The sequence below is a fragment of the Urocitellus parryii genome, chromosome 11 (assembly GCF_045843805.1).
Source record: "Urocitellus parryii isolate mUroPar1 chromosome 11, mUroPar1.hap1, whole genome shotgun sequence".
Taxonomy (NCBI): Eukaryota; Metazoa; Chordata; class Mammalia; order Rodentia; family Sciuridae; genus Urocitellus; species Urocitellus parryii.
In genome coordinates, this window is record NC_135541.1 from 116,927,856 (window position 1) to 116,999,706 (window position 71,851).

The 71,851-nt window shown below is 39.5% G+C and overlaps 3 protein-coding genes across 4 annotated transcripts; 1 reads left to right on the top strand and 2 right to left on the bottom strand.

The window, feature by feature from the left end:
• Window positions 1-3,556: 3,556 nt before the first annotated feature.
• On the bottom strand, window positions 3,557-17,471 carry LOC144257390 (uncharacterized). The gene is made up of 9 exons (XM_077803638.1): window positions 17,226-17,471; window positions 13,654-13,938; window positions 12,593-12,747; window positions 11,750-11,968; window positions 10,950-11,024; window positions 7,366-8,985; window positions 6,466-6,885; window positions 4,793-4,981; window positions 3,557-3,755 (listed from the first exon to the last, which is right to left on the bottom strand). Exons 2-9 carry the CDS (start codon window positions 13,916-13,918, stop codon window positions 3,678-3,680), a joined length of 3,021 nt encoding a protein of 1,006 aa, XP_077659764.1. The 5' UTR covers window positions 13,919-13,938; window positions 17,226-17,471; the 3' UTR covers window positions 3,557-3,677.
• A 14,464-nt stretch (window positions 17,472-31,935) lies between these two features.
• Mnda (myeloid cell nuclear differentiation antigen) lies at window positions 31,936-47,036 on the bottom strand. Of its 2 annotated transcripts, XM_026407991.2 has the most exons (7): window positions 46,830-47,036; window positions 42,768-43,052; window positions 41,759-41,853; window positions 41,104-41,295; window positions 38,142-38,561; window positions 36,619-36,807; window positions 31,936-33,213 (listed from the first exon to the last, which is right to left on the bottom strand). In XM_026407991.2, exons 2-7 carry the CDS (start codon window positions 43,030-43,032, stop codon window positions 33,079-33,081), a joined length of 1,296 nt encoding a protein of 431 aa, XP_026263776.2. In that variant the 5' UTR covers window positions 43,033-43,052; window positions 46,830-47,036; the 3' UTR covers window positions 31,936-33,078. The 2 variants fall into 2 exon arrangements, with proteins under 2 accessions (XP_026263776.2, XP_077659766.1); XM_077803640.1 differs by lacking the exon at window positions 41,104-41,295.
• A 15,712-nt stretch (window positions 47,037-62,748) lies between these two features.
• Window positions 62,749-67,109, top strand: LOC113196221 (olfactory receptor 6N1-like). The gene is made up of 3 exons (XM_026407990.2): window positions 62,749-62,816; window positions 63,162-63,233; window positions 66,160-67,109. Exons 2-3 carry the CDS (start codon window positions 63,209-63,211, stop codon window positions 67,107-67,109), a joined length of 975 nt encoding a protein of 324 aa, XP_026263775.2. The 5' UTR covers window positions 62,749-62,816; window positions 63,162-63,208.
• Window positions 67,110-71,851: the final 4,742 nt, after the last annotated feature.

Genomic DNA, 71,851 nt, shown 5'->3' on the forward strand with positions numbered 1-71,851 from the left:
CATGTTTTTAGATGAAATGATTTACTTTTCCTCCTTTCAGAATGATGTTGGGCTTGGGTTTGTTGTACACGGCCTTTACAATGTTGAGGTATGTTCCAACTATCCCTAGTTTTTCTCGTCTTTTGAACATGCATTGGTGCTGTATTTTTTCAAATGCCTTTTCTGCGTTTATTGAGAAAAATCATGAGATTCTTGTCTTTAAGACTCTTTATGTTCTTTATTGATTTTCATGTGTTGAATGGACCTTGCATTCCTGGGATGAACACTCTTTGATCACGAAGCATTACCTTTTTAATGTGTTATTTTATGTGGTTTGCCAGTTATTTTATTAAGAATTATTGCCTGTATGTTCATCAAGGGTATTTCTGAAGATTTTTTTCCTTGATGTGTCTTTGTCTGGTTTTGGTATCAGGACAACCCTCGCTTCATAGAATGATTTTGGAATAGTTCCCTTCTTTTCTAGTTCAAGGAATAATTTCAGGAGGATTTGTATTAGTTCTTTCTAAGTGTCTGTTCGAATTTGGCTAAAAAAAAGTAATCTTTTCTTGGGCTTTTTTTTTTTTTTTTTTTTTTTAGTAGACTTGATGGCTTCTTCAATTTCATTCCTTGAAATAGAAATGCGTTGAAGGTACAATGTTGGCTATTGCATTACGAATTATCATTCAAGTGAAGCAGTTATTTATATGATCAGATTTGACATTAGAGCTGTTCATAGTATACCATGTCTAGATGGAGAAAATCTTGTTGAATCTTATGGGAGGCCATCCTTGCATGTGATTGAGTTACCTCCCCGGCTGGGTGGGAGGCGCTCAGACACTAGGTGTTAGAGCTTTCCCCACCCTTCTTGGGTCGGAGGGCTTGTCCGTGTGGAGGCATGCCTCACCACTGCCCTCGAAGATCCAGTCATCTCACCTGACCTTGGAACACTGCCCCCCACTTGATCTTCACTGGATGGGATTTTCCCCAGAATTTTTTGTTCCCCAATAAAAGTCCTCTCCCTGGCCTGCTCTCTTGCTCTTGCTAGCCTCTTGAGTAAACCTTGCTACTTCCCTGGGTAGCTTGAGGCTGGGGGTTCAAGGAGCCATCCTGGAGCTGGTTTAAAGGTAATTGGAGTCTGTGTCTTTAATTTAAACTCCCTTAGGATTTTCCCACGTGGCCTAGCCATTCATACCGTCTGCACTGGCCTCGGACTAAAGAATCTTGCCTGTGGATCTTTCCTGAGTTGCAGGGGCACAGGGGCCAAACTACCAGGAATTTCTGAATTGTCAGCTCAGGAGCCTGCATCTGACTGATAGAGGGTTCAATGTGGTGAGTTGGGTGCTTCTATTGATTGCAGTAGTTCCTTATGCAGGCTTTGGAGTGTCCCTAAATTACTTGTGGGTCACTATGTACTTGTTCCCTTCAGTTGGATCATATTCAGACCAGTGAAGCTCCCGATGGCGGTCTGTGAGTGCTAGAGTTCTGGTTTTGGTTTTTCCACAGGTGACCTGTGGTGCAGTAGTCCTCCCCCAGCTAATGCTAGTTTCTGAGTTGTAGTAGTGAAGGGTCTACAGTGGCTCTCCAGGACTCTTTTCATCACTCTCATATTTGGATACCCCAGAAACCTTCACAATGACACTTCTCTGTCTTGGACAGCTTAAAACCAATTGGTACCACCCAATCTGTCAGATGTCTATGCTTGCAGATTAGCATTTCTGTGAGCTGAGCTGACCTCTTTGGCCCACATGCTTCAAATCTAGAAGCAGCTCTGGATTTTGACTTTTTCTTAGTTGATTTTAATTCCAAGGAGGAGCTCTGCTATGCGGTATGACACAAGGATGTAAGCTAGAGTGGGATTGTGGAATTAGATGAAGCTTTTTAAGTGAAAACAAAACAAAGAAGCAAACTCTTGTGTAGAATGTGATTTTTTTTTTTGATTATCTCTGTTGGAGACCCAGTTCTTACAAGTTCAAAGGGGAATCAACATGACGGAAAACAGGGCAAGGACACTGGGCAAGTCCCCTGTAAGTCATGCTTTACTCTTAATTGCCACCATCTACAGACTCAAGAATAGCAAATTGTAGGAAGTTTACATAGAGTATCAGAGTATCAGGACAACTCAGAATACAAACATCAGTTGGGTATGAAGCAATCTTTTTCCTTAGTGTCCATAAGTCAAGTTTGAATTTAGAGGAAGTTTTAGCAGGCTGACAGCCCAGGATGATCTCTGTTCCTAATTAGCAGAGTAAGTGATTTTGACACTTCATTAAATATCTTTGAACTTTAGTTTTCTAACAGTAGATGAGAAATACATACCCATACCATGTAATACATTACCATGTAAGCACATCTGCACTGATAGAACTGTTATACATTTATATATAAATATATAACAATATGTGTGTATGTGATATATATATATATTAATTAATATATATATATATTATTGGTGAGGTCATAGGCAAGAAAATGTTTAATTAGCATCTGAGTCAACTATAAGAAAATAAACAAAAAGAAAGGAGGCATTTTATGGCAAAACAATACAATACAATAATACTCCTTGGGCATTGAGCCACAAATAGGGCATCCGTAGTCTCGGACGCGTATTGTGGTAAATGTCCCCATGCTCTCCAAATTTCCAACTCAGCTCCAGATTCTTCCCCATCACACCTCCCCCACACTGGAACTGCTCCCTGGAGTCTTCATCTAGCTCTCTACTTTCCTACCCAAGTGTCCTTAGGAGAGTGAGTGTGCCTGTCTGTTGCTTGTCTGCCACACACTACACAGAGTAAAATGGAGAAAACTATCCATGCACCTTTTAGGGCTTATAGAAAGATTAAAGGACACAAAACAATTTACAAAATACCCCAAAATACCCGGTACCAATATGTGATCGATAAAAATCCAAGAGTAAAATTTCTTTGCAGACATCTGCTTCCTGCTATTCTACTCTAAAGAAAATCAGTTCTCTTCAGTGATTGCCTGCAGCAGAAGTGCCTGGGCAGCTTCCTGATGGTTTCACACACAGGGAATGTAAGGAGGAGGAATTGTGGGGGGGTAGCCACGGAGGCCTGTTGGTACATATTTCAGATACAGGGAGTACATCAGGGAGGGGCAGAAATTCTTTTAACATTCTAGTGTGTTCATGCTAATCACCAGACAACAAACACCTCCACATGGACAACGTACCTGATTGTAGCCCTTTTAGGGGACAGATTCTCAGATATCCACCCTTCCAGGACAAAGGGATTTGCAATTATACCACAGGCTGCATTTCATCACCAAACTTTTTTTTTTTTTATTTTGAGCAGGTCATAGCCTATTCAACTGTGACTAGAGCCTAGCATTGCTCTAGAAAAATTATTGATTTTTTTAAAAAAATTATAGAAATTATCGATGTAAAATATGGAATTTAGAAATCAGACAAGTAGAAAGTAGAAGGCTCTTCTAAATCCCATTTTCTAGAATCAGTGAATATCATATTTGTTTTTAAATTTATTTATTATTCATTTATTTTTGTGTTGCTGGGTAGTGAGCCCAGAGCTTTATGCTTGCTAGGGGAGCACAGCATCACCGAGTGACAGCCACAGACTAAAGCTGGTTTTTGTTTGTAATATATTTTAAATATATATACATATATTTTTTTCTGTACTTTAATCTCATCTCCATGAGCACTGTTACCAATGGTATCCTGGCTTTTAGGAGGATTCTTGTGAAGTGTCCATATTTGAATCACGATTGAGTAGACATGTCTTGGATTTGTTGCCCTTGATTACCTTGAAGAAGAAAGTAAGAAGTTGAGATGCAGCTGGCCACACATTTCTCTCTTCACCCACAGGGTCTCCTCCCCATGAACCTCATCTCTTTTCTCACTCCTACTTATCTCCTATAACCATTCCTGTGGTTGGAGTCACCTTTTCCCACTTGCTTAGGACTAGAAAATCAGCTAGTCACTTTATCCAGCATGAACACAGGTGGTATCAGGAAACAGCACAAGAGACAAGAGCTGGTGGACCCCATGGCAAAGCTGAGGGGAGGTTTTCATTGGGCAGAAGGGAGGGAGGAAGTTACAAAAGGCTTTCCTAGTGCAACTGGTGGGAGGAATATTTGACTGATGGTCCTGAGGATCAGAGAGATCTCAGCAGGTGTGCTTCAACAGGTCATTTGCACATATCAGTGGCTTGAACAGGTCAGCCTTTTTATTTTATTTCTTTGCTGTCCAGAATCAGCCTTTTGCAGTGTTCCATGACTTGCACATGAATGTGTGCATTAGTGTGACAAAGAGCACAGACACTGTCATCTACCATTTCTCTAAAGGGGCAGCATTGGTAACCTAGATCTCTTAGGGGTTTTGTTGGTGACCTGTTATGTTAGAAAATATTTCCCCACTTTATAGGTGGTGACAGAGAAGTGCCTCGTGTTTTAAATCTTTAGTCAATTAGAAAATCACAGAGCCAGAAGTTGAAACAAATCTTCCTTAATCTAATCCAAATCTTTCATTAAATTATTTCCTTCCTTTGGTTAATTCAACATATCTTCATTATTCAGTTTAAGGAAGAATGAATTTTTAAAGTCTCTGAATTTACTTTATTTATTACGTTTAAAAATATAATTAGCTTTTAAAAATGATGTTCATATGTCCTAATCGGCAGAGCTTAGTTTTTCTTCCCACATGTTGAACATTCTAACAGCATAGAGAGTTTATTTTCCCAAAAGTACAACATAAATATATATATATATATATATATATATATATATATATATATATATATATACTTGTTTTGGAAGAATGATATTCCCATAGCACACCCACCTTGATGTAACTGTGGAATACAGATCTCAGCTGCCACTTATCTGCATTCAAGGTCAGTTCAAAACAGAAGAGATTAAGTTTATCTCCTTCTTCACAGTTGATATAGGTCAGCCTTCCATACACCACCACTTCCATCTTCCCTGTATCATCTTGTATTTCATAATAAGTGCAATCTTCCCTCACATTTTTCTGCAAAAGATTATGAACACTCATCTTCTGAGAAATGTATCAGGAATTCTTACGTATTTGACAAATATAGGCTATAAATGAAAATGTTTATCTCTGGCAAGGTAAATAGATCTGAAGTTTCTGAATTGCAGGTAACAAAAACTTAAGGTATTTTCCACCGAACATCTCTCAGGCTTTCCTGATTTAATGTCTACATCTGTAAGGTTGTTCTAGAAAACCTTATCTTCCTAATCTTTACTGTTTCCCCATAGGCATAGTGGATTACCTGTATAGGTTTCTTTGATAACCTCCACAAGAAAAGAGAAGAAAGTTCATTTAAGGCTCCCTGGGTGAGGCTGAGGGAAACTATTACATTTCCTCATTAAGTAGATTGTTATCTCAATATAGAATTTATTGTTTGTCTTCTTCATTGACTTGCTCTTCTCCAAATATTAAATCCAGGTCATCTAGCCCCAATGTTTTTGGTCATACCTCACTATATTTATTAGTTCTACAGCCACATATATTTGCACTATTGTTTAAATTGAGTCTACAGAAAACATCCCAGGTAAAAGAAAAAGGTTGAGCTCAGAGGGTTACAAGCTCAAGGCCAGCCCTAGTCAACTTGGTGAGGCCCTGTCTAAGAAGATAGATGATTGTCAGATAGACAGACAGGCAGGCAGACAGGTCTAGGAACGTAGCTCCGTGACTGATTACCTCTGGTTTAAATCTTCACTACCAAAGAGAACAACAACAAAAACAGACCATCCTCAAAGACATACATAGCAGATTGACACACTTCCAACAAGCAGTTATCTCAGCTAAGGGTACTAAGTTGCACGGTGTATCGGGACTGAAAGACCCTAAGTCTAAGAATTCACCAAGCTTCTTTGCCAATTGAGGGGTCTCTGATTGAGACTATAGGTCTCTGATCTTTCAGCTTCTATGCTTCTCTTATAATTTAATGCAGAGGTCAGTTGCTCAATCATCTCTGGATGAAAAGTAATGAATGGGAAAAGGTGAGAGCGTTTTAAAGGGACAAGAGTCCAGCTGATCAGAATCTGAGGTCACTGTTAAATGTCACCACATCCTGGGGCAGAGTCATCTGTTTGGTTTCTTATTATGTTTAGCACAACCAGATCCAGATTTGGGAGGTCAACTCTTTATTTACAATTAAGTTGCCATTGATACCGATGGGGAAACCTCAAGCAAAATCCTAAGGATACATGGGTTGAGATGAACTAAACGGTGTTATAGACCAGAATAGCTGTTAAAATGCCAAAGATTCTTGGTGACTCTCTTTCTGAAGAACTCTCCTGGTGAGATCCTGTAAAGACAACTGTTCTGAAACTTACTATGCCATACTCTGATGATGAAGTCTCCACTTCCCAATCCCTGATCAGTCAGGCCTTGATTTCCTCTGTTCAGTAAATTGACTTAACAAGTTAAGACTCTTAAAATCTGGGCTTGCAGAAGAAATTTTATGAAACAGTGCTGTGGCTTACCTTATACACCGTGTACACCCCATTCACGTATTTTGTTGTGCTTCTTGAGCAAAGATACTCAATTTTAGGAGTTGCATTAGCATTTTTAATCAGTGTCTTTGAGATCTCCATCTTTCTGTCTGCGCTCACGTGAGACACAGTTGAAGCACTGTATACCTCCAGGAACCCGTTGCGGCCAATGTAATCGGATATGGCAATAACTGTCTTTGGGATGAATTTGTCCTTCAAGTTGATGTCGAAAACTTTCACTCGGAAGAATTCGCTCTCGGTGGCCACTGTAGCATGAAACATCTTCTTCCCGCCTTCTTTGAACTCATAAGTAAATGGTTCTGTTACTTTCAACACCACTACTTCTTTGGGGCCCTTCTGGTGACCACATTCTTCAGAGGCTTCTTTAGGTACAGTTTTCAATCTTGGATTCTACTTAGGAAATACACAGCACAAACAGGCACTGTTAAGATAGGGTGTCTTGGGTCACTATCTAGTGAGAGCTGACTCAGTGTTGATTCTCAAGGCACATCAAGAAGATTCTGAAGGTTGATCCTCAAGAAAACAGTACTCGGGCAGAACTGGGGGGAAATCTAGACAACACTAGCATAAATAGTATAATTTAGGTGGTGGAATAAATAAGATGATTTAGGTAGTCATTTCACTATCCTCACAGATTCATAAACTAGTGTCCAATTTAACTCATTATGGAAGACGGAAGGGTAAGTGTTCACTAACAATCATATATATCACTTCAATGAAGTGGAGTATTGTGTGAATGAGAATTCAAATGTAGGATGGGATCTCAAAATGGACTCCATAAAATGAGCAGCTGAACTGAACAAATGTGGGAGAAGCTCTTGCAAGTTTGTAAATCTCTGTCATTCTAGTGTGGGAACAGAAAACTCTTACCGTGGGTAAGCCACTGCTGAAAGATGTCACAGTCTTCTGAGGAGTCTGCAGACTGGCAGATGGTGTTGCTGGCCACACTTGTGGATTCTGGGTTATGGTGGATGGTTCTGTGGGATGGATCTGAGGAGTTTGGATTCTACTGGAGGATGCTGGAGATGGGTGAGGACCCTGGATCCCTCTGGAGGACGTTGGAGGAAAATGAGGAGTCTGGATTCCGCCTGATGGATCTTCGGGACACATGTGAGGGGTCTGGAACTCACCGGGTGATGTCCAAGGTAAGTGTGGGGTGGGGATTCTGCCATCTGGTGCTGCCGGAGGCATCTGAGGAGTCTGGATTCCGCCTGATGGATTGGGGGGAGACAGAGGAGAGGTCTGGACTCCGCTGGGTAATGTTAGAAGTAAGTGAAAGGTGTTAGTTCTGCCAGATGGGGCTGTCAGAGGCTTCTGAGGAGCGTGGACACTTCTGGGTGGTGCTGTTGGAGGCTTCTGAGGAGTGTGGACACTGCTGGGTGGCACTGTTGGAGGCTTCTGAGAAGTGTGGACACTGCTGGGTGACAATGTTGGAGGCTTCTGAAAAGTGTGGACACTGCTGGGTGGTGCTGTTGGAGGCTTCTGAGGAGTGTGGACATTGCTGGGTGGTGCTGTTGGAGGCTTCTGAGGAGTGTGGACACTGCTGGGTGGTGCTGTTGGAGGCTTCTGAGGAGTGTGGACACTGCTGGGTGGTGCTGTTGGAGGCTTCTGAGGAATGTGGACACTGCTGGATGGTGCTGTTGGAGGCTTCTGAAGAGTGTGGACACTGCTGGGTGGTGCTGTTGGGGGATTCTGAGGAGCGTGGACACTGCTGGGTGGTGCTGTTGGAGGCTTCTGAGGAATGTGGACACTGCTGGGTGGTGCTGTTGGAGGCTTCTGAGGAATGTGGACACTGCTGCATGGTGCTGTTGGAGGCTTCTGAAGAGTGTGGACACTGCTGGGTGGTGCTGTTGGGGGCTTCTGAGGAATGTGGACACTGATGGTTGGTGCTGTTGGAGGCTTCTGAGGAGTGTGGACACTGCTGGGTGGTGCTGTTGGGGGCTTCTGAGGAATGTGGACACTGATGGTTGGTGCTGTTGGAGGCTTCTGAGGAGTGTGGACACTGCTGGGTGACACTGTTGGAGGCATCTGAGAAGTGTGGACACCGCTGAGTGGTGCTGTTGGGGGCTTCTGAGTAGCGTGGACACCGCTGGGTGGTGCTGTTGGAGGCTTCTGAGGAGTGTGGACACTGCTGGGTGGTGCTGTTGGGGGCTTCTGAGGAGTGTGGACACTGCTGGGTGGTGCTGTTGGAGGCTTCTGAGGAGCGTGGACACTGCTGGGTGGTGCTGTTGGGGGCTTCTGAGGAGTGTGGACACTGCTGGGTGGTGCTGTTGGAGGCTTCTGAGGAGCGTGGACACTGCTGGGTGGTGCTGTTGGGGGATTCTGAGGAGTGTGGACACTGCTGGATGACACTGTTGGAGGCATCTGATGAGTGTGGATAATATACTCAGGTGGTTTTACGACAGTTTCTGACAGTTGTGGAAGTTGACGCTGTCCCTGAGATTCCTGGACCTTCACGTTATTTGTTTTGCTATTTGTGGCTTCCATTTCCTGAAGGAAAACAGGTTTCTTTACTTTGTTGTAGTTGTTGTTGTTTAATGGTTTTAAAATCAAATGAAATTCATCTTTTATTCTCATTTGTTTTCCTCTTTAAATAGGACTTTGACCCTGCAAATTTTATTCTGGGTCACAGTAGGAATCATAGCATACATTCAGATACTTCCAACACATTGCCTCCTCCTTCCACAAACCTCCTTCTAAATGTTAAAATCAGAAAGGACTGCAATTCCATTGCTCTGGGAGGTGATAACTGGTTCTACAGATCCTATAAAACTGATCTAAATCCTTTGATTAGATAAAACTCTTAGGATTATTTCTTGGGGAGAGCAAAACAGCAGATTCACATTTATGGGCATTTCTTAAGTAAGCCTTTCCAATCAAGCAAATACATGCACCAGTCCCTGTCCTGTGCTCTTTGACAAATAAGATAGACAGGTCTCCATCCTTTCAGGTGTCCGATCATAACTCCAACAGGACAGGTCCCTCAAATTCACAGTTCCTCAGGAAGGATCCTGCCACCTCCATAGTGTGAATCAGGAAGCCAGAATCTTTCTGGGTTCCTAGTTGCATTCACAGCAATTCAACATATTACCCAAAGCATTATCTTTAGCTACATGGTTAGACAATTTCAAGTAGTAACGGGAAATCTCTCTAAAATCATATGCCATGACAATCTTCAACTACACTAATGGAAGTTCATTACACATCATCATAATTGGGTCAGCACAACACACTACTGACCAGTTTTTTTTTTTAACTGTTTTGTAGTTGTAGATGGACAGCATGCCTTTATTTTGTTTATTTTTTGTGGTATCAAGTGCCTCACACGTGCAAGGCTACAGCCCCAGTCCCCTGACCAGTTTTGACAGGACTGACAGCATTCAGTAATCTGACTTTTAAAGTGCCAGTTGTGTATATGTGTGAAAGAACTGCTGAGAGGGCCCTCACCTGGAGTAGAGCCCCTTAGAACAGCTTCTAAGCACCACGGGCACTTGTGCCACAGTAACAAACCCCAAGCCTAGCACTTAACATAAAAGGGTTTAAAAATAAACTTGAGACATTTTAACATCTTCACACCTACCCTGCAGTCCATCTATGTTCATTAAACATTCGAGTTTTACAGCTGAAAGATGGCTGGATTTAAATCCTGTGTGACCTGTCTGATTTCACCCATCTCTATTTTCTCATGTGTGCAATAAGACTAACAAGACCGTTTTCATATGGTATTATAAAGAAGAAATGAGATGATGTACATGAACCTGGGTTCTGCATTTGCTGCCAGCTGACTTGATCAAGCACAGTTTTTAGGGTTATGTTTGGGTTAAAAAAAAAACCTCTTTTTTTTTGTTGTTTTTGTTTTTGTTTTCTCTAAGGGAGGAAATTTCAGAACAAAGTCAGTAGCCTTTGAATTGAATTTTGTTTATTAACTAAAACTTTCCATTAAGGAAATGCACATTTTTTTTTCCTGACACCTGTTCTCCAGGCTCCTAAAAAGAAAAACAAACAAAAAAAGCAGATTTCTTTAACCTTTCAGGAAAGATTATTGTGGGAAATGTGGGTTCTGGGAACTAACAACAATACTAACAACAGAGGCTGGGCATGGTGGTGCGCTCCTATAAGGAGGAGGCTGAGGCAGGAGGATCACAAGTTCAAAGCCAGCCTCAGCTACTTAATGAGGCCCTAAGCAACTTATCAAGACCCTCTCTCAAGATCAAACATAAAGAGGACTGGGGATTTGGCTCACTGGTTAAGTTCAATCCCTCCTGCCCATAAATAAATGAATAAGTAAATACAACAGAAAATCAAGCCAAAAATCGATAGTCTCTCTGTATAGGAAGTCTGTCTTCAACATCAGCATATGGCTTGGTGGTGAGGCTGGACCCTAAGTCGAAGTGCAGCGTGGGTGTTGAGTTAGAAACCAGAGTGCAGAAGAGTGACTTAACTTGTGCTCTTACCTGCCCCTCCTGAAAACTTGAAGAAATTGTTCCTTGCTTATTCACCAACGGTACAGACTTCTTGATCTTGGGTCGCTGGTAACCACAGGAATCCCATAAAGGCAGGGGGGAAAAAAAGGCAAAACAAAAAGCAGAGTTTGATGGAGTTGATATTACAGGGGTGAATCACTTTTCCACCTCTGTCTTTTCTCCCCTCTGGCAGAGCTGACTACAATGTGAGTTTATCATCTAGTAGAGAAGAAAGACATCTATTTTTTTTAACAGTAGGATAAAAGCACAGAAAAGCTTAGGGTCAATGTCTGCTCTTTTGCATAGGGGGTCTTTCCATGAGGAATTATTTGAGGAATGCATTATTGCTGGCACGGGATGGGTAATAAGGAATTCCAAAGCAGGGACAGGGTATGGGTCAAAAGACGTGGCAAGCAGTAGCACAGGTGTCTGAAAATTAATTCAGAAGTTTGGTCAGTAAGCAAAGATAAAGGGTTGAAAAGAAATTGGAATCTAGAGTGAACATACGTGTAGTCATGCATCCTTATCTGTCTGGCCAACCCCCTATCCATACCCATCTCTCCTGGACCAACACATGAACACAACACTGTGGAGATCAGAAATTGTTTCATCAATGTATGCCTTGTAAATAGCACTGAGATTTTGATCTATGCATTTGGTAAATCAATATGGGATTTAATTGTAGGAGGAAATGGGGTACAGTAAGGGATTAGGAAAAGCTCTTTCAATGTTCCAATGACCCCTGAAATATGGTGTGGGGAGGGACAAGTATTAGGAGCAGGAAGAGGTACCTTGATTGGAGGACTATTGGATGGTTCTGGTGGAGGCCCCTGAGGAGTCTGGGGACAGACCGCAGTTTGTTCTTCGTTGGTGGCTGAAGGTTCCATAAATCGACCCTGTTCTGGGGGAAGCTGTGTTCTCTCAGGGTTTTCAGATTTTTTCATTTTGTTTTCTTGAGAGACTTTTAGTCTTTCTTTTTTCTTGACAGAGGTAGGTTTTCCTTTTTGGTGCTGCGAATTGAACCAGGGCCTTAATCATGCTGATTAGGTGCTCGACCTCTAAGCCACACTCCCAGCCTTTGGTAATGGGGTTTAATGTCAGTTGAAGCAGAGCATCTTTAGGCAAGAAAGTCTGTATTTATAAGCAGATTCTAATTATGCTAATACCCTTGGGAACTCCAGGGAGTCAGTCCATCCTCTAAAAAGATGGCCAGAAGGTAAGCACTGGCCATACATGACTGCTTCACAGAAAGAGGAAAAGTAATTTCTGCATGTCACCCTGTACTCACCTCTGGTGATGGGAGAGCAGGAGGCTTGGATTTGAAACAGCTAAATTGGGACTCAGTGTCTCTCAATAGGCTTTAGCAAGCCATTGTCCCAAACTGATTGCTATTTTAGTGCATATCTTAGAAAAGTGTGATGATTTTCTGTTTCTGCCCTAGGGGGTCATATTACCTAAGTTCAAGTGCACAGAAGTACTGAAAGAAAACGGGAGACCAATAGGTATGAGTTTGCAGGCTCAGAACCTCGTTTTCACTACGTTCTTGAACTATACAGAGACTGGAGGGTAGATTAAAAGGCAAGAAGTGGAAGATCAGGAGTGGATGCTTTTCAGTGGGGGCTCAGCCGTCCTACCTTCGAGGAAGGTATCTCCTCCTCTGACTCTGGTTCCGAATCTGTATTTGTTGTGGACCTGGACTGGGCAGTAGGAGATTCATCCTGCTCCACTTTTTTCCCTGTAGATTTTTTTTCCCCTGTGGGTTTTCTTCCCACTTTGGATTTCCTTTTAACTGATGAAGTAAAAGACAGCACAATAAACCGGGGCTCCTGGGTGAAGTCAGTGGACGCAGTCTCCTCTCTGTTTCCTCTCTGCTCCTGCTTTTGTGTCTGACTGTGGGCGTCCACCTCTAGCCCATCAGCTCAGCCTGGCAGAAGCCACCCAGGCCCAGCCTGTCCCTCAGCGGTTTCCTTACCCTTCCTGTGTGCAGTGAGCACAGACTTCCTGTCCCGGGGACTCCCAGGGACCTCTGTCAATCCCTTTCCTAACCCTCTTATTGTACATTTGCCTCATAAGCTTCTACACTGTACATGATGTTAAGGAGAGGTCATCTTTGTAGAACATTCCTCCAAATTGGAGAAAATAGAGAAGGAAATGTCTTCTCTTTTGCAGCACGAAAAAGTGGTGGTATTGGAGTTTGAGTTCTTACGTGGTTTTTAAACCCAGTATTTCATAAGAGGGAATGTCTTCACATCGCCGAAAGGCAGATTTTTAATTAAAGAGTGCTTCATTTTTTGTTTCCAGAGAAGATATTAATGATGAACTAGTATCCTAATAAAGCAATAATAATAATTGATTTAAATATTTTTAAAATGCACACTTTTTTCCCCCAATTTTATTTTATTATTTTCCAATGTAATGTATTGGAAACACTAGTCTCTCAATGAGTCCTTCTGACTATTTTCTTCATCTCCACCCTCAAAAGACATAACCCCTTTGCCAAAAAAAACCCATCAGAACCCTTGACTGGAAAGGAATTCCTAAGTGGTCAAATTGTTGGCATCTCAAGAACCATGATTGCTATGGCAACTGAGGTTTTGACTTGGGAAAGGACGTATCAACTGTGAGCAAGTCAGGGCTCTAGTCAGGACTGGGGAAGGTAGGTGCAGAAAGGATGGGAGGGGTGCCTCCTGGTTACCTTTCAGCCTCTGAGTTTTAAGAGTTTCCACGAGTTCTGCAAGTGCCGGAATGTCTTTGCAGAGTGTGATCAGTTTTCCCAGCCCAGCATCTCTGTGGAACTTCTCTTCCATCAAGTCAGCAATCCTAATTCTGTCATAATCTTCTTGCATTTTTTTAGTCAATTTTAAGTCTTTGGCCAATAAGGACTTAATCAATCTAAATTCATAATCCTCAATGGTCTCTAGCCCCACCAGCAGGACAATTTTCTTGTATTCGTTCACCATCTCTCAAGTTATGGCTGAGCCTACGAGACAGAAACAGCATAGAGTCTGACACGTGCAAACGGACACTTTCAAAAATGGCTTATGTGTATGTGAGTGACTGCCCCCTGTCCAAGTGCCGTGCAGAGGTGTGTGTGCGATGAAGAGGCCTGGGTTACCAGAGGTGCCGCTGTGGAGGTGGGGGGAGGAATGCTGCAGTACACGTTTCTAAGAAGTTCTTCCCTCTGAGTGATGAGAGCTGAGTGGATTCACTGGTGGGTGGTGAAGGGGTCTGGAAACAGGCTGGGGGGGTGCAGTGTCAGCGCCCCTGGCTCCCCTGCCGTTCTTTCTTGGACCTGGGCCCATCCCTGGGTGTATCTTGCTCCTGACTCTCTGCTCACCTGTTAGGAATGAAGTGGCTGCTGGGCCAATGGCCTCGACCTTCCCCCGCCCCCAGGAGTGACTGTCTGCTGCTGCACCCCCCTTCCAGGCTCAGGCACTGACCCTGTCCACTTGGCTCTTTTCTACCCAGCTCTCATTAGTACTGCGTCTGTCCTGGTGTGGGAGCATGCATTCTGTGTCCTCTGCCCCCATTTCTGTCACTTGGCTGAACATCTATCTGCTTTCTGGTGTAGGGTCACAGTATTTATTGGTAGAAAAATTTCAACAGTTGCTTGATTTTTCTTCTTTCAGCCTTAATTTCCTTAATTAGGTTTTTCATGGAGTCCATTTTCTCTCTAGGATCCACAGCACACTACTGCTGAAAATTTTTAATCGTGTAAGAAACATTCCTGACTCCTTAAAGGATCCTGGAAGGCCCTGAGTGACCTCCTGTTTTTCATTTCTGTTTTGCTCTTCATATCCCTCATGTCACACGCTTCTGATATACACAACACACTCTTGTCTTTTCATGCTTTATGACTTTGCTACTTCCCTTTCATGGCCTGAAAAGCCATTTCTGTATTTCTTTTTCTGATTACCTCCCACTACAACCTTTAAGTGTGAACTGAGGTTTTGTCCTCTGGAATCCCTAGAACTCCCACGTGGACAAGAGTCACACTTCTGAACCTAGGTAGCTTTTGTGCTCTACCCTGGTGACACCGGTACATGCTATGGATTCCAGTTTTCTGCTTACTTTACAAGTGTTTTCAGTTTAGGAATCATTTCTTTGTACACCTTTTGGATAAATGGAATGTTCAAATTTCTGTGGCTGTTAATTGCTTCTTCCTTGAGGGAACAGGAACATCCTCAGATTGAATATTGCATAACCCAAATATCTATTGCATAACCCAAATACCTTTAAAATAGAAAGTTTTGAGAGTGTGGCAACACAATTTGTTTGTAAAATATAACCATATGTGAGATGATAGGTGGCTATGTGTAATCCTTATTCTTCTGAAATCTGAACACTCTTGTTTGTGTTGTTGTTGAAATATTATTGCTTTTGGTAATGAGGTAAAGATACAGATTCTCAGTGGAGCTTGTAGTAGTACAATGTATAGAACAGATGTTTCAAATAAAGCCTTCTGTGAACTTCAAAAACTAAATTTCAAAATATATCTAGCCCCCTCAGTACAGAAGAAGGTGCTCTAACCTGGCTTGAGTGAAAAAAATAATTTTGGAAGTGTAATTTTAACCTACAAAAATGATATTTCAGCAGGAAAGCCTCGACAACTACTCTGTTTTTCTCAAGGCCTAGGTAGTTTTGAAAGACAAAAACCCACATGGAAATATCTATTGAAAGAAGTAGTCAATAAGAAAATAATAGATTAAGAAATACTTCAGGCCAAAAGATCAGGAGAATGAAAACAAACTTGATTAAGTATGACTATGTCTTAAAAATAAAGATATGATTGAAGAGGAAAACATAGAGGAAGCCCATCATCAGGGCGAAAGTAGGAGAGGTACAGAAAATAAGGATTTCTTGATGTATTTTTCATAAAGCATAAGATAGAACAATAAGTTAAAAACAAAGACAATAAAGAAGTGTCATAGATTGAAGTAAAGATAGAAAAAAACAAGACAAAATACTTTGTACCAGCATATACATAAAGGACCTAATCAGTTAGGTGACTTTGTGTTTTTGTCAAAATTAATTGAAGACGTCTACGTAAGTGTCATTAAAAAAACATCACTGAAATGTGGAAAAAACAGACATCGTTATCAGATACCACCTAATAATAAAACATTCAACTCCTAGGAAACCCAGCAGTTTTAATTATGGATGTTTCTAATAACAGTTATAATGACTTTTTGGTCCTCCTGGTACCATAAATATATTTTTCTCCATATATACACACACACAGAGACACAGATGTATACATCATTACATATATGTAGCTATCTGTGTGTAGCTACACATATATGGATTTCAAGGAACCACAAGAAAAAGTGACAATTTTTTAGTTGGTATGGCAGATCTCCATATCTTTTGGCCTGAAGTATTTCTTAATCTATGAATTTTCTCAATTCCTGAATGAACAAAGTTAAAAAAGTGTGTAAATATTTAGATTATCTGAGTAACATACCTGATGTACTTAACAATATTTTTCTATATATAAAAAATCTGATATCAACAACTAAAATCTCATAATCTATTCAAGTGCACATGAAATATTGAAATTGGCTCTACAGAAAGTCCTTTAATATACAAGACTTCTTTCTACTTGACTTCCCTTCTTCTCTCGTACTTGAATTTCCTTCTTTTTCTCTACCTCTGAACACCAAAACCTATGTATATGTATGATAATGAATTTTCAGGCTGGCAGAGCTATCCAAAAGTGATTGAAATCTGCCACTAGTCCTGTTTTCAAATGGAATTAAAGGAAAGTTAAAAATACTTCTGAAAATATTAAGATCCTATATTTGAATATCTGAGCTTGTGAATCTAAATTTTTCTACGATGCCTTTCCGTTTATTCTCATGTTTTGGAAAATTGGGATAATGCTACACAACACAGCGTCATTCCAGGTGTGTGTTTTTTTTAATCAACATTATTTTATGCTTCTTTTCATGTCTCATTCTTGTCTTTTCCTGAGGCCCCTCACTACAGTCACCAAGTTTTTTATACTCTCTCCAAACAAGAGAACCAAAGTCCTCTTCTGCAATATGAACTCCTGCCAATTCCTCCTCAGAGTTTACAATCCGAAATAGCCAAAATGCACTTTCCCCTTTCCAGGCCCCCCGTGTTGGAGGAATAAAGAGGTCTGTTATCTTTCTAAGTGGATCAGTCTAGCTACTGAAGTTGTCGCCAATTCCAAAGCAGCTGATGCCAGCCCGACTCCCCTCACCCCAGCACCCAGAAGACCCAACACTGATTTCCCCAGCTGACCTTGTGATCTGTGGGAGGTGTCCACAAAATCTTCTCCACGGAAATCCCTGGGGATTTCTTCAACAGTGGTCCAGCTCTTCAGCTCTTCAGTAGTGCAGGGAGCAGGGATTTTTGGTTTGCATTAGAAAAATAGGTGAGATCTCTCAGAGACTGAACGAAAACGGCAGGATCTTGGGTTCTGAAATGCTGAAAAGATGAAGCATTTCCTGAAGAAAACAGGAAAAGTGCCCTGGTGAGTCACTTACTGACAATGCTGGGTGTCTCACTCGCTGGGCTCTCAGCCCAGGGGGAGAGGAAGCAACGTAGTAAACAGAGCAAGATGCCTCTAGGTTTCGATTTCTTCAGCCAGAGAGGCTAAGTGCTATTCCTGTAACATCTCAGTAACCCTGACAAGTTAGAGCAGTAGTTAGATGTTTTTCTTACAAATCTCAATAGATAAGGAAGTCTAGAAATGGAAAATTGGCAGATTGCTTCGCAATACAGCTTCATGTCCAGATGTGTTTTTTACCTAATATTATATCATTTTTTTCAGGTCTCATTCTTGACTTTTCTTGAGGGCCCTCACTACAGTCACCAGGTTTTTTTTAAAATACTATTTCCAAGCAAGAAAACCATATGCTACACAAGACAGCATTTCAGGAACTCCATATCCAGCATTTAGGAACCTCTCTTCCTTTGCATGATGCTAAAAAATCAAAGAGGAAAGGTGCACCTTCCAGTCACTTGCAATGCACCCCTCCTAGTCTTCCCCACAATGAGAAGAAAAGGGAAAGGAGCACCATTAATCTCATCTTCCTGGCATGAACGACGGGGAGTGTTTGGATAGATGAATGAACTGAGTTTCCAGTTCATCCAAAATATTGTTCTCTGACCCTCACTGTATGGACAGGGTAGATTTTTCTACTATCCTTGTCTGTTCAAGCTTCCCTGAAAATCACCATTAGTTATTTTCAGTTGGAAGGCACTGCTCACTACCAATGCTGAAACACCTACCCATATGTGTATCAGAGATTGGGTTATTGTTGTTAATCCAATTAAAAGATACTCATGGGGCTGGGGATGTGGCTCAAGTGGTAGCGCACTCGCCTGGCATGCGTGCCACCTGGGTTCTATCCTCAGCACCACATACAAACAAACATGTTGTGTCCACCAAAAACTAAAAAATAAATATTAAAATTCTCTCTCTCTCTCTGTCTCTAAAAAAAAGAGATACTCATATTTTTTGGCAATTTTATAAGTGGGATGTTTATAGTAGGATGTGTGGTTCTGTATATCTTCTGCATGCAAACTCTCTATTAATCATATTACATATTGCAGATATGTTCTCCCAGTGTTTGGTTTGTATTTGTACTCTAATACCCTGTCTTATTTGTAAAAAAAAAAAAAAAAACTTAGAATTTGCATGCAATTGAATTTAATAAAGTTTTACTTTCTGGCTTGTACTTTTTTTGTGCTTTAAGATATTTTCCCTCCCTCAATGTAATGAGATTTTCCTGTTCTCTGTAAATGATATCACTCATCACATTAGAACTTCAATCTCTCATGCTATGTAATTTTTGTGTGCTTTTGTGAGATACAAACCCAATGTTTGCCTCTCATCTATGGAGATTTCTCATCAGCCCAACACTTGATATTTGGCCTTTCTGTTGGCTGTTACAATACCATGTTTTCACATATATGTGCTTCTATCTTCATGCTATCTATTAATTCACATTCCATGTTGCCTTAATTATTATGGCTTTAATAGACATTGGCTTCTTGTAGAGCTGGGGCTTCCGAAATCATCAGTATGATTTGTCCTTACTCTTTTATATAGGTTTTAGGCTTATCTCAACAAATTATTCAGCAATGTCTTTGAGATTTTTTTTTAAACTGAATAATCTGTACTTTTATACTTCTTTTTCATTAATTCATGGCAAACATACCTAATACTGAAATTCATTTTGATACAATTGTATGAGTATGGAATATGATTTTCTCCAATTCAGTCCCTAGGATTTTCCCTTTCCCACCCATTCCCCCTCCTCCTCTTTCCTTTCCCCTGCTCTACAGATATTTCTTCTATTTATTTATAGTTTTTTTTAAATTAGTGCATTATGGATGGGCATAAGGGTGAAATTCAGTGTGATATATTTATATGTGGACAGAGAAAAATTGAAAAAAATCTGTAATTTTAGAGCAGTCTGAGCAGAAAGTACAGGGTGTTCTCATATACTTCCTTCACACACATGCAAAACTTCTCCCACTATTGACACCTTTACCAAAGGGGTGTGTTTGCAAGGATCTTTGAGGTTTTGTGTGGAGTTTATAGATTAGTGTGAAAAGAATTGTCCTATTCATGTTATTGAGTCTTCAAATTAAAAAAAAAAATCATATATATTCCTATTTATTTGTCTTCTTTGCAATCATCAGTAAAGTTTCATAGTTTTGTCTATAATGGTTTTACATATCTTTTGCTAGATATCCCTAAGTACATCATGATTTTGTACTTTTTATCAATTTGTTTTCTATTGGTATATCTGCAAAATAAAGAAATGCAGATGTTTATGTTGATCTTATGCCTAGAATTATTGATGAAACATTTCTGATATTTTGTATATTATTAGGATATTATATATAAGCAATTTTCTTTTTTATTATTATTATTAGATGTTCAAAAACATTACAAAGCTCTTGACATATCATATTTCATACATTTGATTCAAGTGGATTATGAACTCCCATTTTTACCCTGTATACAGATTGCAGAATCACATCGGTTAGACATCCACGTTTTTACAAACTGCCATACTAGTGTCTGTTGTATTCTGCTGCCCTTCCTGTCCTCTACTATCCCCCCTCCCCTCCCCTCCCATCTTTTCTCTCTACCCCATCTACTGTAATTCATTTCTCCCCCTTGTTTTTTCCCATTCCCCTCACATCCTCTTATGTGTAATTTTGTATAACAATGAGGGTCTCCTTCCATTTCCATGCAATTTCCCTTCTCTCTCCCTTTCCCTCCCACCTCTTGTCCCTGTATAATGTTAATCTTCTTCTCCTGCTCTTCCTCCCTGCTCTATGCCGCAGTCCCGCTGCAGCGTCACCGGGGGGTGACGAACAACTTGAGTACATTGATACAGCAGGAGTGGGAGCCGTTTATTGTAGGACAGGTGGGGTATATATACATTCCACACAGCTTATCTTGATTAACATAATCTAGATACAGCAGTCAACCAATAAGGAATCTCCGCATTTAAGGCTCCCTGGCTTACTTCACAAACCACTCCCTCTGGCAAAATGCCAGGCGCCATCCTGACTTGTTTACAGACCCTAACAGCTCTGTTCTTAGTTGCTCTCCTTATATAAAAGAAGACATTTGGCATTTGTTTTTTTAGGGATTGGCAAGCTTCACTTAGCATAATCTGCTCTAATGCCATCCATTTCCCTGCAAATGCCATGATTTTGTCATTTTTTAGTGTATAAGAAATTTTCAATGTCTTGTTAGCATAAAAATAGAGAAGGAAACTAATGGAATGGAATAAAGAATCCAGAAACTGACACACATGTATACACAACTGATTTTTTATGTTTTCAAATGATATGTATGAAATACATGCACTGTGTTGTATGACAGTAAGCCTCAATAAACCTATTTTAAAAATAACAAGAATGGATGCCGTTCTCTAAGAATTTCAGAGACAGCATACAAACTCTGAAGATTTATTATTTCAGTAATAATGAATATCTCAGTTGGGAGCTTTTGCTTATCTTTTGTCCAAATATCATTTACTGTACTATAGTCATTTTATTTTTCATTGAAAATGACATATACATCTCTCCTTATTTTGAATCTCCTTTACTGGTGTGATCTTATGTCTTTGGATTTCTTATAGGGTGACTCCAATGTTGAGAGATAGAGATTAGATATAAAGAAATGCTGTTACTAGCAAGCCTGGAAAACCTCACTAAAGAGGAACTAGATCGGTTTTAGTTTTTCTTCCACATGAATGTGAGATCACCAAAGGCAAACTACAGGTTACAGACAGAAGAGTTAGCCAACTTGCTGATTCAAAATGCCAGTGTGGAGTCTGCAATCTGAAGACCATTTGTATCTTCCAGAAGTTGAATTACATGCATGTGGCCAAGTCTTCAGGAAAAGAAGAAAGTCAGTCTTTTGTTGGTGTGACTTAAAAACCTGACAAGAACAACTTAGAGGAGAAGTAGTTTATTTGGGGCTCTGGGTTTCCAAAGTGTCAGTCCATGGTCAGCCAACTTCATTGCTCTGGGTCTGAGATGAGGAAGAACATCATGCAAGAAAGATGTGATGTGGGGAAAAAATTCACATCATGGCAAGTCAGGAAGCAGAGAGTGAGTACAAGGAGACAGGGACAAAATATTAACCCTAAAGGCATAACTCCAGTGACCTACTGCCTTAAGCTATACCCTAACTCCCATCGCTATCATCCAGAACAATAATCCTTTCCAAGTATTAATTCACCAAATGGACTAATCCACTGTGATTAGGTTACAGCTCTCATTTAATTTAGACAATTAAAATTTAATCAGTTTACCCTGGAATAATACTTCACTATTTCACCCATGAGTTTTGACAAACACTTCATATACAAACCATGATATTGCACTCAGGTCCCCAAAAGCACATATTCATCTTACAATGAAAAATGCATTTAGTTCATCACCAAGAGTCCCCATAGTCTCAACTGCTCCAGCTCAAAAGTTCAAGTTCAAGGTCTCCTCTGAAATTAAACTCTTGTTTGTGAGTGCCTGTAAACATAAAAGGTAAGTGCTTATATTCAATATGCAATGGCATAGAGCAAACAATTCCATTCCAATGGAGAGAGCGACCAGTATAGAAAGAAGGGATTAGGACCAAAGCAAGACTGATATTCAACTGCACAAATAAGTTTTCTAGCTCCATGTCTGGCATCTAGGTCACATGATGGCAAGATATGTTCTTTGAAGGGCATGTGCTCTCCACCCCATGGCCTTGCTGGTTGCAGCCCACATGGCCTCTCTTAGGCTGACCCTGTCTGCAGCCAATGGTTTACCTGGGCTTATGTTCCACCTTCTTGTTACCTGTTAATCCAGGAGTCTCCTCTGCAGCTTTGGGTTTCTTCTCACCCATTCATCCACAAACATGTCCTTGATCCCACTAAGTATGGGATGAAAGATCGCTGATGCGATGGGGCAGGAGGACATGTTGATTGCCTTGACCCCCCTTGAATGTTTTCTATCCTATATGCCAACATAGAAGGGGGACTTTCATCTGCATAGCTCTCTGAAACCAGTTTCATGGAACGAACTTACCATAGCGAGGTTAATTCAATATCTTCCTGGTCCAGATATTTTTCTGTAATTTCAACCACTTTCTGTGGTTTAAAAGGTAGTGATAGGAAACCTATTAACTGGTAAGACATTTCACTGTACTCCTCTGAGATTGTCCTAAGAAGTAAATTAATGTAATGATTCAGTTATTTTTTTTCTATTAAATCTAAGCCAATTACTTTATTCTTTAGGAATGTTTCTATCAGAAATAATATCTAAATTTTACTTATGTATTTTTCTACTGTGTCCTTACATAATTGAAAATGACCATCTTGACATAGGATAGTTTTCAAAGAATGACTGGAAGTTGGATTTTCATGATGAAATATAATTTGTTCATGGAGCTGGGGAACCTAAGTCAAATTTTTGAGATTATTATTATTATTATTTATTTTTGCATTTTGGAGTTGAACCCAGGGGCTCCTCATCACTGAACTACATCCTCATCCTTAGCCTTTTTTATTATTTTATTTATTTATTTTTATTTTTAGTTGTAGATGAACATAACATCTTTGTTTTTATTTATTTTTGTTATGTGGTACTGAGGATCAAACCCAGGGCCCCACACACGCAAGGCAAGTGCTCTACCACTGAGTCACAACCCCAGGCCCCTTTTTATTCTTTTTTAAAGTTTTGAGATAGGATCTCACTAAGGTGCCAAAGCTGGTCTCAAATTTGTGATCCTCCCGCCTCAGTGTCACCAATGGCTGGAATTACAGGTGTGTTCCACTATGTCTAGTTCTAAGCCAAACTTCATAGTTGCATAATGGTATCACTAGGGGCAGCCTGCATGTGATTCACTCATCCTTACACTTATCCATTCTAGTTAAAATGGGCTCTTTAAGATTCTGCAGATAAATTAGCGAATTGAAATTTTATACAGTTTATACTCAAATTGTTGAAATATTTTCTTAAGAACAAGTTAGTATAATAACTAAGTGCTCTGGACCGAAAGGACAATAGCCCCTCCCCCCAGAGTGTATTACTTTCCATAAATTACTATAACAAAGATCCACCATTGGAGGTCTTAAGCAACAGTCATTTATCATTCCATTTTTCTAGCAGAATTCGTCAAAGATCAAGAAGTCAGTAAGTTCGATTACTCCTGAATAAATATCTGTTCCACATCTTTTAAGTAACTTATGGTGGTTGCCAGGAATATTTTGGCTTCTGGATGTATCATTCTGATCTGTACTTTCATCTGTACTTGATGTTTTTGCTGTCCCCATACACATTTTATATTTTTATAATGACACTAGTGGTCATCTTAATGATTTCATTTTAATTAATTATTCAGGAGTAATCTATTTCCAAATAAGGTCACATTTTTAAGTATTAAGGGTGAAGAATTGAGCATATAATATCTGGAGTGCTACTGTTAAAAAAGGGAGAAATTAGAAGAAGAAAGTATGGGTCCCAAATGATCAAATAATTAGCTGGGAAAATTTCTCTAGAGTTTGTAGGCTTGGGAATGATCCTCTGACTCCATGCTCTAGTACTTCTGTACATACTGGCAGTGTTCCCTGAGATAGTGAATGACTATGGATACTAATGTCATTCACAAGTGGTTGTCCATAAACACCCTGTGCTTCCTTCATTGGTTCTGGTGGTGTGCGAAAACTGTTTGATGTCCTTTGATTACAGATGCATCACTCCAATCTCTGCCTTTGTGATTACAGGGTATTTGCCATGTGCATGAGTTCTTTTAAAGGCACAGTCACATTGGATTATGGCTACCCTAATAACTTCAGATTATCTTGTTTAGCTTCAAAGGCTCTATTTCCAAGTGAGTTTGAATTCATAGGTAGTGCAGTTTAAGACTTCAACATATATTTGGGGGATATAATTTCACATTCAATGGGAAAATACTATTCATGACAAATGGTAGAGATAACTAGTGAGTAACCTGAATATGAGTTAATGAAATTGGTCCATTTTCACACACACATACAAAATCAATCCCAAAATGGATCAAAATCCTAAGTGTAAATTCTTAGGAAAAAAGGTATAAATCTCCAGGATGCTGGATTTGGCAAATTCTGGATCTACCTGTGATTAAAATGGGCTTCAGCTAACCTAGTTAAGCACATTTATTTCAGTCAGGCTTTGGTAGCTAACCCTCATAGGTTATAAAAACAGTTTCATACACAAAAAGTTGGGTTTCATACACAAAAAGATTGATGGGTGTTAATTACATAAGCTTTTGTTATCAAGAAAATATAGGGTCCTGTCATCTGCTACTCAGGCTCTAGGAATCCCAGCTCTATGAGGTTTTAGGTACTTAGATGATCATAATGCTGGAAGGATTGATTGTATCAAACACACAGGTACAGGTGCAGAAGTTCACTGGTTTTATAGCCAGAATTCTTCAGGATTCTCAACCATATTTAGAAATATTCAAGAAATAGTCAAGAAACCAAACAAGCTACCCATGTAGTGGGTTCTTATACCTTTTACCAAAGGCAAGGGAACTTATCTAAAATCATATAATTTGTGACATTTATTTTCACCATTAGCAATATTCATAATATTGAGTTGATTTTCACAGGTTTTTTTTTTTTTTTAGCAATTCTGACATTATTATCTAACTCATAAAATGCTCTCCTTGATGGAGAGGAGAGTGAGAGGATTGAAGTACCTTCTTCTGGAGAGTGAGTTTCTTATTAGAATTTCCTCTGGCCACCCCCAGGGTACCCCTTTCTTCATAAGAATGCTGGCAGAGCCTGGACTGTGCAAACAAATCCCAAACATGACATTGTCACGTCTGAAATTTTCATAATGTAGTATTCACATTTGCATGTCATAACCTCTATTCTAAAGCCATATATGATTATTAATTAATCAAGGTTTATATTTCATAAAGCTGGATATAAATCTTGTCTCTAATATTCATTATTTCTGAGATTTTTGAAAAGATTTTTAACCTCTGTGTACCTTAATTTTCTTTTGTGTGAAGGGGGAGAGAGAATAACAACCTCATGACTCTGTTATGAAGAGTGAATGCGATAACCTACATAAAGAACAGAGATTTTAGAATCAGCATCTTGTAACTGCTCAAAGTATAGTTATTGAAATATAATTATTGTCATTGTCATTCCACATTCTATGCAGAGTTTTGAATGTCTGCTCTGATCTATATGTAGTATATTGAGCCTGTTAAGGAAAACCCCAGTTCAAAGAGGTAAGAGAGATACCTTATAAAATATGTATCATCCACTGGAGGTCCTGTGGATCAGTTCTGAAAGTCTTGGGTCAAGAAGGATCTCGATGTCTGAAATTTGGAAACCGTCTGTATCTTATCAATAAAGCAAGAGTAAAACAGGATAAATCAAGGAGGAACTGGTGTGAAGGCCACATAAACCTGTGGGTTTTCATGATCCTATATTACAGTATTTAGTGCCACTTATATGGATATATTTAGCTGGTCTTAATTTAGAGAGTAGTGAGGCTACTTATAATGAATTCAAGCATTTATAAACATGATCTCTGCATCAGAACATACAGAATGTTAGCAAGGGTAAAATTACAGGACTATATAAAGAGGCAAATATAATGAGATCATGCAGTTGGTCATGTAAGAGGTCAGTTGACATGACAGCTTCATGGAAAAAGTTTTCTAGAATAGTTTAGAATAGTTTTCTAGAAAGAGTTTTATATGAGAGGAAATGGGCTATTGACTTTATATTATAGAAAATGGAGCAAAAGAGGAACAAAAAGAAAAAATGTTAAGAGAAAATGCCCCGAGACCTTGGGATTCCTAGCTAGGTCCCCAGAACTCTCTCTACAGACAATCTGATAGATATTTCCTCATTGGAACTTCAACCACAGAAGTGTAGATTTTGAGACCTGCTTGAGAACTTCAGGAATCACTATCTTACAAGCGCAGGAAGGCACATTAGTAATCCTCTCCAGACACTGAACTGCAGGATGATGTGCAAGGCTAAGCAAATGAAATCATTTGAAAAATAAAAATAAAAAACAGCACAAGTTTGGGTCACTTGAATCTTTGGTTAGTGCCAGCTGTTTCATGATGTCCTTAGACAGCTCTCTCCCTCATCTGCCCTCCTCCCAGGGAAAGAGTAGTTATGTGGCAATTTTGAGACTCCTCCCACTGATTTTCAAAGCTTTCTATTCCATTAGGCAGGGAAACTATAGAATTTCTTCTCATAAATATGTTACTGATAATGAAGAATGGTGGAGTTACCCTCTTGTTCTTTTTATTGTGTTGAAGACTGATAGAAGTTCCATCATTAGCAGCTTCTTGTACAGCAGATGGGTCCCTAGACACCAAAGCCCCCTATGAGAGGGTCAAATGGGAAAGATGAGTCACTCAATGACTTCCCCCTTTGCTCTTCCCAGAGTGTCAGTGGAGAGATGGGATATTGGTTGGAGCATTTATTATGACCAATTCTTTACTGCACCTCCTGAATAGAAGGAGATCAGCTTTGCAGGCAATTTCCATAGTACGTGACACTTTAAAGTTATTGCTAGCTGACATAATAGGGTATGAACTCAAAATCATTTTGTGAATCCTTCTTGGAATACCTGTACATGAATTTTGCCCTAGTTGCTCTTACCTGTGACTCAGATCCATGATTTCAATAATTAATTTCCTTGCCTTTCTGACTTAAAGACAGTTACCACAAGTGAGTCATGGACTCAGCACTACAGGAGTGAGGCCTTTAAATTCTGAAAGAGCATTGAGGCTCCAAAGGCTCAAATACCTGATATATACTTTTGAGGGGCCATTTTTATTTAATATCAAATACATTAAATATACTGTGGAAAATTGCAGTTGAAATGTCCCATAAATGGGCCAATTAACAAAAACAAAATATGAGGCAAACCAGGGAGAATGTTATGTGACTCCCATAGGTACTATGGGTTTTCATGATAGTTTATTAAAGACTAGTCTACTGGGGCTGGGGTTGTGGCTTAGGAGAAGAGTGTTCACCTAGCATGTGCAAGGCCCTGGGTTCGATCCTCAGAACCACATAACAATAAATAAAATAAAGGTATTGTGTCCAACCAACTATAACTAAAAAATAAATATTAAAAAATAAAAGACTAGTCTACTGCTTCTGTGATACATTGAGCTGATCTTATATTAAGGTTAAGAGTAGAGAGGAAGAAGAGGAAGGTCAAAGAGGATTGTAGTCCAGAATCCACAAAGGAGAAACGTGATCATGACTCCTAAATCTCCTTTACTTTATAAGCAAATAAAGCATGTGGTGTGTGCCCTCTGATGTTTCTTCTACCAGATAATATACAACTAAATGACCCTAATTTTAAAAAGTCAGAAAAGTTCTCCCAAATCCATCCTCTGCAAGTGGTACTAAAGGATCAGTGTGCATTGGCCAGCTTAGCACCTGGGTCTACTGGGGAGGCCTGGACCACTGGTGATGGCCTGGTGTGGAGGTGGGCATGGAGCATGTGCCATTGTGTCCTGTCTGGAACCCACGACTGTAGATGAAAATCTGGTGCCAGTTGTTATATGAGGCCTTACTTGGGTCTCAGGACCATGGGGCCGACCTGGAACCTGGGTCCACAGAGGTGGTCCTGGAGCTTGGGCCTATGGAAACTAATCCAGGGCTGGGTCTACTGGAATGGACCTAGACCTTGGGTCTTTTGAGCTGGTCTGTGTCCTGAGTGTGCAGGACCATAGGACTACAGTGACCAGCCTGGAGAGTGGGGCTCCAGGGACTGGCCTGACCTATGTGCCTGGTTGCCCACCTGGTGCCTAAAGCTGTGGGTACCAATCTGATGCTGCCTTGGGTCTGAAGCTGTACATGGGGCCAACCTGGCTCTGGACTGGTCTGAAACCTCGTGTGGTTTATAGGCTGTTGCTGCTCTTTGTGGCTTGGCATTGAGCATGCCCAGGGTCTCCATCTGCAGAGGTCGGCCTGGAGGCTGTGTGTGTGGGTACCAGCTGATGCCTATGGCTCAGAGGTCTGCCTGGTGCTGGGATTGGTCGAAGCTTCGGGCTTGGGGATCCAGGTAGTGCCAAGAGCTGTCCAGAGCCTAGTGCTTTGGTTCATGGCTACTGGCCTGAAGTCTGGAGCTGTGGTCACCTGGCCAGTGTGGTTTGATCGGACAGGCCTGGCATTGAGGTCTGAAACACAGTCTCCCCCTTTGTGGAGTAGATCTCTCTCCGTACTAGACTGCCTGAGAACAGGGCGGGCGGGAAGATGCAAGGAAATGTGAAACAGCCCTTCCTGCTCTCTTCATTGAATTTTTTTTCTGTATTTCTGTTCTACACTTGGGTGCTTAATATTTAAGGATTTTCTAAGTATTTTTATTCATGCATTTCTGTTTGGTCATAAAGCACACTGCATAAGATTTCAGCCTTGTAATGTGTACTGAGTCTTATATTTCACCAGTGTCTTTCTCTGTCCTTCTCGGGTTTCTGTAAATATTTTCTCTATGTTTTGGTTTTCAGCAGTTTGGCTGTGATGCTAATGGTTTGATGTTTTTTTTTTTTTTTTTTTTTTTTTTTTTTTAATCTTGATTGCTTAGGGTTGATTGATTCCTGTTTTTCAGTAAGTCAATGGCTCTACATGTATGTAATTTTTAGCATTATCTTTTAAGAAATCTTTTCTTCTTTCATTTTCTTGAGTTTAAAAATGCTTCAGTGAGTTTTATTTTTTTTTTAAATTTTAAGTTATATATGGAGATTCCTCTTTCTTTTTTAAAAATTTGTATTAGTTATTGACAGACCTCTATTATTTTATTACTTATATGTGGTGCTGAGAATCGAACCCAGTGCCTCACACATGCTGGGCAAGTGCGCTACCGCTGAGCCACAACTCCAGCTTTCTTCCTTCCTTCCTTCCTTCCTTCCTTCCTTCCTTCCTTCCTTCCTTCCTTCCTTCCTTCCTTCCGTCTTTCTTTCTTTCTTTCTTTCTTTCTTTCTTTCTTTCTTTCTTTCTTTCTTTCTTTCTTTCTTTCTTTCTTTCTTTCTTTCTTTTCCTTACTGGCATAAGAGGGTTCTGTTATTTTTGCAATGTTCTCTTAGATTAGTTCATTTACCTTCAACTTTTTTCTCTCTATACCTCTGAATAGACAGTATAACAATTTTTACTTACTCTGTCTTCTGTAGTCTTCAATTTGCTCTTAAGCTAATTCAGTTAAGTTTTAAATTTTAGTTACTAAAATGTTCTGTTCCGGAATTTCTATTCACCTCTTATAATTTCCACTTCTCTTGTTTAGATGTTCACTTATTGTTACAACATATTTAACTCTAATTATTTTAGCCTGTCTTACTTTTCATTTTTGCACATATTTACAGTATCTGCTGGAAATCTTTGACAAACATAATACCTAGGCCATCCCAGTATCATTTTATATTGGCTAAAAGATGAGCCTAGTGATTTTAGATTATGTATTTAAATTTTTAATAATGTCTCAGGAAAACTTTGGATCATTTTTGAAATCTGCCATTTTTCAGGTACTGATTCTGGCTATTTTTTTCATAGTTGTTTTAATTATTGTCTGAGCATTCACAATTGTAAGTTTATTTTTTATTTCTTATTACCGTTAATTGATATGAATCCTAAAAAATTTCTTTGCTCAATATTACTTCAGTAGAACTCAGACTATCTGAATCAGTTGAGGCTCAATTTCAGGCTTTGTTAGGATGGAGAGAGACAGTTGTTAGTTTGCTATATAACCTTTGCTCTTTTATTTTTACTTAAAAATGTTTACAGTTAACATTTATTTTGGGCGCTGGGGTTGTGGCTGAGCGGTAGAGCACTGGCCTCACATGTGCAAGACCTTGGGTCCGATCCTCAGCACCACATAAAAATAAATATGTGAAATAAAGGTATTGTGTCCAACTACAACTAAAAAATAAATTTAAAAAAAATTTCTCTTTATTTTTTAAAAAATTTTATTAGTTCTTCTTAGTTATATATGGCAGTAGAAATCCTTTTTGATACAATTACACAAGCACAGAATATGGAATATATCTTATTCTAATTAAGACCCCATTCTTATGGGGTTCTATTGTGAACTGAGCTGTTATAACCATTGATGTGGTTATGTCAATCCTAAAATGTAACTTTCCTGTTTTGTTAGTTTGACACCCAGTTTTTACCAGATGGGTCACTATTCCAGCAATATCCTGTACTTTCCGCACTATTTTCACATTTACCTTTCTTTTCTGTTCTCAACCCCAAAGCAGATGCTCTCTGTAGATGTCACATTTTCTCATCCCTTAGATGTGCAACCGCAGGACTCAGCTAATAAGTGGGATCCGTCTCTGTATTTCTTCCTTTTCTCAAGATGCCAGCTCTTAGGTGTCATGAGAAGTGGTATTTTCCTCCCGTGCCCAGTGTGACTGCCACGATTTCCCAAATGCCCATTAGCCTGCAATCAGAAAATCTTCCCAGGCATCTGGAGAGTTGTAGAGCTTGCTTTGTGAATTTGAGCTCTTATCTTTAAGTTGTATATTGTTCAAAGCATGAAAACTGTCAATTCATGTTATTTTATTGAATTATATTATTGCTATGGTGTTATGGTTTGGAAGTGAGGTATCTCCCCAAAGCTCATGTGTGAGATGATGCTTAGAGGTGAAAATGGGGGCTGGGGATGTGGCTCAAGCGGTAGCGCGCTCCCCTGGCATGAGTGCAGCCTGGGTTGGATCCTCAGCACCACATACCAACAAAGATGTTGTGTCCGCCAAAAACTAAAAAAATAAATATTAAAAAAAAGAGGTGAATATGGCTTAGAGGTGAAGTGCCTGTGTTATGAAAGCCTTAACACAATCAGTGTGTTGATGTCTGATAGGGATTAACTGAGTGGTAACTGTAGGCTGGATGTGGCTGGAGGAGGTGGGCCCCTGGGCGCATGCCAATGGCGTAGACATTTGGTGAGCTGAGTTGAGTCTCCCTCTACTTCCTGATCATCATGTGAGCACTTCTTTCTACCACATTCTTCTGCCACCATGTTCCACCTCCCCTCAGCTCCAAAGAATGGAGCTGGCTGTTTATGGACTGAGACCTCCGAAACTGTGAGCCCCCAAGTAAAGTTTTCCTCTTTAAAATTGTTCTGGTCAGACCTTTAAGTCACAGCAGCTAAAAAACTGACTAAAACAGTGGATATGCTACTCTTCTATCACCAGGAAAAAAAAAAAAAAGACAGTAGCTGCATTTTAAATATTGACTTTATACATTTTATTTCTATAGGCAATACTTACTGTTATATAGAGTAGGTTTTATTGTAAAACCTAAATTATTTTCTCTTGATCAACAGAACTCTTTCTCAGGGTACAAGCTTGCCAAGCTTAGATGGATTTAGTGTAAGGGGGGGTCCGGCGGAGCATTGGAGGGAGAGACCACACAAGAGACTTACTCCATGCAATTGGCAAAAGGGGATTTATTGGGGATCCATTCCAGCGCGCTGGAGCTCCATGCGTACTCAATAAGGGAGAGCAGCCCAGAGCCCAGAGCAAAGGTCAAGCAGAGCTTAAGTACACTTTTTGGGGAGGACGGGAGGCTTTGCATACATCAGAACAAATCATCATGAGGCGCAGGGAAATTGAACAACAACTCTGAGACGTGATTGGCACATTCATTGGTGGGAACAGATCGGGCGGGGGTGATTGGTCATTCGTAAGCGGGTTACATATTCAAACTGATTGGTCTGGGCCCTGTGAGGAACTGCACAGGGCCCTAGGCTAAATGGCCAGTAGGGTGTTGTCTTAACTATCTCAGGAATCTGGGTGTAACAGAGGAACTTAATAATACCTAATCTTTTACATTCAAGCTTTCCAGCTTAGAAACTTTACCCTTTCATTAGGAATAACCCTGAAAATCACAATCAGAATGCCGACCCCAAGGCTGATAACCTGTGCTCCACCTCGCATGCCTCACAGCACACAAATCAACCACACCAAAGCAGTGCACTATTGCATTAAAGAGAACATATCTGGCAGTTTGTGGGAAAGATATCTTTTTTTTTTTAGAGGAGAAAAAGTTTATTTGGGGCTCATCGTTTCACCTGTCTCAGTCCATGGCTGGACAACTCCATTGTTCAGGGCCTGAGATGAACAGAACTTCATGGCAGAAGAGCTTGGTAAAGGAAGGCTATTCCACTTATGGCATCCAGGAAGAAGCCAGGGACAAAAATACTCCAAGGTCATATTCCCAGTGACCTACTTCTTCCAGCCACACCTACGATTACAAACCAGTAGTCCATTCAGCTATCAATGGATTAATTCAGCAAATGGATTAATCCAGTGATTATGTAAAAACCCTAATCATGACCTAAAATCCTTCCTCTGAACCTTGTTGTATTGAGGATCATACTCACAAAGCATGAGGTTTTTATTTGGGGGCGGGGGTACTCTTAGATTGAAACTATAATATCCTTTTAAAGATTTTTTATTTGAATTTTTACATTATGAATATTATAAAAGCAAAAAGTAGTTTTAGAGAAAGGAAAATAATAAGAAAGTTTTATAAAAAGAAAATAACAATTCAAACGTAAAACTCTTAATATGGTTGGGTATTGCCCCTGATGCTATTGTTTACATGAAACTCTCAACTTTAATCGTATCACTGTTGAAGACACTGAATTGATTTATAGGGAAGTTCTGTACTTCAAGTTCCAGGCTTAAATTAGCATTGCTTTCTCTCTTCTTGTTCTTTGCGCTCTTGATGACCTTGAAGAGAGGTAAAGAAGACACAGTGAGATCCCAGCCATTGAGGAAAAGCCCTGCATTTCTGTGGCCCCGTCAATGTCTGTTCATCTCATGGGCCACACCAGTCCCTTCCCTTCTCTCAAAGGCTGTTAATTTTTGCTCACTTTTCTTCTTTATGGTATTATTCAATATTAAGTGAGTCCTTTCCCGTCATCTGGAGCCTCCTGACCATCGTGGGTGTATTTGAACATGACAGGAGTTCCTCAAAAGTGGTGAAGGGAAACTATAAGTAAAGAGGAAGAGCTACTCTAATCAGTGTGCAGCACGGATTGGATCCGAAAAGGGGAAGGAGGCGACCTAAAGAATTGTTTCCTCAGAGCTCTCCTCTGATTAGCAGGTAGAGGTAGAATACATGGGTTCTTGCATCAAGGCATGTCTCTGTGTCACAATCCATCAATATTTCTACTTGGACTGTTTATATGTGAGTTTAGCTCTCATTAGTTTTATCAAGAATCTCCTGGTGGACCCTTGTGTGGGTTGGTATGTGGGAATGTGTGTGTTTGGGTCTGAGACAGACAGCATGATACCATGTGGAACCAACCAGGTATTTTGCCAAGGGCCAGGACACGCATTTCACTAAAAGATGGCACCTTTTGCTTTAAGATGAAGTTATTCCAAATCCCTGGGGATCCCTTGGTCATCTGTGCCTGGCATGAGCTATGTTGACCTTCTTCCTCTTTCAACTTGTTTTTATTGCCTATTTTTCTATTTTCCATTTCACCTTTGACCTCCCTCTCATTGGTAGTCTATCCTTTATCTCCAGCCACTCCTGTCTTTCTTATGACTCTTTCTTCACTGTTTGATAGTCTCTTTCATCTCGCCTAAGAATCTTGCTTCTGGAACCAGACAGCCTTGGCTGGATCTCAGTTCCTCCATTTATAGGCTATGTCAGAGCATGTTACAGTCTCTGAGTGTCAGTATCTACATCCATGAAATGGGTACAATTACTATAGCTCTATCATGGTTTCAAATCTCAGCACATAATGAGTATTCAGCAGGTATTTTCTATTAATATAAATGCAATGTTATTAAACTATTATTTATTTTTGATATTATTATCCAAAGGAAGGATTTTAGCATGTCTCTCTAAACTTAAAAATATGTACATCTCTAGCACAAAATTACTGTTTGGTTCTACAGATGTACATCCAGATCTACAGATCTCCATATTGATCAATGGATATTTCTTGGCTATCATATAAGACAGCTCAAATCAATGTGCTTTCATTTCCCAGCACATGCTTTCCCCCTGCATTCTCCATGTTAGTGAATTGCAGAACCATTTAACATTATCTTGGAATCAGGCTTGAATGTTCCTTGAATCTTTTCTTTCTCACCATCAGCACTTAGTCACAAATTCATCATCTTCCTGCAAAAGACACTTTTTCCCTTCATGAGTTCCAAACTTATTTGACTTTCCCTTTGTCCTGAGCAGTTTATAAATCATTGCCTTGAGCTATGTGAAACCCTGGATGACAAAGGGCTGTTTCTGGGATCCACGTGGTTACCAGGGGAATGCCCAGATTTGCAAGACAACTTCCGTTGACAGGGGAAATTCTGTGCTTGTCATTGAATTCACTAAATCAAAAAGTCATGAATGTCTACCAAGTGAATATCTCCCAAAGTAACAAGTGAATCCTCACACACCATCAGGGTGCCCTGGGACCCCCTGTCAGGGTCCACCTGGAATATAGCCTTTGAATAGCTCCTTTGAAATCCCCCTGTTCCTGCTGATGGGCAGCATCACAGCCTCTGGGACAGGAGTCCCCTGTGTTTCTCCTTTACTAGCAAAGCCATAAAACTTTTTTTTTTTTCCTTTTTCTCAAAATCGTGTCCTCATGATTGAATTGGCATCGGGAACAAGGACCAAGCTTTTGGTTACAATACCTGTCTCCAAATCTAGATTCTCTCTCAGGTGTCTTTCTAACATGGTTACCAGATTGCTTTCTTTTTGAGAAAACGTCCAAGTCCTCAGGCTGTTTGGTTTCAGAGCTTCCCATCAGATCTCTATATCTCCATGAGGAGATATAGAGACAGATATAGAGAGGAGACAGGAAGAATCGGGCATTCTGAAAATCTTACAAATGTAACAGAGGTCCCTTCACCTTATGAATATAGCCCTATTGCTCTAAGGTTTATTTTTTAAAAGAACATGTTTTGTTTCATTTTTCTCCTCTCTTCTAACCTCTCCCCTTCCTGTAACAAGATGAGGGAGACAGTGTTACCCTTTCTTCCCCTAGTTAACTGACCTTGAACACACCTGCTACAGGAAGGAGGTGCCTGCTGAGGAGCTGCGAAGTGAGTGACTCCCAAGTTAACAAGTGAATTCTAACGTGCTACTGGGGCGCCCTGCAACCCCCTATCAGAGCACACTGGAATGTAACCTTGAAGAGTTCCTTTAAAACCCTCTGTCCCTCCTGATGGGAGAGTCACACACAATTAAAACAGCATTTATTGGTATTGGGGATAGACGGTTACACACCTTTCAGTGATTTTCACAATTAATTTCCCATTTTATATTTCTGACAAAAAAAAAAAAAACCATTTACCTAGCATTTTTTTAAAAAAAATTATTTGGCCTCGTCTTCCTATGGTGTTCCACATCTACTGAGTTTGAGCTCTACAGAATTTATAGAGCTAGTTTACACTTTAGAGAATTTGCCTTAGTCATTTTCCCCCAGATTAGAAAAATGATACCTATCTAGATTAACTTCTCATCATGTCCTAGCAGTGAGATAAAGAATATACATTCATTTTCTCCCTTAATGTTCAAAACAACCCAAGAAAGTGGAGTGCTCCATTATTTTAGCAGAGCAATTACACTATTTCCCCCAAATTAGTCAACTAGTGAGTGTTGAAGGCAGGATTCAAATCAGATGTGTCTTATTTAAAACCCTTGTTCTTGATCATTATTGAAAATGACTTCTTAATTTCATGAGATATTTTATTATTCAGCACAATTATAATATTCTTTTGAAACCCACACGAATGTCATTTCCTTAGTATCTTTTTTTTTTCCTTTCATTTTTTGGTACTGGGGATAGAACCCAGGGGCACTCTACCACTGAACCAAGACCCCAGGCCATTTTAATTTTTATTTGACACAGGGTCTCACCAAGTTGGCAAGGCTGGCCTCAAACTTGTGATCCTCCTGCCTTAGCCTCCCCAGTTGCTATGATTATAGGCATGAGTCACCGCACCTGGTTCCATTTCCTTAATATCTTGTGAAACAAGAAAAACCTTCTACTCAAGGCAAGGGCATTATTTGAATCCTCTTACCCACTGAACTGTTCACGTAGATGGTTTCTCAAATCCTAAAAAACCTGATTTCCCTTTTGGCAAACTTATTCTCTGTCTAGTTCCTACCTTAATGAAACTGTGGTCTCCACACACCAGTGTCAGCTTCTTGTTGATTGTTCTCAGTTGAAAGCAGAAGAGTCGAAGTTTATTCCCTTCATCACACTGGATATTGTGCCATTTCCCACTCCCCATCACGTCTATCTTTCCTGTATTATCTTGTATTTCATAGATTGTGTTCTTCTTGTTCACTTTTTTCTGCGAAAACGAAATGAACATTCAGTTTCAGAAAATACGTCATATGTTTAAGAAAACTTTTGAGACAAAGTCAATACAAAATGTAAGAAGTCGATTATAGGCATAGATCTACATGTAGCTTGGCAAGATCTTCTCAAATAATGTTGCTTTTCTTTGCCTGCTTTCCTAATTTTTGCTTTTCTTCTTCTAGGCTTTTTCTAACAATTCTAGAACAATGACTCTTCTTCCTGGTCTGTAATGCTTCCTCCTCAGGAATAGATTTGATTCCTTTTAGAAAACCTGGAATTAATGTGGTCATAGGTCTGGTGAACTTCTATGTCTCCTCTGTTTATGCAGATATAAATGGACATTTTTACTACTGTTCAACAGGGGATCTATATAACAAGTAAGTTCTAGTGACTTCCTAGTGTTTTTTGAAACCTTCTCCATTGACTTATTCTTTTCCAATAACATTATTCCAGTTAACCTATGTTCCCCACTTCATACTGCATTGAGTCTCACTCATTAAGCTGTTATTCATCAACTTTATAATTGCATATATAAAAAGGGTGTAATAAAGTAATCAATATAAAATGAAGAGGCAATATTAAAAGACAGGTATATACAGTTATAAAGCAGTTAATTTCATGTTAGTTGAGTTTCACAAAAGTTTGTTAAATTTTTTTATTGATTGAATGCAGAATACTGATGCCCTGAATTTGAGCATTGATCTATCAGTGAAATGTCTGTATTTTTTTTAGATGAGGAGATTAGATTAACTTGCCTTTCAAATATCATGCCATACAATAATTCTAAATTGTTCAATAAACTCTTCATGAATTATTGATGAAATAAGTAAAATACAACAGATATGACTGAATGATTAGATCATTGCCTATTAAATGTTTTTGCACTCAGGAGAACATAATCAATCCATTTATTCCTCTGAATGCATGTTACAAGCAGAATTCATCCTTTTTTGGGCGATCCATTCGTCAAACAAAAGGAAAGGGGAAAAAAAGGAAGGAAGGAAATAAGTGAGGAATTATCTAGTTGCAATAGAGTTCAAAGGAATAAGACTCCAAGAATATCATTCTGTGCCATGCATTGTCCTTGCTCACTGTGACTGTGGATAGGTAATGATAACTAGGGAAATGAGACTTCTTAGTGAAACTTTTGCAAAGAATTTTCGGGGAGGAATTTGGGGAAATAGTAGGTTAAAAGGTCACCTAGTCCTATTTCCCCTTCTGTGTCTGTAGTCAGGGTAGAATCCTAGGATCCAACGTTTAGCCAGTAAGCAGACATTTAATTTCAGATGTTGGTGGAGAAAAATAAAAAAGCAATTCACAACTTACCGTATGTAGCATAAACAACCCATACACTAATGTTCCTGGTGCTTGTTTATGAAGATGATCGATCTTGGGAGTTTCATTTGCTCTCTTGATAACACTGTTGGGGACCTCGATCTTTTGGTCAAGACCAGCTTCAGACACAACCGATACGTCATTTACCTCCAGGATTCCTTTGCACTCAAGGTAATTAGAGATAGTAATGACCTTATTTTTTGTAAATTTCTCTTTCAGGTTGGTGTTGAAAACCTTCACTTGGAAAAACTGATTCTCAGTAGCCACGGTGGCGTGGAACATGGAACTTGTCCCCTCTTCAGCAGACTCGTATTCAAATGGGTCTGTGGCTTTCAGCACCATCACGATCATTGGGCCTTTGTGGAGGACACTTCTTCTGGAAGCCAAATGACATTGGGCCTTTTTCTGATGCTAGGTTGAACAGACACAGGGAAATAAATCTACAAGTTCAGGAGGAAATATAAAAATCAACTTTCCGTGAGAAAAATTTCAATCCCAATATTGGGCCCAGCAACTTTCATGGATAATTAGAGCTAGAGATATGTTCGAGAGGAAGGAACGGTTAATGAATCCGTATAGTTTATCTAGAGGAAGTAAGAAGCAGCTGACAGCAGGCGAGGAAGTTCAAATGCTCCCACTGAAACAGAATAATCTTTCCAAAGCAAAGCATGACCCTCAGCATGAACAGTACAGGTGGGAGATGATAAAGACATTTTTATGAAGCACTGAACTCATAGATTGCAATATAATAAGTAACAAATTCAAGTCTATTCTTTATATACTTAAGTGACACCCCCAATACAAAAAAAGAAAAAAAAGGAAAAAAGAAAAAAAGAAATTGAGTAGTGTTGAAAATGGAGAAGGATGATTATCACGTTAACAATCTCAAAAGTTTTTGGTTACCACTAGAATACTCAGGGCCATTTTGAGAGTTCAAATTGTAATAGCTCTTCCCAGGAAATAATTGTCTATTACAAGTGCTGAGAAAGGCATTGGCTGGCTTAAAATCTCCTATTTTAAATAGGCTTAGGCAGAGGTATTCTGTTCAGAGCCATATCCTTAAACCAGGTAGATAGCTTTCCTTATCTCTTTTCTCCACAGTGGTCTGGGCTCACTGAATTTCAGCAGAGTGTTTTAACAGAGAGGAAGTTGGCTGATCTGTAAGAGAAAGTGTGTGGGGAAATAATAGGCTCTGAACTTCACAGGTGCAAGTATATAGAGATGTTAACTGTCCTCACTTACCAAAGTGCTGCAAATGCTCTGCCCTGGTAGTACACTATGCACAGTATTCACCTGAGGGTGATTGGACTTGGATTTGACTTTTTATTAGTGTAACCAATTACTCTAGCACAAGGAATGTTTTTCTTTTTTTTTTCTTAATATTTATTTTTTAGTTTTCGGCAGACACAACATCTTTGTTTGTATGTGGTGCTGAGGATCGAACCCGGGCTGCACACATGCCAGGCGTGCACGATACATCCCCAGCCCCACAAGGAACGCTTTTCCAAGAGCAACATTGTTAGTAGTATTGACTCAGACATAAGAAAAGCATTACTAACAACAAGATTCAAATTGACAAGAAAATTGTAGTGCATGCATAAAAGAAATGATTCAACACTCTACTGGACATAAAGGACTTCCAGTGGACACAGTACAAGCATGTCCATGAGAAGGACACTGGAGTTGGGATAGTGGGATATCGATCATTAGAAAATTATTTTTAAGACAAACTACATTTATGCATGTCAACATTATATAGTCATTAAATAACCATTTATATTTTTATTTAAGGACTTAGAAAGGTATTCCTGATATGTTAAATGAATAAGGAAAGTAACTAAATACTAATCATTGTAGGATACTCTACTGGGAAAATTTACTATAGAGTATGAAGAAAAATATCTGATTTTTTTTTTTTTTTTTTTTTTGGTTCTGGGAATTGAACCCAGGGCCTTGTACAAGTGAGGCAAGCACTCTACCAACTGAGCTATATCCCCAGCTCCAAGAAAAATATCTGAAAAGATACAAAGAAAAAAGTTGGTAGGATGATAGCTAATTAAAAATTAGGCTTTTTTTTTTTTTTTTTTTGCTTGACTGGTTGTAAGTAATCATGTGTTACTTGTGTAGAAAAAAAAAATAAGAAAGAATGTTGATGGTGTTGTGATTTTCCTTCTGTTACTCATCTTTCTTATCCAGAATCTTCAATGCATATTCTGGAAAAAAATACTACCTCTCTTTAAAATAAAAGTAGATTTTTTATGTGTTATTAAACTGACACTGATTCTAAACCTTGTAAACATGGACAAGTCTGATTTGAAAGTGGCACAACTTAATCAGAGCATTCATTTGTGATAATGGTCATAACTGGAGAGGGAAAGAATTGAGATGCTATCCAAGTGAGTCCCATCATTTCCCCCCTGGTCTGGACAGAATCTCAGGCAGGAGTTCTCAAGGACAAGGCATCCATATTGGGATTCAGAGGGTGATTAGGTTTGGGCACCTAAGGGTTTTCCAGGTGGAGGAAATACATGGTGCGCAGAAATTCTGAACAAGAACAACATGGTGTGTGTTGAAGAAAATTTAACAGATTATTCAACTAAGAGAAGACATGTGAAAGAGACTGGAAGAGGGGAAAGTGAACATACTCAAGCTCACACCTAAATCTGCTGGGTTTTACACCTCCCCCACCCTGAGATCAGCACAGGAGAGAAAACTTGCTTCAGCAATAATTTCAAGTTTGTCAAGCAAAGGGTCAAGATGCGGTAATTTATATGGAAATATAGATTGGATATATATGGAATATAATATATGGAAATATAATATATATTTATTTATTTCCAAGTTGTGGATCTATTTAAGTACTGGTATTATTTCCAAGTTGAGGTTTCCATCAGAATTTTGAGGTCTGACTTCTAAATTTAGGTTGGGGAAAAGTGTAACAAGAAGAGTGTACCTCTGTTGGGGGAGCTCTGAATGGAGTTGATGCTGGCACCTGGGCAGGTAGAAAATGGTCCATGCTTGCGGTCACGCTGCCTAGTGTAGAACAGGAAGGATGAGTCTGATCCTCAGGCTTCTTAATTGTTTTGCTTCCAGAAATCTTATTCTTTTTGGTTTCAGTCTTTTCTAAGCTTTCTTTTTTTCTTTTCTGTAAATAGTTTAATTTTCTTTCCTGTTAATGATTCTCAGCAGCAAATGAAGTAGAACACATTTTCATTATTAGGTAGTAGGTTGATTATAAATAAAAATGTTTTTGTAGGATCTGTAGAGTGCAGTCCATCCCCTGGACAGTTGTAAGACAGGGGCATAAACATTTTCATCAAAGGGAGAAGAAAGAGTTATGAACACCATTCCTCTAGTTACCTCTGTGGTAGAATGGGACTGACTTGGAATTAGAACTTTTATTTTTGGTAAACATGGGCAAAGCATTTTTCTATCGATTTTCAAGTTAACACCTCTCTAAAGGGAATGAAGATATATTTATGTCATGTGGTCAATTATTAGGCAGATCGGTAACTTTAAAAACTTGATGGGAAACTAATGAATAACTGTCTGATAGACTGAATGGAAAAGCCATCGCAGTTCTTCTGGGGGACTTTGAGCACACTTACCTGAGATTCAGGACTCTTCATTGTGTCGCTGGTGATCGATGTACATGCGACAGGATCTACCTCTTGCTTCTTTTTCACTGGGGTTTTTGGTTTTACTGGGATAGAAATAATTCTCATCACAACAAATGCATTAAAAAGGAACCCATGTAAACCCAGGGCAGATGGGGTAGAATGGCTGAAGCAGTTTCCATACTATTGGCTCTAAGTTCCTGCTGTGGGGCTAGGTGGCTTGTGTCTATCTCTACTGCATTAGCTCAGCCTGGCTCAAGGAGACCAGCCATCATAACCCAGGCATCCCCTTCTGCTCCTCAAAGTTTTTTTGACTCATCCCCTGTGCAGTGTGCTAATCTACTTCCTGTCCTCTGATCTCCACACACTGCAGTCAAACCTTTTCCAATCCTGAACTCCTCCTATCTCCTTTGAAAAAGTCACAGTGTTCATGATGCTGACTGGTTGATTCTGTTTTTCATACAATACATTAAAGTTATAGAAACAAGTGAAAGGAAAGAGAGTATAGATTTTTGAAGTGAGATATGGTGATTGTGAACTTTGACTTTTTCGTTTTTATTTAATTACAAGACAAGAAGTTCATTAAGAGTGTTGCCTTATCTTTGTTACCGGAGAGAATGATGATGATGGTATAGTATTAATAAACTGGTTGCAATAATTGGTTAATGGTTATATATAAAATCTAAACCATGATTTTTATACTTTTGTTATTTTCTAAACTTTCTCAGTTAGTATGCCCGAAACCTCTTTCATGACCTTCTTTTAGCTTTTGTTTTTTATTTGTAACCCAAATATACATTCTCTTCTAAATTCACTCGACAGAGAATGCCCTGAGTTGTCCACTGGCTGGCATCTGAAGTACCAGCATCGCTATGGCTTCTGAGACATAAACTGGGAAAGGGGTGTACCGACTTAGACCAAAGTGGGGTTTCATTCAAGGTCAGGCAAGGTGAGCACAAGTAGGGCAGTGTCAGGGAGAAAGTGCTGGGTTTCCAATTACCTTTCATCTTCTCTTTTTTGAGTTCTCCGGCAAGTTCTTCAAGCATCGGTATGTCTTTGAGCACTGATATCAGCTTGTTCAGCCCAGCATCATTTTGAAACTTGTCTTCCAACAAGTCAGCAATCTTAATTCTGTTGTACTCATCTTGCATTTTCCTAGTCAGTTTTAATTCTTTGGCCAGTAAGGACTTAACCATGTTAAAGTGATAATCACTGATGACCTCTAGTCCTTTCAGGAGAACAATTTTCTTGTATTCGTTCACCATTTCTCAAGTTATGGGTGAGCCTACGAGAGAAAATCAGCATAACAGTATTACATGTTCAAAAAGAAATTTCAAAAATGGGATATGCCTATGTGAGAAAATGGCCACAGGTGCATTCATAACAAAAAAGAAGTATAACCACCAGATATATCATTTGGGATACTGGTTGAGACTTGCTGCACTAGGGAAATCTAAAAAAGTTCTTTCCTATCAATGGGGATAGTTGAGTTGTGTCAAGAGTAGTTGTGGTGAAGGGGTATTTTGAAATGTCGATTGTTGTAATGCTTAGAATATGGGCTGTGTAGTGTTAGACTCAGGCTCAGCTATGGAACCAGGCTAGGTGTCTGTCAACAGATGAATGGAAAAAACAAATGTGATACACACACACACACACACACACACACACACAGTGGAGTCTTACTCAGGCCATAAAGAATGAGATTATGTCATTTGCTTATACATGAATGGAATTGGAGAACATCATGCTAAGTGAAATAGGCCAGACTCAGACAGTCAGGAGCTCCAATGTTTTCTTTCATATGCATAAATTAGAGAGCAAACAGGGTCAATTAAAAATATATCTCATGAAAATAGAGGGAAGAACAGTATAGTAAAGTAAGGGGATCAAGGGGGAGGGAAGACAGGGGAGACAGGGGAGGTACTATGGGATGAAACTGATCAAATCATGCTGTATGCATATGTGAACATATAATGAGTCCTATTTTATAGATATCTGTGTGTGTGTTGTAGATGGACACGATGCCTTTATTTATTTATTTATTTATTTATTTATTTATTTATTTATTTATTTTTATGTGTTGCCGAGGATCAAACCCAGGGCCTTGCACATGTGAGGCAAACTCTCTACCACTGAGCCACAACCTCAACCCTAAGTTCTACTTTAATGTATAATTATAATGCACCAAATTTTAAAAAACTAAATGATGTTAGCAACTGATAAGCTAAAACATGTTTCTGGAATTTGTTGTTGTTGTTGTTCAACACCTTCATTTTTTATGTAAGTTTAAAATTATTTAAAATAAGGAGAATAAAGAGACAAAAATCAGACAAAACCAACCCCCCCCCCCAAAAAAGAAAAAAGAAATACATGAAGTAATTTTTAATGGTGTTTCCCCAAAATTCCATATTTGGGAACTTGTCTGAAATACCAGAAAAAATGTGAAACCTGAAGTTGTGAATATGTGAGTTTACTTAAAAACAAAACAACAAAAACACTTAAAAAACATCTGATGTAAAGTAGCAAAAGTCCATGTGTAATAGTGTAAAATTCCACTTTAGTATAGTAGCCACATGTCTAGCTGCTAAGTATTAGTTCATTAGTTTAGTTAGTATTAGTATTAGTATTATTAGTATTATTATTAGTATTAGTTTCAGGAGGTGCTGCCAATCTAACTTGAAGGCAAAATAATTTTGAAACTGTAACTTCATAGGTAGCCAAAATGGAATTTTGAGTGACATTGATTAACACTGTTAACAATCAGAAGATTGGCAACACAAAAACACCTACCAAGCATGCTTTTGTAATAAATACCTAAGAAAGTAACTATATGAGGAAAAAAAAAGTAGTCAAATATGCACATGCTAGAGAAAAATAGGGGAATAAAGGGGATTTCATGAAAATAGAAGGGAGCTCAGTGGAGCAGAGGAAGGGCATTGAGAGGGAGGGAGAAGGAACAGGAAAGAGGAGGAACTAACTACAAAATGCAATTGATCCAATCTTTCTATGTACATATATGAGCACACCACAGTGAATTTCACCTTCATGTATTTTCTATAAAGTACCAATTTAAAAATCTATAAGCAAATAGAGAAAAGAGTAGTAGAGTAGGGGGAGGGGAACAGGGAGGGAGGAGTAGACGGCAAGGAAGTACTGGGGACTGAAGTGGACCAAATTATATTCCATGTCTGTATGATTATGTTGAAATAAACCCCGGTATTATGTATAAATATAATGCAGTAATGAAAACTTAAAAAGTAAATGATGCAGTCTAAAAAATAAGAGCCCAAAACTAACTTGATCAGGTCTTTCAATGTGTAAAAATAAGACTGTGAACAAAGAGAAGAAAAAGAGGAAATAAATTAAAATGGTGGATTAAAATTAGTGTGAAATGAAGGACTTGAATGTTCACTAATGAAAGGAAAATGCAGATATAAATTTTAAAATATTGACAAAAGGAGAAGGAGGCATAGAACAAGTCTTATAGTTTGAAATAATGGTGGCTGACTAGCCAAAATACATCATTTAAATTAATACACATTAAATGTTAAACCTGTGAAGAGATGAGTTTTCAAAACTTGAATTTAAAAAACGAAATCTATCTATAGATTGTAGACAAAAGCTCATTTAAAAATTCTTAAAATGTTGAAAAAAGTTTCATGATGCAAACAGTATTTTTAAAGCAAGCAGTATATCTCTTTGTGTAGTTATAAATGGACCTTGATTGTAAGAACGGAAGTTTCATTAATGCTACAAGATTTAAGCCCAAGAAAAATAAAACAATTCTAATCACCTATTTACCTAATAGTAATAAATTTTTTTATTTGTTGTTTTTTGTTGTCACTATGTATTTCTTTTTATGACTATAAACAGTAATATGTAGCATATTTCTCTCTTTTTTTTCACTATGTATTTACATATGCAAAGTGAACAATAGACATTTAAGCTGAGCATGATGACCTGTGTCTATGGTCCTAGTGACTCAATAGGCTGAGTGGGGAGGATCACAGATTCAAAGCCAGCCTGGGCAACTGTAGTAAGACCGGGTCTCAAAATGCAAAATAAGAAAAGGCAGAGTGTATTTGGGTTCAACAGTACCAAAAAAAAAAAAAAAAAGACAACTATAAAAAAATTGAAAAATCATAATTGAAGTTTGATATTTTAGCTTATCTCTATTACTAAAAAGAGTAAAAAGTCAGAAAAAATAATTAATACAGTTAAGAAATCAAATAAAGTTTTAACAAACATTTACATAATTCTGAAACCCACATTAAAAATTTCACATGAATTTCCAAAATTGTTTATATACCAGGATCTGAAAAAAGATAATGCTTTCCAAATGTTACATATAAATTTTTTATTTAACAACTGTCTTTTGGTACATAAAAGATTTAATTGCTTTCAACCACACCTCTTTCATACAAACTCTCACAACTGAAGTTCACCTCTGACTTTGAAGAAAGCAGGGAGAAGTCCAAATATGACTAAAATACTATATTTAATGCCAGGATAGAGTAGAGATAACGTAAAAGTTAAATATGTTTATTAATATTAAGGTAGTATGCATTGCAATAACTGGTTATGAAATGGAGGCATTTTCTACTGTTTGTTCTTATGTTTTGTAAAAGTGGGATAGTACCATATAATCCAACTGTATGTTGAGATGTGTTTTTCCCTTAAAATCATTTCATGATAAGTTTTCATGTCACTATTTTGTCTTTTATTCAGGCCTGACAGGACAATGAAAGCCCTCTCTAATTATCAACTTATGCCAACAAATACTTAGAAAAATTATTTCACAATCTGTTATAATGAAAATGCACTTTGCTTTATTCAGGCCTCAGTGTTGGAGAATAAAGAGGTCTGTTATCTTTCTAAGTGAAGCATGAGAATCAATCCCTGCAGTTGTCCCTGTTCTCAGCATAACTGATCTCAGCCCTACTCCCCTCACCCCACCCCACCCCACCCCACCCGGAAGAGCCCAAACTGATTTCCTCTGGTGATCTTGTGATTTGGGGGAGGTGTCCAGATGGTCTCTATAGAAAGCACCTACAGGACTCACCTCCTCGGAAGTGTCTTCAGCAATAATCTACCTCTTGAGAGCTTCAGCAAGCGGCTGTTGTTTTGCTTGAGAAATAAGATTTCTTGAAATGTTAAGGAAATAAGATGTTTTCAAAGGTCACAGGAGAAAAAAAGCCCTGGAGAGTCACTGAATAACTTGAGCAACACTGGGTGTCTCACACTGCACTCACAGCCCGGGACAGAAGAGATGAAGCACAACAAGGCTCCTCCTATCAATGCTCATAGCTTTCGATTTCCTCAGTCAGAGAAACTGAACTGTGTCCTTCCTGTAACGGCTTAGTAACCACAGAGAGCCAGAGCTCAGCTATGTTTACTTAAAAAAAAAAAAAGAAGAAGGAAGGAAAACAAATATTTATAGTTGAACTTTCTGGTTTAGCAGACTAACACATGGGACAGGAGGCATAAAGTTCACTTAAATGAAGCTCAAATACCAAAGGGGACATGAAGGACCCAGTCACTTCTCCCTCTCCTCCTGCTCCCTGAATGACAGTAGCAGCAAGAGATCTTGATAGAGGTGTCTCTTGCTCTTGTGATGTTTTATAGATGTGCCAAAAAAGAATGTAAGGGAAGGGAAGAAGGGATGGGATGTCACTTACCCTGCTAGGCAGTCACCAGACAATTAGTGATTTTTATCATCCTTGAGTTACAATGTGTTTATCAGGTCCTTAATCACTTCTAGGCAGTCAGTGCTGTTCCAAAATTTGCAAGGCTTCATTGTTAAAATGATCTAAGCCATTTATTCACGGTTGAGAAACAAAAGAACTCCTAATATTAGACAAAATGTCAGAAAGAACCTGCACGATCCCCATCCTCCAAAGTACTTTTCCAAAGTCCCTGGAGAAGAGCTCCCACCAGGTTGAAACCATAATCCAGAAAATGCCAAGATTCTTCTAAGAGAGGATCTGGATCTAAGACAACAATTGCACAAGCAGAGCAATTGTAATGTCACAGAAAAAAAAAATGGGAGGGGAAATCTTGGGAGGTGTAGTTGAACCAGACTCTTCCGCCTGCTCTTTCTAAAGCCCAGAACAAAATCTGTTAGTATATGAGCCTGAACTTCCCAAGGTGATGCACGCATTCACTGTTATCTTTCATAAAAATCAACTTTGAGACATATTTATTTTCTTCGTATTTTTGTCAGATATTCCATGTGTAGAATTCTTCCTAGCTTTATTTAAAAATACTATTGTTGTTTACTTAGCTCTCTCTTTTTTAACATTGTAAGATGTAAATTTACATCACTTGTATTACTATTCTCTTTTTTTAGTATAGACACTTAGCGATTTTTCTTATTGGCGCTGCTTTTTCCTATGCTCTTTAAGTTTTGTGGGATGTGTATTTATTGCCCTTAATATTCTTTGGCATGTATTATTTTTAACTTACAGCTGATTTCAAGATATATGAGAATTTTCTAAATATTTGTCTTAACTTCTTAATCGGTCTTATAATTATGCAATCAACACTAAAATCACAAATATGGACTTTAATGAGACTCACTGTAGTTCCCTGCATACATTTCACTTTGATGTGCAGCTTATTTATTTATTTATTTTTGATACCAGGTATTGATCCCAGGGGTGCTTAACCACTGGGCCACCCCGCAGACCTTTTTTATATTTTATTTAGGGACAGGATCTGGCTGGGTACTTACGGCCTCACTAAATTGCTGAGGCTGGCTTTGAAATCTTGATCCCTCTGCCTCAGCCTAGGCCTCCCCAATTGCTGGGATTACAGACGTGTACTACTGCATCCAGTATCCCACCTATTTTTATAATGTTTTTCAAATGATAAGCAGGTCATCTATTTTGAAGATGGTGTAAAGATTTTTCAGTCTTCTTTCTTCTTATTCCATCTATCAGTATTGAGTTACAGGCTTTAAATATCTTAACTATGATCATTGATTTGTGTTCTACTCCATCTGATGTTGTTTGGTTTTGCTTTGTAATTGGGAAATCCCATCATTAGGTGCTTTTATGAATTGTTAGGACTTGGCAACAAATTCACTGAGGCATTTCCTTTTGGCATTGGTCTAAATCTAACTATTCTCTGACTCACGTCAGGACTTGATATGAGGCCTTCTTAAGGAGGATTTGAATAAATCCAAAGTTTTCTTAAACTCACTTGTTTGCAGGATTTCAGCTCTGACTCATGGTTGAGGCAGGTTTTAGGCTTTGCTTTCATGATAGTCTCTACTTTGCTGCTTGGCCCTTACTTCTACCATGTACTCTGGCATGCGGCTGGATAACAGGGGTGGTGTGTGTGTGTGTGTGTGTGTGTGTGTGTGTGTGCATTTGCTCTCTTGTTCCTGTGTTGTCTTCTCAACCCCACAGCAGCTGCTCCCTGGTGGGCCTCATGTTACTTCCCTCACATATGAACAACCTAATGTGCGGTGAATGGGCCACCCCGGCCTAGTTCCTTTCTGTCCAGGTATCTGCAAAGTGGAGCTCTGTCTATGTTCATGTATGTATTCCAAGTTTAAGAGAAAGAGTGCTAATTTGATCCAGTGACATTTTTCTGTGATGGTCTTTCTTTCTTCTTCTTTTTTTGGTGATACTGAGAATTGAATTCTACTGGGATAGCATTATACTACTGAGCTACACCCCAACCCTTTATCTATCTATCTATCTATCTATCTATCTATCTATCTATCTATCTATCTATCTATTTATTTATTTGTTGTAGATGGACACAATATCTTTTTTCATTTTTATGTAGTGCTGAGGATTGAACCAGTGCCTTGCATGTCAGGCAAGTGCTCTACCACTGAGCTATAACCCCAACCCCATCCCAAGCCCATTTTAAAATTTTTTGAGATAGGATCTCACTAAATTGCGGAGACTGGCTTTGAAAGTGTGTTCCTCTGCCTCAGCTTCCTGAGTGGCGAGGATTACAGCTTTGGCCAGTGCACCTGGCTCTCTTATGAGATTGTTAATAACATTCATCAAAAGGTAAATGTGAAGGAATGACCAAAGGCAGAAAGTCTATCAAGGAAATAAAAGCAAAAACTCTTCCAAACCCGGGGAAAGATAAATATCCAGATACAGGAAGTCAAAGAATACCAAACAGATTCAATCCAAACCTTACTACTCCTCAGCATATTATGATCAAATGTTACAAATGGACAAGGAGAGGATTCTAAAGCAAGAAAGTAGAAGCAAATAACATATAAAAGGCAGAGCACACTGGTGCACACCTGTAATCCCAGCAGTTTGGGAGGCTAAGACAGGAGGTCCGTGGGTTCAAAGCCAGCCTCAGCAACTTAGTGAGGCCCTCCCTGTCTCTAAATAAAATACGAAAAAAGGGCTGGGGATGTGGCTCAGTGGTTGAGTGCCCCTGAATTCAATACCCTGTACCAATACATAAATAAATAAATAGATAAGTAACATATAAAAGTTGTTCAATATACCTGGTGCCAAGACTTCTCAGCTGAGACCTTGCAGTCTGGGAAACAGGGGGTGATATATTCAGAATATTAATGGGGAAAATGCCACAAATACAGTCCTCAGCAAAAAACAACTGTTTATGTTTTTAAGTTGCATTTGCTTTTAAGTTATTCTCTTGTTTTAAGAACTGTCTCTATCTTTAGGCTCTTTGAGAGGACATTTCTTCTGGAAGCTTCTCAGCATTGGAAGTATGTACTGGAAAGAAGTGGTAGGAAGTGTAGGCAGGGTTCTCCTATTCTCCAAACTTATAGCTGGGAAGAAAAAAGATAAATATATCACCCATTAACCATAGTGTTGTAAGTGGTAGCAAACAAAAGCACATAGTCCTTCAGAAGTACGTCTGCTAGCCTGCGAGGAGATGTAGAGCAAAGTTCCCAGGAGGACATATGAACTCTGGGACACAGAGGATGGAGTGCTGACCAAGTTAGGAGATACCCAGTTAGAGTACGTACCAGGGAAACCTCCAAGGAAAAGGAAACATGATGTGTCTGAAGAAATTTTAACAGGTAAATAAACAAGTGGGAATAAAGAGAAAGGACACTAATTAAAAGAAAGTTCCCTTGTGATCTTGTGGTTACAAACAGTGTACCCACATCTTCCTCTACAGAAATCTCACTTCATTGAAAGCTCTTTCACAGCAGTCTAGTCTTTGAGACATCTTCTTTTTTTTTTTAAAGAAATAAAAGGAATATCTGATAGAAATCTAAATCAGTCAAACTAAAGTCTGAATTGTAGGACGTTAGAATCTCATGTAAGGCTAAGAATGAAGTATTTTGAAAGAGAATCATGAAAAATGGTATTGATTTGGATCCCTTAGAAACTTGACTGAGGCTGGCTTCTTCATACTGTGAACCTGGTCTCTGGGAAACAATGCTGAGGCTCCTCCCGTCAATGTTCTTAGCCTTTTGTCAGAGATACTGAACTTTGACTTTCCTGTAAGTAATTTAGCACAATTGAAACCGTGATAGCAGGATTGTTATCTTTTTCGTTATAGCATGTCCATAAATGAATGATGGTCTGATAGTAGGACTTTATCAATCCGGGAGACTTAAGTGTCCCTTCATTGAAGAGAAAATATCCAAATGGAAAGGCAAGCCACCGGCCATTTCTTTCTCTTTCTTGTTTACAGAGTGTCAGTGGCCTGAAGAGAGGTTTCTATTTCTACCTGTACTTCAACATTACAGACAGCATTTTAAGATGCCAGGAATCCAGGATGGGGGAAGTCTGCTATGAAACTGCTTTTGGTTTAAATACTAAATGTCATCCTACTGACACACTGACATACCTCAAAGGTCATTATGAATATGTAAATCCTGACTCAAACCAATCAAGTTGGGCACTACTTGTCCTTAATGATGACTCCTGTTTTCTGCATTATTTATAAATAATCTCATGTGGATAGTAAGCTCATATTACCATGGGAGTTTGGAAATTATAAAAAAGCAGAGAACTTCTAGAGGGTAGGGGGCCTGATAAATTATTTGCATTACAAGGTTTTCTCTGTGAGGTATAGTGACCCTCTCTGTAGTTCTGTAACCCTTAAGCGACAAGTAAAAGGCACCAGGCAGTGGAGAGTGTTGTGGTAACCTACCAGCTAATCTGCAAGCGGAAGGAGATCATGACAGGAAAAGAGGTTCCAAAGACAGCCAATGTAGGCGAGTGATCCAAGGCCATCTACAAGGAAGAAGTTGGTTGTCTTCCTCTAACCCAGCAGCACAGAGGAGAGAGTCAAAATGTGGATTTGGAAATTGAATTTATACCTATTCTCTGAATAGCTTCACCAAAGCAGGTGTACATCAGAAAAGAAGCAACAAGGATTTATTCAGAGTGACTGGGACAAACACCTAAATGTATTCATATATTCCATGTTTTGTTTTGTTTTTTACACATTTTTGTTTCCTGTTTGTGTGGTTGGATGGGTTGAGCTGGTTATAGAGGAAACGGAAAAGAGTGACATAAGCAAAGTTCATAGAGGGTCCCAATTCAGTGTCTAGGGACTAAAGGTGTCTGTGGCAGAAATTACTCTGATTCAGAAAATGGTTCTCCCTGTTATATTTCAGAAGCCATCTTAACGTGGTGAGATGCTTTGGTGATTTCCCAGTAGATGATGTATGAACTTTCTGGTCCAAATAAAGATCATTCACAGCAATGCTTTCATTGAATGTGTTGTTGAAATTTTAACAAACGGACTAAAGTAATGCTCAAGATTATTAATTTTTACTGACATATCAGCAGTGACTGAATAATTGGTGACCTGGGTTATTCTCAGAAAACTCAAGTAGAATACAGGAGAGCTTCCCACACCCCACAAGAGGTTCAGATAAACTTGCAACACCTCCTAGTATCCCAAGTTCTGGGTTTCAAGATCATTTAAAATCTTAAGGGAAGAGTCCCCACCAGGTTGATTTAGGAACAAACCAGTCTAAAGATACCAAAAGTCTCTTAAGAAGATAAGGAGTGCTGGGTGTGGTGACAAACCTGCAATCTCAGTGAGGCAGGAGGCTGAGGCAGTTTGAGGTCAGCCTGGGCAATTTAGCAAGACCCTGTCTCAAAATCAGGAATAAAAAGGCCTGGAGATGCATCTCAGTGGTAGGACATGCCTGATTTTATTTCCAGTACTCTTCACACCCTGTCCCCCCTACACCGTCACACTAAGAGTGAGTACTCATGTCCTTTAAAGTGCATATCAGGCTCAGGAATGAGAGTTCACATAGGAATAAATTCTAGAGTCTCAGAAAGAAAATGGAAGAAAGGGGTGTTTTTTTTTAATACGCAACTGAAAGATCTTTCTTTGCTACCCTATCAATAAGATCAAGAGCAGATTGTCCTATTAGTCATAGGACCAATATGTCTCTTTAGTTTTCCTTCACAAGAAAATAATCCATTTGATTTTTTTTTCTTTTCTGATCATCCATAGTTTTTATCTGGAGGTATGAGCAAGACCATGCTTCATTCAAGTTGTGTTTTTCTTCTTTTTAAATTATTTTCTTTTTTTCCAAGTATTAAACCAATATGTAAACATGCAAATGTTAAACATATTTGTGGGATACTGTACCTTTTTTTCATTAAGAAGTGCTTATCTTTTTATTTTTAAATGATTTAAAAATGTACAGAAAAGTAATAAAAACAATATTAAGAAATTAAAACTAGCAAGGTGCCATAGTGCACACCTATAATCTCGGAGGCTGAGGCAGGAGGATTGTGGGTTCAAAGCCAGCTTCAGCAAAAGTGATGTGCTAAGCAACTCAGTGAGACCCTGACATGGGATGTGTCTGGGGATGTGGCTCAATCCCCAGAGTTCAATTCCCAGTACCAACTCCCTCCAAAAAAAAAAAAAAAAAAAAAGAAAAAAGAAATTCAAACTACCCTTGACTTAGATTTGCAAATTAACATTTTGCCATAGTTGCTTTAACAATCTTTCTATACATTATTTTTTTTACTTACACATTTAAAAATCAACTGTGGATATTTTGATCCATGATCCCTAAATACCTCAGTCTCTCATATCAAAGAATATATTCACATAATGATCCAAATGTACATTGAGTAAAATCAGGAAATTTAAATCTGATATAAAATGATTACATAATTTATAGTCCATATTCAAATTTCTCCAGCTGCCCTGATATCATCTTGCAGGGTACTCTATCTTCTTCAGAAACATGTATATATGGTATATTGTTGAAATCAGGTTAAATATGTCTATTTCCTCAAACATAGACCATTTCTTTATTGTGAAATTTATTCTAAGCTAAATCTTATACTGCCTCTCAAATCTATTTTTAACTCTCTTTTTAAATCAAGTTTCAGTTCTGCAAAATCTTTCAAAAGTTATTTCACAAGATTAAAATCCTCCTGTTAGTTTCCTGTTGCTGCTGTTAACCAATTACCATGAATGTCACAGCTTCCACAAGAGAAGTTTGTCCTCTCACAATTGTACAGCCCCCAAGTCCCAAATCGGTGTTACTGGGCATTACTATAGATACTTCCATTTCCAGCTTCTGTGAGCTCTCGCTGCTTCAACACCTACCCTCCATGCGTGTGCTAGAGGCACTTTGTTCCGGACACCCTGATGAGATCACTGACTGAGTCACTTTTCTTGGCTTTCTGCCTCCCTTGTCCTTTCTGAAGAAGTCCTCCCGCCAAGGGTTGCATTTTTCAAATTCAAACCAAGGAATGCAGAGTTCAGACATCTAACCACTTCCTTTTTGGAGCATTCACCCCGGCCCACTGTACTCCTGCTGCAATCTCCCTGGAATCAGCCGGGCCAGCTCATGCCTGGGAGCCTCCCTGGAGTTATTCAACCAGCCAGCCCACAGCCTGTCCCTTAACTCACCTCGCCTGTTCTTTTCTGCCTGAACCACAACAGAGGTATTTGCCTGCAGTTTCTTCCTTCTCCCTTGACCTCTTGACCTACCTCAGCACTTGTGAACTGTAACCAACAAACTGTCTTCCTAGTGGCATTTGTTTCCTGATCTGTGGGCCTTACTTTGCCTCAAATTTCTATAAGTATAAGGATCTTAAATCACACTAAATCTTGTATTGGGGCAGGCTCATTTGGGAGGTTTTAGGGCAGAACCAGTTCCTTGCCTCTTCTGTCCTCTTACGGTGGTTGGCAGCCCATGATTTATAGGCACCTCCCTCCAGTCTCGGGAGCCAGCGTGTCCGATTTGCCTCCACCGTGACTTTATTTCACTTTCTCCTCCAGTTGTGCTTCAATCTCTCCCTGACTTCCTCTTAAATGGGCATCTGTGATGGCACGTAGGGGCCACTTAAAAATATTTTTTATTTCTCTAGGCTTCATTACATCTACAAAGATCCTTTATAAGAATAAGGTAACATTCACAGGTTCTAGGGATTAGTACATGCACATGCCTCTGGGAACATTCTTCACCTACCGCAGATCCCATTCCTAAATTGGAGAAGGAAGATCTTCCATAGTATCAACCCTCTCCTACGACCTTTCTCTGTAGCTTCCACATGTTACTTTCTCATCAAAAACATCTTACCATCCTCAGTGTAAGCCATGGTCACAAAAAAACAAAATGAGAAGAAATACGACCCTAGGGATAGAAGATTGGAATGATGTGGTCACAAAGAATGCCGGCCACCACAAGAATTTGAAGAAGATGAGGAATGGACTTTGCCCTTGGATTCCAGTGAGGACATGGTCCTGCTGACATCTTGATTTTGAACTTTAGGGCTAAATATAACAAAATATATATAATACCTACATGAAGAGAACCAAAAAAAAATATGATGGGAGAAATCATAAAAGAAGTAAATAAACAGAATAAATAGAAAGGTGTTCCATGTTCATTGACAGAATCAAGTTGTTAAGTATCTTGCTTTCTAACTTGATATGTAGATCCCATGCAATCCCAATCAAATACCAACAAGTTATTTTGTGGATGTTAATATTTTTCATATTTTTTATTCAATAAATTTAAGGAGTACAACAATATTTTGATCTATTCAGAGTTAAGTAATTATGCAATCAACAAGTAACATGTCCATCATGTCATAGAGTTACTTTTAAAATTTTTTTGGCAAAAGGCCTTATAGTGTTCTAAATGACAATAGAAAGAAATATGAATATCCTTGGGTATGATTACTCTTTAACTACAACATGAAGGGTATGACCCATTATAGAAATGATTAAGCAGGACTTGATTGAAACTCAAAACTTCTATTCCATAAAAGACATTGACAGGAGAATGAGAAGATAAGCCATAGAATGGGGAAAATATTTGCAATAGTAATACCTAATAAAGGATTAATATTCAAAATATGCAAATAACCATTAAGTATCAACAATAAGAAAATGAACAAGTTGATTAAAAAATGGGGAAAAAGATCTGAATAGACTCCCCCAAATCTGAAACACTAACATCACCAAATGCTCATGAGAGCATGCGGCAATAGGAACTCTCATTCAAGGCTGGTGAAGATGCAAAACTGGTACATCCTCTTTGGAAGACAGTATGGCAGTTTCTTATAGAATTAAACATATTATAACCATATTCCAGCAATTGTGCTCCTTGGTTTTACCCAAAGAAATTGAAAACTTATGCCCACATTAAAAAAAAAACAACTGTAAACAAATGCTTATTGAAGTTTTATTCAGAATTTGGAAGCAATCAAAACATCTTTCAGTTGGTAAAAGCGTAAGTAAACTGTAGTACATCCAGACAATGGAATATTATTCGGTTCTAAAAGGAAAGAGCCATTAAGGCATGAAAAGACATGGAGAGATGTGCACCTTCAATGTGCATCATTAAGTGAAAGAAACTAACCTGAAAAGGTTCTGTACTATGTGATTCCAAGTATCTGTTATTCTTCAAAGGTACAAGTACAGAGACAGTGAACCAATCAGTGGTTGCAATGTACTTAGAAGGAGAGCAATAGGTGGAAAGCAGATGATTTTTAGAGAAGGGACACTACTCAGTATATTCAGATACTAGAATGGTGCATTCATGTCACAATACATTTGTCCAAGTTCACAGACTGTGCAATACCAACATAAATTATTGATTTGGGGTGATAAAAATGAATCAATATTGGTCAAATGTTCATTGATTGTAACAAATGTATCACTCTGGTGGGAGATGTTTATGATGAGGGAGGTGGTGTCTATGGCAACAAAGAGCATACAGAAACTGTCATTTCTGTTTAATTTTGGCTATGAACTGAAAACTACTCTTAAAAAAAAGAGTTAAATTGCCTTTACTGTGCAAATTAAAACAACACCGAGATTCCATCTTACTCCAGGAGAATGGCAATTATTAAGAATACAAGTAACAGTAAATGTTGGTGAGGATGTGGGGAGAAATGTACATTCATACATTGTTGCTGGGACTGCAAATATATGCAGCCACTCTGGAAGGCAGTATGGAGAGATTCCTCCAAAAAACTGGGAGTGGAATCATCATTTTTCCCAGCTATCCCACTACTTGGTATACAAACAAATGATTTGCATCGTTTGTGATGCATCAGTTTTTATAGCAGTACAAGAGCTAAGCTATGAAGCCTACCTAGGTGCCCTTTAACAGATAAATAAAGAAAGAAAATAAATGTGGTGTGTGTGTGTGTGTGTGTGTGTGTGTGTGTGTGTGTATAATGGAGTACTACTCATCCATTAAGAAGATAGACTTTGTGACATTTACCAGTAAATGGATGATCTGGAGATATCATGCTAAGTGAAATAAGCCAATCCCAAAGACTGAATGTTTTCTCTGATATGTGGAAGCTAACTCACCATAAGGGGTGGTGGAGGGGAAGAATAGACGTTCAGTGGATTAGACAAAGGAGAATGAAGGGAAGGGAAGGGAAGGGGATAGGAAAAGGAAATATAGTGGAATGTATCTGGTATAACTTCTATGTAAATATGGGAATACACCACAGTGTATTTCACCATCATGTATATCAGTAAGACTAAAGTCCAAAGTAGAATAAGATATATTCCATGCTTGTATCCAAATGGATTCTACTGTCAAGTATAACTAAAATAAATAAATGAATGAATAGAATTTTTTTAATGTTTATTTTTTAGTTTTAGGTGGACACATATCTTTATTTTATTTTTACGTGGTGTTGAGGATCGAACCCAGTGCCCTGCACATGCCAGGCAAGTGTGCTACTGCTTGAGCCACATCCCCAGCCCATGAATAGAATTTTTTAAATGCACTAAACTTTACAATCGATAATTTGAAGAATGGGAATTAAAACCTAAGGTTTTTGGCTGTGTTCAATTGTAATATTATACCAACACAAAAAATTGCATTTGTGATTTTTATTTTTTGGTATCCTTTGAGAGCCATGAGAAAAGATATTATATATGTGTATAAGCAAGCCGAGATAAATAGGCAGAAGATCAGAACTATTTTTTTTTATTTTCTAAAAGGAAACTTGAGTTTTGCTTTCCTAAAAACTGACAGTTTATAAAATGTTTTAAAGAACAAACAAGTTGAATTCATATGATTTACATCACTGTTTTTATGTGTTTTTCTTTCTTTTCTTTCTTTTTTTTTAAGCAGGAGTCAGGCTGTTACCCTGATATCAAAATGTACTTATTTTCTATTCCACATCATTTGTCAGAGTTCAAAAATGTGCAGTTCAATGTCACCAGAGAATTCATAAAGTCCAGTCTCTTTATTTTACATATTAAAAAGAAAGTGACCAAATTTTGCTATGTGCTTATATAAATATATCACAGTGCGTCTCATTTGTGTGTGCAATTATAATGCACCAATATGAAAAGAAAAGAAAATGGGAGGGAAAAGTAAAACTAGAGGAAAGGGATCAGAGGAGGGAGGAGAAGGGAGGAGGGGCGGAGTCCTGGGAATCAAAAGGAGCAAATCGTGTTATGTCCTCTAGGAATGTGTCACAAAGAGCCCACCCTTATGTATGATTTTAATGCATTAATAAAAACATAATTAAAAAAATGTTGAGGTCAGAGCAGGTATATGACCCATTCTGCCAGAGCCGGTTAGTGTCAGAGCCTAACGGGAAACTTAGGCCTCCTGTCAATGTGGGAAATGAACATTTGGTTCAGGCAAACTGTCCTGACCAGGCCTGGGGAAGGGATTCTGTAACAACCATATCTATAGCAGCTTCTTTCCCATCTTGGTCTGCATCCCCATGTTCCCAATTAGCAGTAATTGAAGGAGCCTCTCCAAGGCTCCCACTCCTCATGTACGAGTGGTCTCCAAAGAGAAAATGCTGATAATTACTGAAGTTGAGGCTGTGAGTCATTAGCAGGCACCAGGTTCCTCCTGGGAATCGTTCCCTGGCCTCTCTCCCTGGCTTCCCCAGGCACTTACGCTACTTGTTTGCCTTCTCATTAGCAAACTTGTTAGCACTTCACTGGGTTCCCCTGAGTTGCTCAAAAGAAAAGTTTTGTAGGAGGATTTCCTCAGCTGGGTAGGTCTGGCTCTCCTGCTTCCTCCTGAGACAGGAGGCATCAGATCTTCCAAACAGGCTATTTGTGACAGTGATAGTTCAGTAATGGGGCCGATGCTTCTTTCTTGACTCAAAGGAAATAGAAATGAGCGTCTGGGCTGGCTAGGGACATGGAAGTTCAATGCAACTGCCTGAGTCTAACCGGGAAGGAGAAAACTGTGTTTTGGACACAGTGCTCACAGATTTGCAGGCTCATTGCAAACTCTTGGACCTTTGAGCAGAGGTGACCTTCTCTTCTAGGTTCTCCTCCCCAGGAATAAAATTTCTACACACTCTATGTATTATTACAGATGTTTAGTGCTCACCAAGAACTCTCATATTTTAGTGATATCTCTCCCCTGAGGCAAGAAAGGAAAAGGTACATGTTATTGTTCCTCCTCGTTTAAATAGAAACCTGTGGCTTTAGAATTACCTAGAACAGAGACTGACAGCCCTGATAGGGGACTTTTTAGCACTTCTCAATTGAGATCATGTGAAATGACTTTCAAATTTGTCCAGTCTTTCACACCATTCAAACCAATCATCAGTAATGGAAGGCAACATCTATCTAGTCTCCATGAACAACTTTACATTCCAGCAGTAACACCACTTATTGAGTGCCCACTAAAGTTGGGATATGAATGAGGAATCTGAGACCAGGCAATGCGACATGTCTAATGTCACAGAGAAAACAATGGCCTTACTGCTCAAGCCTAGATGATGGGAGTGGGAAGACGACTCTACACAAGGAATATGGAAAAGGTAGAAAATGGGTGCATAACAGTGATAGCTCAGAGTGAAGAAGGTACATAAAGCACAGTAAACGGGAGGCTCAGAGACACTCTGCTCAGCAAATGTCAGAATTCCATCATCACCCTGGTGTTACCTTTCCGATGTAACCAGATCTACTAAAGGACTCTCCATCCTCAGCTTGCTGAAGTACTGAGTTTCTGAATCAAATGTGGTAAAAACGACACCCAGAGTAGCAGAGGTCTCAGAACATGTCCCAATTTCTCCATTCTCTGCCCCTTGCCGCTAGAAAGAATTGCGAAGTTTTGATTTCTGAACCCATCCTCAGTTCCTGGAACTGAGCCTGTCTGCCTAAGGCCCTCGTTGTGTTGAGTCTTTCCATGGGACACTCGATTGCATTTCCCTGTCAGAATGAAACCATATCTATGAGAAACAAACAACAGCATTACAAGAATAATACGTACAGTAGATAAGTACAAGGCAGAAAATACAAATAGAAACTTTAAGGGGGATAGTAGGGGATAGGAAAGGTAGCAGAATACAATAGTCATTAATATGGTATTATGTAAAAATGTGCATGTGTAACTGATGTGATTCTGCAACTTGTATTTGGGGTAAAAAATGGGAGTTCATAACCCACTTGAATCAAATGTATGGAAGATGATATGTCATGAGCTTTGTAATGTTTTGAACAACCAATAAAAAAAAAATAAAATAAAAATTAAAAAAAAACAAATAGAAACTTTAAATGGGGACTTAAAGCCTTATCAGTTTCTGTGTCCTCTTTGCTTTCCCGGCTCCCCCATCAGTTCTCTACTGAGATGATTTAATACAACTCTCTCCCTTTTCTGGAGAATAAACTGAGGATCCGGGGGATAACATGATCTGCCAAAAGATGAACATCTCATTAGTGGCCAAGACACACCAGAACATGGCAGAGACAGATCACTGTGTGAATCTTGACTAGTACTGATAAAAGTGTCTTTTAAAATTTTCATTTATTGACGCAACAATCCATTTTTGCTGCCATGAAATGCGACAAGGTCATTCAGGGTCACCCCAGGTGAATTTGGGTAGAATGAAATAATTACACAGACAGAAAGGAGATATCTTTTTCTTAGGGTCTGGTGACAGCTCTCAACCTTAGGGGTCCATTGGAAAGAGAAAGAGCACACCCTGAACCCTGGTTTTATTGGGGGAGGTTGTTTGAAGGAACATTTCATTCATATAAGGCAGAGGGGTAATGTTACAAGAGGCAGCCCACTCCCATTGGGTACCGCCCACTCTCAAAGCTGTGCTCCTCTATGGAGCAGAGATGGGGATCCACCTGCTTCGAGGTCAGGAAAGCCAGTCTCCACATTTCCATTGCTCAAAGCTAGGGGGCGCTCAGCTCCCGACATTTGCTTTTTTCTATTTCTGGCTTGTGCCAATGATATTCAGCTCCTTTAATGTCCTTATAATTCTTTATGCCTTTACAATCTTTATGCCTATGTATCTTTCTATTTTTATGCCACCTTTATATCATTTTGACCTTGATCCTTTTTTATAGAGACGACCATCTAAAATTGCACACAATGACTATTTCTGGTCTTGCTGTAGAGACATGGATTGAACCACAAATCCCTTCCAGATGGCGAGATGACCTTTGCAAGACTTTTAAAGTCTCATTCCATGCCCACAACATGAGTAGCTGGCCATGGATGACTGCCCACACTCCTCCATCTCAGGGACTCTTGGTCTATGATTGCAACACTTCTTAAAGAGCAGGACTTGAACTAGGCTCAGATAGGTATGATCTGAATCCAAACAGACCTCCTGCTTGCTTTCTTCCTTCACACTGGTTCAGCTTTACTGCATAACCTAGCAAGAAGCAGACCCAATTTTCTTTCAGAAAGATCAAAACCAACCTGGACATCATCTGATCCTATATTGTTGGATCCAAATCCAAGTTGTGCCACTTTTTGGTTATATGATTCTGAGCAAAATCTTAAATTCTCTTTCTTATATTTAAAAAAGGTTATCAGGGACTCCATGGTCCTATAAAAATGAAAGGAAACAAGACACGCAACATTCCTGATTCTGTTCCTAACACTCACCATGGCTCCTAAATAGTAGTAAGCTTTCTTACTCCTGGGACAGGACAGCCTAATGGTTAGAAAAGAGACTTTGAAGTCTGTCTCCTTGGTTCAATCATTCTCTGTCACTTCCTTGCTATAAGGCCTTGAATTATTCACTTAGCTTTCTGCTTTTCAGTTTCCTCATGTGTGACATAAAGGCAATAAAATCATTTTCAGAGAAATCTCATGAGGGTTAAATCAGTATATACATGTAAAGCATAAAAAGCAGTAAGTATTCCACATCAGATACACATTACTTGAAATTTTCACATTTGAATTTCTATAATAGAAATTCATGCCTTGTGAATTTTTGTCATCTGCAGGTCAGGAGAATTGATAATAATCCCAATAAAAAATCCCCTTTGTAGCCAGTTGTCCAAAGTCACCCTGCAAGATCCTGGTTTTTTTTTTTTTTTTTTTTTTTTTTTTTTTTGCCTTTGTGAAATTGCTATTATCCCTTAATGCATAGACTTTGGACCCCCTATTCGCCTCTTTCTGTCTTCCTACACTGCAGTTTGCTCGACCTGACTTTATGTGTGTGTGGTTGTGGGGACAACATAGTACTACTTGACAGCACATGTTCTGATGACCATCCAAAGAAAGCACTGGCAACAGTCGGAGTCACATGAATCAGTACTGTGGACTGTGGACTACGTGCTGAGCCTGCAGAATATCACAGTCCTTCTGCAGAGACACGAGGAGTCCGGACAGCTCAAGGTAACATGTATATTACGGTTTAGATCGAGGTGGCTCATATGTGAAGATATTGGTCCTATAGCAGCACTGTTCAGAGATGGAGCTTGGGGGGAGTGATGGGATCCCAAGGGCTCTGACTCGTCAGTGGGCTGTCTATCCATAACTGAGGGAACTACTTGTAGCTGACGCCAACTATGGGTAGTGGGCCACGGTGGGGGGAAATAGGTCTCTGGTGGTGTAATCTGGAAAGATATTTCTTTCCCCAGTCTCTTCCTCTTTCTTTTTCACTCTCTGCTTTCTGGTTTCTGTGATCTGACCAGCTTTCTTCCTCCCCTCCCTTCCACCATGATGTCCTGCCTCACTCAGGCCCCAACAAAGGAACCTGTCAACCATCAACGGAAACTTCTGAAACCATGAGCCAAAGTGAATTTTCCACCTGTAAGTTGTTTTTATCAGGCATTGTTTTGTTTTGTTTTGTTGGGGGGTTTTTGATACTGGGAATTAAACGTAGGGGTACCTAACGACTGAGCTAAATCCCCAGTCTTTTTATGTATTTATTTTAAGACAGTGGCTTATGAGTGGCTTATGGCCTCATCAAGCTTCTGAGGCTCACCTCAAACTTGTGATCCTCCTGCCTGGGCCTCCCATACAGCTGGGCTTACAAGCATGTTCGACTGCATTCAGCTTTTCTCAGATGTGCGTCACAGCAGTGAAAAGCTAACAGCACAATATCCTCACCATTGATTCCCAGTGCAACGTCCAGCGTATTTATCCATTTATGAATGAACGGAGACCAGGATGACAGAGATCAACAGAGACAGAGTCTAGACAAACAGAGACTAAGCACCCTTCCTCTAACCCCACCAGAGGCCATTCCCTTTCTTACACTTCAGTTTGCCCAACACATCTCCTTTTTTCCTTTGTGCTCTTTTATTCCTGCAAACTTCTGAGTCCCCCCCCCAGCCTTTTTTTTTTTTTTTTTCAAATCTTCCTTAGGACAGAGCTTCTCAACAAATGCAGATGTTAGGTGGCTGAACTACTGATCTCCCTGCCCCTTCCCCTTTGAGTGACTGTCCAGAGCCTAGGAGGGAATGGAAAGCTCTGAGGCAGATTCCATTTGTAAGCGAGCAGCCTTTCTGTTCACCTCGGTGTGCCACACAAATGTCATCCCTTTTTTTTTTTATTTGTTATGATGAAAAGAAGTGGGAAGCAATGAATCCATATGACACTGTGTGCCTCGGACTGAATGTTTATGTCTCCCCCAAATCCATCTGTTGAAACCCAACCTCTCGGGGGATGATGTTTGGAGGTGGGTCCTTGGGAGGTGAGAAGGCTGTGAGGCTGAGCCTTCATGAACAGAATTGGTGCTTCTACCAGGAGCCTCCAGGGAGCTCCACTGCATGTGGTCACAGCAAGAAGATGGCCATCTGTGAATGAGAAAAGGTCCCTGCTAGACACGGACTCTCGTGGCACCTTGATCTAGATTTAACAGCCTCCAGGAATAAATTCATGCTGTTTATAAGGTATCCAGTCTGCGGTAGTCTGTCATAGAAGCCTGAAGATAGGGTAGATGCCCCTGGTCTAATTCTGTGACTCTTTCCTTCTTCCATGTTGATATCAGATTTATCACGCCTGGAAAAAGAAAGATTGCATATGCATATCTATATATCTATGATTCTCTATATCTCTATATAATTCTATATACAGACAGACACATATTTACATCATACACTCGGCAGTAGCATCAAAGTAATATTCTTGCATCTAGGATTTTCATATAGTTTGCCATCCAAGTAAAACTCAAGTATTTTTAAGGCTGAAAAAGGACCGTTCATAGTTATACTGGAACGATAGGCATCGATCAGAACCGTCTTCAGAAAACCACAAGTCTCTTATGGAAGGCGATAGGCCTTGTTGCAGAGTGGAGAAAAGTAGAAAAGTCATTTGAGAAATACAACTAGTTGGCTTCACTTCCGTGAGCCCCATATCCTGCCCCAGAGGGACCCTTAGGGAGAGCAAGTCACACTCAGTAACTCTAGGGAACATAAGACAAGGAACCGTTGGGAAGCGAGCATTTCCAGGAGCTGAAATGTCAATAGCGAGGGATAAAAGGGATGGCAAGGAGAATGCCACAGGTCCCCATGCCATCCAGTGTTCAGGCAATGGGCAGGAGGGCGCAGAAGAGATGGGAGCAGCTGAAGAAGACTAGGCGGGCGCTTTGAGCTGTCCTGGGTGAGCCTTGTTAGGGTGGGGGAGGGAAATTCAAAAGACATTGCTGTTGATGCTACCCTAAAGCCAATACTCACTTTTCAGTTACCCTAAAGATCATTAATTTATCTGTGTTGTGCCTGGTGTGGTGGCAGGTCCTTAGGAAGCTGAGGCAGGAAGATTTTAAGTTCAAGACCAGCCTGGGCAATGTAGGGGACTGGAGATGTGTAGCACAGTGGTAGAGCACCCCAGAGTTCTATCCCTAGTACTGCCAGAAGAAGGAGGAGGAGGAGGAGGAGGAGGAGGAGGAGGAGGAGGAGGAGGAGGAAGAGGAGGAGAAATAGTCATCTATGTTGTAAGAGTTTTAAGAGGAATTGATTAAATCTTTTTGGTTTTGTTTTGGAGGAGAGGAAGCTGAGGTTAAGTGAGAAGTTCCTCAACTCAACTTATTGCTAGTGTCAGAAAGTTCAATGCAGCCAATCTCCAGTTTCAGAGAAGGATCTTTCATGTTTGGGGCTTCTAACTCATGGATTTCTCTTTGAGAATTTCTGGTTCTTTGAGAGTCACCTTTTAGAAGGTGTGATGTGACTGCTGGGTGAATAATCATGAGTCACCATGGAGATGAGAGCTCAGGGATTATACTTCAGAGCTTCTGGAAATCTTTCATTTCCTTGATCTTCTCCTAGTCTTCACCAAAATAGTCTATGCACTCAAGACAGGCTTTCTGAAAGAGGCCTCCGCAGTCGCTGTTAGCTGACTTTTCTCCCTTCACCCAGCCCCATTTTGCAGGTTCATTAATTGTTGGAACTTTGGGAGGGATAACAGAAGAAGTTTCCTCTCTTTTTATTTCATAGTGATGTAGGGGAGAAATACAGTTGCTTAAGTCTCTGGAGCCAAATATTACAACACAGAAAGGAGAAACAGGGATCAGGAGGCTTTGTGTCTATTTCCAACCCTGGCACATACAAACACTATGAAACTGGACAAGCATGTACCTCTGGGCTGTAGTTCCTCTATCGCAAAGTGATGACTTTACTGGATATTTTCCAATTTGCTTTCAAGTGCTCACAATCGTCCCTGGCACTAGGAATATTTTCTGAAGAAAGGAAGAAGCTAGACATTACTCATTTTTTCTGTCTTGACCCTTCATTTCTAGGCATCATGGATCATGTCAATCACAGCTGGACCCAGACTTTCATCCTTGCTGGTTTCACGACCCCTGGGACACTACGACCTCTTGCTTTCTTGGGGACCCTATGCATTTACCTCCTCACCCTTGCAGGGAACTTGTTCATCATTGTCGTGGTTCACGCAGATTCTGGACTGTCCACACCCATGTACTTCTTCATCAGTGTCCTCTCTTTCCTGGAACTCTGGTATGTCAGCACCACGGTGCCCACACTGCTGCACACCTTGCTCCACGGGCGCTCCCCCATCCCGTCGGTCGCCTGCTTCCTCCAGCTGTATGTCTTCCATTCCTTGGGCATGACTGAGTGTTACCTGTTGGGAGTCATGGCTCTGGACCGCTACCTAGCCATCTGCCGCCCACTGCACTACCACGCACTCATGAGCAGGCAGGTACAGCTGTGGCTAGCAGGAGCCACCTGGGTGGCTGGCTTCTCAGCAGCACTTGTGCCAGCCAGCCTCACTGCCACTCTGCCCTACTGCCTGAAGGAGGTAGCCCATTACTTTTGTGACCTGGCACCGCTAATGCGGTTGGCGTGTGTGGACACCAGCTGGCACGCTGGGGTCCATGGGGCAGTGATTGGTGTGGCCACTGGATGCAACTTTGTGCTCATTATAGGACTCTATGGGGGCATCCTGAGGGCTGTGCTGAGGCTGCCCTCCGCTGCCAGTCGTGCCAAGGCCTTCTCCACCTGCTCCTCCCACATGACTGTAGTGGCACTGTTCTATGCCTCGGCCTTCACAGTGTATGTGGGCTCCCCGGGAAGATGTCTCGAGGGAACGGACAAGCTCCTTGCTTTAGTTTACGCCCTCCTTACTCCTTTCCTCAACCCCATCATCTACACACTGCGCAACAAAGAGGTGAAGGAAGCGGTGAGGAGGGTCACTGACAGGCTCAAGACTGTCTTGAGGGGACCCTGATGATCTCATCTGGCATAATCCAGATTCTGGGTAACTGGGCGAATCAGCTGTTTGGTTAATCAATCATCTGGTCTGAGTCAGTAAACGACAATAACATAATCAATCTGATTATTAGGTCAAAAAAATACTGCAAACTCCGAACTGATCTCAGGTGGCCCATGTAGGTAGAGAGGAGATAAGGTCTCTGATTCCTTCCCAACTGAATGGGGGAAGAAATGCAGGAGGAAAAAACATGGGGTCCTGGAGCAAATGTTGAAAGCTGAGTGATTGACTGGGAGGGCTGTGGAATTCTGAAAGAAAGAAGACCAACTGAAGCAGGAGGTCGCCCGTTTCGTCAAGACAAGAGTTCTAGAGGAGGATGAAAAGGGTCTAAGCCAATTTGGCCAAAAGGAGACTAAAATTACAACTTGGACGAAGGTTCAGATGTGCAGCGGTGAGCCAGGGGCAGAAGCCATTTAGCTGGTGGAGTCCAGTGATCCTGAGATGTCTAGTGACCAGGGTCAGCTACCTAGGGGACAGAACTATCTGGACAGATGGCTGGGAGCTAGAGATGATAACATACTGTGTTCGGTAGGGAACTGAAGAGTGTTGTCAGGGTTCTCTTTCACAGTCAGGGAGTTCACATTAAAACAGCACTCGGAGCCATATTTTAAGATCATGCAGTAAACCAACAAAAAGCTTTACCAGTCTTATCTGTGAATAAAAAGTAGAAACCAGACTTAAATACAAAGCAGAGATAAGGACCCAATTCTCAGATCACACACTACTTCTTTGTTTCTCCAGTTTCTCCAGCTTTCCTCTCCTGAGTAGAGTTTGGGAATCACCAATTAAATTCAACCTTCATACTTTAATAATGTGTGAATTCAAATCTGCCAAAGGATGCTCAGATAATCAATGAGAAAGGCAGAACAGAACCTTGGCAGAGACTGGGTGCCATAGGGATCTTGAATACTGTTGTTCATTTTTCTCATTCTTATTTATCTCACTGCTTAAGAAAAAATCAATTCTTTTTTTTTAAAATGCCTGCCCTAAGTCAGAAACAGTAACTGTTGCTTCAAATACATTTTAATTTAATCTTCATAATATTCCTCTGAAGAAAGAAGAATCATTCCAACATTTACCTAATGAAAATAGAAATATTACTGGAATTGCTGTAAAGAGACGCAGATTCCACTTTAAATCTACTCCAGATGGCTGAGTGACCTTGGCAAGCCTCCCTTGGCCTCTGTCTGCAATGTGAGTGGCTGGCTGTGGATGACTGCTCACATTCCTTCCAGCTTAGAGAGTTTCTGTTCTCTGATTGCAACACTTCTTAAAGGAAGCAGGGTTAGAAAAATGGAGAAGATCTGAGTACTGAGAACGAGAGGATTTGTTGTTTCAAACCCCAGTACTGCCATTTATTTTACCTATTCCATGCTGGACAAGCAAACAATATAACTTTCCTTTGACCTTAGTTTTGTTTTCTTTAGAAACATCTATGAGAAAATCTTCTAAAATTATTTGAAATAGCAATATTAAGTGTTTAGTAAACAATTATTTTTCTCAGAGTGGTGTGGTGGTTAGAGAAGAGACGTGGAAGCCTTTCTGCCTGGATTCAGACAGTAATTCTACCAGTAACTGTGTGATCTTAAGCAACACATTGAACTTCCCTGTGTCTCGGTTCCCTTATCTGCAAAATAGGCAGAATAATAGAATTTTAAGTGCCATGTAAATATCAATCATTATTCAAATGTTTTCCACATAGGTTTCTGTAGTGGGATCTATTTCCTTAAGAATGCTTAGTTTTACACATATCGCACTTTTGTGCTATGTGTGAGGCTGACAGACCTGGCACTAGTCCAAATGATGCTTCTCCTTTTGACTTAAGCATCCAGCATCATTTTTGCGGAACCCTCAGCCTCCTTCTGCTTTCATGAAGTCTCTGCCACTTTGCTAAATGCTAGGTGCAATTTTCCACTCTGTTGCCTTCTAAATCTCGTGCTTTGGGGCTTCAGTTCTGGCTGTCTTGCACCACAAGTTCCTGCAAGGACTTTTTTTTTGTTTTCCAGGAGTGGCTGTGAGCACAACAGGAGTTCTGTGGTTTCCTGTGGCTGGAAACTGCCTGCCCTTGCAATGGCTTGGGTCACAGTGATTGATAGCTCCGTGAGCCCTGTCTCTGTGGAGTCTGTACTGTATGGCAAGCCTGGGGCACTTATACTTCTACTGTGGGGACATAGTGTCATGCAGCAACTCAGGGCAGCAGGTACCACACCACTGGTTTCTAGCACAATGCTTACCATTCATTCATATCTGAACAATGAATGAATGGTTAGGGTTAGGGTTAGGGTTAGGGTTAGGGTGGAATGACTATGGCAGATATGAAGTTCTCCTATAACTTAAATACCAGGACAAGATCTCTTTTAGAAACCCATTCATAACCTCAAAGTCCTCTTGCCTTTCATTCTACAATCTTTTTATTTCTTAAGGGTTTTCTAGGTTTTTCCCTTTGGAGTAGAAAGTTTAGGTCATCCTTAGCACAGAGATTCTCGGCATACATAAATGACATGTATGCAGAGTTGCCACTTCTCCCATGGTGACATCCAAATTGTGACTCTGGTAGGACAGAAAACTGTAAGAAGCCAGGACTAAACGGTGGCACCATCACACCATTCCCTCTGCACTGGCTTTAAGGCTGACATTGTCATGGAGTGTATTTAAATAGTCTGTAGTCTCAATCCCAGGATGTAAAGAGCAAAAGGAGGTGCTATTAATGAGTGCCCTGGAAGACAAGTCCCAGAGCGTCTCACACAATGACATATGGACACGATACATCACTTCTTACAGAGTTATTTAAAAACACAATTATTCGTTCAAATAACTACATGCCTAAAGGGTCCTCAAATCAAAGCAATCCAACAGTATTTACAAAATACAAGTCTTGCTTCATCTCTCATATCTGTCTGCTCCTTTGTATCCTTACCTAACCCTGAGAGAGAGGCCACCTTTCCCTGTATGATACTGTTTTCCTTTTGCAAAATTCAGAAGACATGAATATTTATCTTCCATTATTATGCATAGGCTCTTTAATATATACTTTGTTCTATCCTTATTTTTCCTTTTCTTAGTAGGAAATATTAGAAATAATTCTAACTATTCCTCCTCCTCCACCACCTCTCCTCCTCCTCCTCCTCCACCTCTCCTCCTCCTCCTCCTCCTCCTCCTCCTCCTCTTCCTCCTCCTCCTCCTCCTTCTCCTCCTCCTTCTTCAGAGATTACCCCCTCTCACATGAAAAAATAGCTCCATAGCACTCCATTGTGTTTAATTTAACTAATACTTTATATAAGAAGTCTTGTGTTGCTTCCTGTCTTTGGCTATTAAAAACGACATTGTTAAGAATAACCTTGTATGTGTATCATCTCATACATATGTACATAGAAATTTCTAAAAGAGGAATTCCTGGGGGCTGGAGCTGTGGCTCAAGCGGTAGTGCGCTCGCCTGGCAAGCGTGTGGCCCAGGTTCGATCCTCAGCACCACATACAAACAAAGATGTTGTGTCCACCGAAAACTGAAAAATAAAAAAAAATATATTAAAAAAAGAGGAATTCCTGGATCATAGTGCACATATAATTTGGGTAAATATTCTTCAAAAGCAATTATATAATTTAGTTCTTCCATCAAAAATGGATAAAAAATTGATGCATCATATCTCATTGTAGTTTTAAATTCAAATCTATCTTATGTGTGAGGTGGAAATTTTGTCTTATGTTGAAAAAAACTTATTTTTCGTGTTACTGACTTAATTTGAGAGTCAGCCTCACCTACTCTGCATGGCAATACAGTAAGTATCTTAGGAAAAGTACAGTGTTTTGTGTATCTTACCCACGTCCTAGAATAAGGCCTAGAGCAAATAAATAAATAAATAAATCATATTAAATAAATTAATGATTCTGATTCTCCCTGTTTCTCACATTATTTTATTGGTGCTTTGTATCATTTTTTTAATCTTTAAGTTGTGTTATAAAATAATGTATTACATATAAATATAGCACATTAAAATATTTACATGAGTGAATTTTTAAAATCCCTTATAATCTTAATACTTTAAAAAATTTCACGTCTATTGTTTTCTAATTTCTAATAAACATACATTATATTTTCATATTTTAGCATGTCAAATCCTGCTTTTATTCCCTAAAATTTTTAATATACATTATAGAAGATGTCATCTTTCTCCCAAATAATGAATGAATTACCTGATAGAGATATCAGGATTTTTTTTTTCTTTTAGTATTGAAGATTGAACTGTATCGCTTATTTTGAGAGATTGTCTTGCTAAGCGTCTGATAATGGTTTTGAACTGAAACTTCTCCTGCCTCACCCTCCCAAGTAGCTAGGATTACAAGTGTGCACCACCGTGCCTGGCTAGGACTCATTCTTTCTGCTTGTTTCATTCCTGATACAGAGTGAACACCGAGTTAAGTACTCTTATAGGCAAGACATGAGAGAGACCAAGAACTTTCTCAACTATACCCGGAGCACACGTGGAAGCCTCAATCCTTAAATACATATTTCTATATATAACTGATTCTGGAACATGTCTATGGTTCTATGTCAAGAATTAGTATTAGATTAATATTCTACTGAGGGATTGTAATCTAATCAGTTAATACCAAGCCATCCAGACATTGGAGAATTACATCCAGTTATATAAGTGATATGAAAAGTCTGTCTCAGACTTTCACACAAGAGAAAAGTAGAAGTA

Bases quoted from the DNA above. Each gene is read 5' to 3' on its own strand.
- LOC144257390 (XM_077803638.1), bottom strand. From the start codon at position 13,918: ATGGTGAACGAATACAAGAAAATTGTCCTGCTGGTGGGGCTAGAGACC. The intron at 11,025-11,749 runs GTACCTCTTCCT...TGTGGTTACCAG, and splicing joins CCAATAGTCCTCCAATCAAG to CGACCCAAGATCAAGAAGTC. The intron at 6,886-7,365 runs GTAAGAGTTTTC...TTTCCTAAGTAG, and splicing joins TCAGCAGTGGCTTACCCACG to AATCCAAGATTGAAAACTGT.
- Mnda (XM_026407991.2), bottom strand. From the start codon at position 43,032: ATGGTGAACGAATACAAGAAAATTGTTCTCCTGAAAGGACTAGAGGTC. The intron at 41,854-42,767 runs GTAATTGGAAAC...TTTCTATCCCAG, and splicing joins CAAAAAAGAGAAGATGAAAG to TAAAACCAAAAACCCCAGTG. The intron at 33,214-36,618 runs GTAGGAACTAGA...CCTCTCTTCAAG, and splicing joins GAGACCACAGTTTCATTAAG to GTCATCAAGAGCGCAAAGAA.
- LOC113196221 (XM_026407990.2), top strand. From the start codon at position 63,209: ATGAGCCAAAGTGAATTTTCCACCT. The intron at 63,234-66,159 runs GTAAGTTGTTTT...CTTCATTTCTAG, and splicing joins CCAAAGTGAATTTTCCACCT to GCATCATGGATCATGTCAAT.